This window comes from Protomyctophum parallelum (assembly GCF_964188405.1).
Source record: "Protomyctophum parallelum genome assembly, chromosome: 11".
In the NCBI taxonomy this organism is placed as follows: Eukaryota; Metazoa; Chordata; class Actinopteri; order Myctophiformes; family Myctophidae; genus Protomyctophum; species Protomyctophum parallelum.
Window position 1 is genome coordinate 50,653,921 of NC_139707.1, and position 72,089 is coordinate 50,726,009.

At 45.0% G+C, this 72,089-nt stretch overlaps 3 protein-coding genes and 1 long non-coding RNA gene across 4 annotated transcripts; 2 read left to right on the forward strand and 2 right to left on the reverse strand.

The window, feature by feature from the left end:
* The first annotated feature begins 1,471 nt into the window (after nucleotides 1–1,471).
* med27 (mediator complex subunit 27) lies at nucleotides 1,472–12,264 on the forward strand. The gene is made up of 9 exons (XM_083777199.1): nucleotides 1,472–1,509; nucleotides 3,818–4,029; nucleotides 4,364–4,508; nucleotides 5,503–5,633; nucleotides 7,696–7,789; nucleotides 10,424–10,531; nucleotides 10,641–10,682; nucleotides 10,842–10,919; nucleotides 11,903–12,264. Exons 2-9 carry the CDS (start codon nucleotides 3,827–3,829, stop codon nucleotides 12,035–12,037), a joined length of 936 nt encoding a protein of 311 aa, XP_083633325.1. The 5' UTR covers nucleotides 1,472–1,509; nucleotides 3,818–3,826; the 3' UTR covers nucleotides 12,038–12,264.
* Nucleotides 12,265–13,941: 1,677 nt separating this feature from the next.
* Nucleotides 13,942–45,955, forward strand: pex6 (peroxisomal biogenesis factor 6; the record flags this gene model as incomplete). The annotated part of the gene is made up of 23 exons (XM_083776866.1): nucleotides 13,942–14,135; nucleotides 18,636–18,853; nucleotides 19,013–19,101; nucleotides 20,498–20,626; nucleotides 22,098–22,338; nucleotides 23,496–23,770; nucleotides 27,601–27,759; nucleotides 28,110–28,315; nucleotides 30,404–30,487; nucleotides 32,011–32,161; nucleotides 34,678–34,811; nucleotides 35,587–35,689; nucleotides 36,280–36,488; nucleotides 37,884–38,070; nucleotides 38,275–38,342; nucleotides 38,713–38,845; nucleotides 39,507–39,739; nucleotides 40,164–40,225; nucleotides 40,750–40,858; nucleotides 43,383–43,499; nucleotides 43,841–43,918; nucleotides 44,325–44,464; nucleotides 45,461–45,955. The coding sequence occupies 23 exons, from the start codon at nucleotides 13,942–13,944 to the stop codon at nucleotides 45,595–45,597; spliced, it is 3,456 nt and encodes a 1,151-aa protein (XP_083632992.1). The 3' UTR covers nucleotides 45,598–45,955.
* Nucleotides 45,956–50,097: 4,142 nt separating this feature from the next.
* LOC310866778 (chymotrypsinogen B-like) lies at nucleotides 50,098–59,030 on the reverse strand. Its single transcript, XM_083776518.1, has 7 exons — nucleotides 58,910–59,030; nucleotides 58,332–58,526; nucleotides 57,296–57,479; nucleotides 55,536–55,690; nucleotides 55,165–55,302; nucleotides 54,587–54,723; nucleotides 50,098–50,338 (listed from the first exon to the last, which is right to left on the reverse strand). Exons 1-7 carry the CDS (start codon nucleotides 58,953–58,955, stop codon nucleotides 50,135–50,137), a joined length of 1,059 nt encoding a protein of 352 aa, XP_083632644.1. The 5' UTR covers nucleotides 58,956–59,030; the 3' UTR covers nucleotides 50,098–50,134.
* A 582-nt stretch (nucleotides 59,031–59,612) lies between these two features.
* Nucleotides 59,613–60,481, reverse strand: LOC310867432. The gene is made up of 3 exons (XR_014570006.1): nucleotides 60,223–60,481; nucleotides 59,937–59,969; nucleotides 59,613–59,828 (listed from the first exon to the last, which is right to left on the reverse strand). It is a non-coding gene; the product is annotated as an uncharacterized lncRNA (long non-coding RNA).
* Nucleotides 60,482–72,089: the final 11,608 nt, after the last annotated feature.

Sequence of the window (72,089 nt, forward strand, 5' to 3'; positions counted from 1 at the left end):
CTTAACCTGCCCAGGGTGTTCACAAAAGCCTGTGATGAAATCCCTGACCCCCCCCCCCCCCCACCCCCGGCTATTTTCAACTAGCCTTACAGTGCCCGGGGCCCCCGGGGGCCACATGCGGCCCTTACCTTCACCTGATGCAGGTTGATATCGGGAACAATTTTACAATTTAGGCATTTAGCAGAAGCTCTTAATCCAGAGCGACTTACATTAAGCAAGAACAAAAAGCATGGGAATAGGCTACATCAAAAGCATTTATCATGAAACATGCGTAAGCTAAGAAAGTAACAGTGGAATATCTATATAATGAAACTATACATATACAACTATGCTATACATATGTAGGCCTACTATGGCCGCGGCGTGCTATGACTATATACAATGCAATTATAATGCTGTCTACATAACATGCTATAAGTCTGTATCAAATGCTATCTAAGTCTACAGAAATGCTATCTAAGGGGGTGGGGTAAGTGCTATGGGCCATGATGGAGTCTGAAAAGGTGGGTTTTCAGACTACGGCGGAAGACTGGGAGTGATGCTGCAGTTCTGACTGCAATGGGAAGTGCATTCCACAGTTTTGGAGCCAGACCTACCTATTATTGATTTCTGCTGTTACAATTCCAAACATGCACACGTTTGATGTCATACTTCAGTCTATAGGCTATTTCGTAGTTTTATGCCTGGTACATAATTTACATTCTTACAGTCTTTTTTTAATGTCCAATGTATTTGAATTTACAAGTTCTTAAAGTTAACAAAATGCTAAATGCATTTGAACATGAATATAAATGCTACTTTTCAGGATTCCAATTTAAAAAGGACAAAAATAGCAATAATCTACAAGCTTTGGCTATTTTTTTATACTTCTGTGTTGATATCAAACGGCAATAATTATAGCTTACACAGCTTACACAACACATTTATAATTTTGTCCTATATTGTAATTTGTTAATGAGACAGTTGGATTTGTCTTTGATAGGCTATTTTGTATTCTTACATTTATTGTGACTTTATGGTGTTCAAAAATAGAAAGAAAGAAAAAAAAAATAGTGAAATATAGTGGCCCATTTGAAGAAAGAAATGTTATTCATGTATTTGTTTTGACGTTTTATTGCTTTTTCTTTATTGTGATGTAAAGCAATTTGCACTGCATGAAAGATCACGAATGGTGCTATATTATTAGTATTATTATTATTGTTATTGTTATTGTTATTGTTATTATTATTATTATTATTATTATTGTTATTATTATTATTATTATTATTAATGTTATTGTTATTATTAGTGTTATTGTTATTGTTAATGTTATTGTTATTGTTATTGTTATTGTTATTGTTATTGTTATTGTTATTATTGCTATTGTTATTATTCGCTTCTTTTGACTTGTTTTCTTAGACCTGGCAACACTGCTCCCCATGACGTCATGAATGAGCGACAACAATGGAACGTCATCATTGAACGACAACAAGGTGACGTCGTCAGTGAGCGACATCGTGTTGTGAAAAGGTAACGGCGTTTTTCAGCTTCTCTTCATTTCGTCTCTCTATTATCGTCACGTTCTGTGTACCAAACGTTTAAAATAGTGCTATTTTTAAAGCCTAATTATCGTCACGTTCTTTGTACCAAACGTTTAAACTATAGTGCTGTTTTAAATCCTAATTATCGTCACGTTCTTTGTACCAAACGTTTAAACTAGTGCTGTTTTTAAAGCCTAATTATCGTCACGTTCTGTGTACCAATCGTTTAAACTATAGTGCTGTTTTAAATCCTAATTATCGTCACGTTCTGTGTACCAAACGTTTATACTAGTGCTGTTTTTAAAGCCTAATTATCGTCACGTTCTGTGTACCAAACGTTTATACTAGTGCTGTTTTTAAAGCCTAATTATCGTCACGTTCTGTGTACCAAACGTTTATACTAGTGCTGTTTTTAAATCCTAATTATCGTCACGTTCTGTGTACCAAACGTTTATACTAGTGCTGTTTGTTTTGTATTGACCTGTACTACTTTGGTTGGTTGGATTGATTGATTGAAGTATTAACAGTTTGCAGAATTACAGTACATTTCAAGCACAACTCAATACAAACCTTGTTCAATTCATCATAGTTTAACTGTAAATCTGTTAATTTTAAAATATATTCCAGGGACCCCCATGAGAGAAGATGTTTACTACAGCTCTAGCAGTGATTCTCAACCCGTTTAATTTCATGGACCCCCAGTTTGACATGCATTAGTCTATACAGACCCCCATTTAATGGCATTTATATCTCTGGGACCCCCAATACTATTTTTATTTGTTGTTACCTCTGTAAAGCCCCCCCATGTAAAGCGTCTTTGGGTACATATGCACACATGGCATCAAAGCATGGTGTTGTGTGCAGGCACACTACACTTTGTCTTTCTTTTATCTGTATTGTATTGTGTTTTTGTATGGACGTAGTGTTGGGTGCTTGCACATATGCACACATGGCATCAACGCATGGTGTTGTGTGCAGGCACACTACACTTTGTCCTTCTTTTTATCATTCATTCATTTTTTAAGAGCCTGCCCAGGGACTACAGATGAAATTTAGCTTCGGCTAACTCTGGCCCATTTACATTGATGTGAAAACTGACATGTTGATTAATGAGCTTTGTCCCTGTCAAATAAATAAATAAATAAAATACTCAGAAAAGCGCTATATAAGTTTGAGATATTATTATTATTGTAAAATAAATACCCAACGGTTCCATTTGTACACTCAGAGTTACAGACCCCATAAGGGTCCATTTGTTTCTTAACTATGATTTAGCTGGGGACACCCTGGAACTCCCTCAAGGACCCCTGGCGGTCCCCGGACCCCACTTTGGGAACCACTGCTCTAGGGTATTCTATACGTTCATCTGAATGGGACAGCAAGGATGCTAATATCCATCCGTAGTAGCTAAACAGAATAAATCACACCTGTGTGAAGTGAGGGGCGCTCTTAATTTAGGCTATGAAATGTTGTTTACAGAACAACAAAGATGTCTGACGTGGTGAATGTGTTGTTTAACAAATAGCAAAACATATTTCAGGATTTCAATTAAATATAGCAAGAATACCCGATCTACAAGCTCAAATCATGTCGCACTGCAACGGGTTTTGAGCTTGTAGGTCGTCAATTTTTTGCTACGATAGTAAAATGCAATGTGGCCCTCTGGAGTGAGTGTGGAACTATAGTGGCCCTCTGGAGTGAGTGTGGAACTATAGTGGCGCTCTGGAGTGAGTGTGGAACTATAGTGGCCCTCTGGAGTGAGTGTGGAACTATAGTGGCCCTGTGGAGTGAGTGTGGAAATAGTAGCCCTCTGGAGTGAGTGTGGAACTATAGTGGCCCTCTGGAGTGAGTGTGGAACTATAGTGGCCCTCTGGAGTGAGTGTGGAACTATAGTGGCCCTGTGGAGTGAGTGTGGAACTATAGTGGCCCTCTGGAGTGAGCGTGTAACTATAGTGGCCCTCTGGAGTGAGTGTGGAACTATAATGGCCCTCTGGAGTGAGTGTGGAACTATAGTGGCCCTCTGGAGTGAGTGTGGAACTATAGTGGCCCTCTGGAGTGAGTTTGGAACTATAGTGGCCCTCTGGAGTGAGTGGAACTATAGTGGCCCTCTGGAGTGAGTGTGGAACTATAGTGGCCCTCGCCATCGTCAAAGTTGCCCAGCCCTGTTTTAGGCTATGCAATGTTCTTGTCTATAGATTGAACATCGTTTACAAAATGTCTGACGTGGTGAATGTGTTGTTTACAGAGCGTAAAGATGTCCGACGTGGTGAATGTGTTGTTGTTGTTGTTGTTTACAGAGCGTAAAGATGTCCGACGTGGTGAATGTTGGGGTGAACCTGGACGCCTTCTCGGCGGCCATCAGCTCCATCCAGGCTCTGAGGTGCTCCGTCAGCCGGGTGTTCCACTCGCTGAAGGACGGCATGAGGAACCAGGAGACGCTGGAGGGACGAGAGAAGCTCTTCATCACCGAGTTCCAGGAGCACCTGCAGGCTGTCAACAGAGACCTGAAGTAAGCTATAGATACTGTAGACAACCTGCAGGCTGTCAATAGAGACCTGAAGTAAGCTATAGATACTGTAGACAACCTGCAGGTACGGAAATATGTATTAGTTGTCCTGGTACAATAATATGTAAGTGATTTTCTTTGGTTAAAATAAGTGCATAAGTGTAGTTCCCTGTCTAAATTCGAACAGAAACATTGTGTGTGTGTGTGTGTGTGTGTGTGTGTGTGTGTGTGTGTGTGTGTGTGTGTGTGTGTGTGTGTGTGTGCGCTCTCTGTGTGCGTGCGCTCTGTGTGTGTGTGTGTGTGTGTGCGTGTGTGTGTGTGCGTGCGCTCCCTGCAGTGAGCTGGACCGTCTCAGCGGTCTGGTCGGACGGCCATCAGAGTCTCATCCTCTCCATAACTCTGGTCTGCTCAGCCTGGACCCGGTCCAGGACAAGACCCCTCTGTACAGCCAGCTGCTGCAGGCCTACAAGTGGTCCAACAAGGTACTGCACCCCCCCACACACCCCTCTAGTGGTCGAACAAGGTACTGCAGCCCTACACACACCCCTCTATAGTGTTGCAGTCCCGCCCCCTTTCAGAACGACGAGTGGCCCAGGAAATGAAATGCAATGCATTTCTCCCATAGGATTTTCTTTAAGTATTTATTTAAAGACGGTTACGCCGCGGACAAAGCCAACTCGGATTGTGACGAATCATGACAATGAACACAATGTTTTGGGCCGATCAAATAATTTATAAGAAGAAAACAAAACAAATAGTGTTGTCTCCTGCCTTTATTTTCTTCTTTCTAATGATTTGATCGGCCCAAAATATTGTGTTCATTGTCATGATTTGTCACAATCCGAGTTGGCTTTGTCCGCGGCGTAACCGTCTTTAAATAAATACTTAAAGAAAATCCTATGGGAGAAATGCATTGCATTTCATTTCCTGGGCCACTCGTCGTTCTGAAAGGGGAAGGACTGCGACGCTCTATAGAGCGTAGCAGTCCCGCCCCCTTTCATGACGACGCCAGGCCCAGGAAATGAATCACAATGCATTTTCCCCATAGGCATTTCAAAACATATTTATTTAAAGACCTTTTAAGCGTCGTACGAAGCCAACTCTTGTCGTGACAAATCATGACACACACAATATTTTGGACCAAACAAATGATTACAAAGAAGAAAAACAACAAAACAAGTGTTGTAACCTGCCGTTTTTTTTCCACTTTCTAATTCTTAGTTTGGCCCGAAAAATTGCGACGCTCTATAGTATTTGTATGAATACATAATGATGAGTGACAGGTCTATAATCATTATGTGACGATGATTGACGGCTCCAGTTTGTTCTAATCATTACGTCATGATGATTGACAGCTCCAGTTTGTTTCTAATCATTACGTCATGATGATTGACAGCTCCAGTTTGTTCTAATCATGACGTCATGATGATTGACAGCTCAAGTTTGTTCTAATCATTACGTTATGATGATTGACAGCTCCAGTACCACGCGGGCCTCGCCTCCAGCCTGCTGAACCAGCAGTCACTCAAGCGGTCGGCCAATCAGATGGGAGCGTCGGCCAAGAGACGTCCCAAAGTCCAGCCCAGCACTTTGGTCCTGCCGCCCCAGTAAGTCCATTCCAGTACTCAGTAAGTCCATTCCAGTACTCAGTGAGTCCATTCCAGTACTCAGTGAGTCCATTCCAGTACTCAGTAAGAGTCCATTCCAGTACTCAGTGAGTCCATTCCAGTACTCAGTGAGTCCATTCCAGTACTCAGTAAGAGTCCATTCCAGTACTCGGTAAGTCCATTCCAGTACTCGGTGAGTCCATTCCAGTACTCGGTGAGTCCATTCCAGTACTCGGTGAGTCCATTCCAGTACTCGGTGAGTCCATTCCAGTACTCGGTGAGTCCATTCCAGTACTCAGTAAGAGTCCATTCTAGTACTCGGTAAGTCCATTCCAGTACTCGGTGAGTCCATTCCAGTACTCGGTGAGTCCATTCCAGTACTCGGTGAGTCCATTCCAGTACTCGGTGAGTCCATTCCAGTACTCAGTGAGTCCATTCCAGTACTCAGTGAGTCCATTCCAGTACTCAGTGAGTCCATTCCAGTACTCAGTGAGTCCATTCCAGTACTCAGTGAGTCCATTCCAGTACTCAGTGAGTCCATTCCAGTACTCAGTAAGTCCATTCCAGTACTCAGTGAGTCCATTCCAGTACTCAGTAAGTCCATTCCAGTACTCAGTGAGTCCATTCCAGTACTCAGTGAGTCCATTCCAGTACTCAGTGAGTCCATTCCAGTACTCAGTGAGTCCATTCCAGTACTCAGTGAGTCCATTCCAGTACTCAGTGAGTCCATTCCAGTACTCAGTGAGTCCATTCCAGTACTCAGTGAGTCCAGTCCAGTACTCTGAATCCCCCCTTTCCCCTCACTGTATATGTATCTTTTTCCCTATTTGCTTCCTATATGATGAATTCCTGTTCTGTTCTTTAACTACATAGAAGTGTCTATTTGTATGTCTCTAAATGTTTTGATGAATTGAACAATGTGGACCCTGTTGTAAACAAGTGTAATGCTTAATTGGGTCGTCCACTCACAGTTAACAGTATTTGTATTGAGTTTGTGCTTGAAATGTATACTGTAATTCTACAAACTGTTAATTCATATTTCAATCAATCAATCAAAACTCAGTGAGTCCATTCCAGTACTCAGTGAGTCCATTCCAGTACTCAGTGAGTCCATTCCGGTACTCAGTGAGTCCATTCCAGTACTCAGCCGATACCGATATTGCCGATACCGATCACAGCGTCGTGAAATCCATACATTTTTCCATTGTGTAGCATTATATACTTACTGTATTTAATGAATGACTCTTCTTACACATCATTGACATTGTAAGTATAAAAATTAGGGGATGAGAAAGTATCATGAATTGACAACAGTATCGGACAACCTGGCATTCCAGGGATGTGCACACATAGATGTCAAAGGGGGATTCAGCCCCTGCCCTTTTACCCGTCTGTAAAACAACTGCCCTTTTACCCGTCTGTAAAACAACTGCCCTTTTACCCGTCTGTAAAACAACTGTCCCTTTTACCCGTCTGTAAAACAACTGCCCTTTTACCCGTCTGTAAAACAACTGCCCTTTTACCCGTCTGTAAAACAACTGCCCTTTTACCCGTCTGTAAAACAACTGCCCTTTTACCCGTCTGTAAAACAACTGCCCTTTTACCCGTCTGTAAAACAACTGCCCTTTTACCCGTCTGTAAAACAACTGCCCTTTTACCCGTCTGTAAAACAACTGCCCCCTTTTACCCGTCTGTAAAACAACTGCCCTTTTACCCGTCTGTAAAACAACTGTCCTTTTACCCGTCTGTAAAACAACTGCCCCCTTTTACCCGTCTGTAAAACAACTGCCCTTTTACCCGTCTGTAAAACAACTGCCCTTTTACCCGTCTGTAAAACAACTGCCCCCTTTTACACGTCTGTAAAACAACTGCCCCCTTTTACACGTCTGTAAAACAACTGCCCTGAATCTAGATCATAGGTGAATGAATCTAGATTGCGATATATCTTTCGATAATTGTGCAACACTATATTCAAATCATCACTTTGACAAGTTTGATGTAATTTCTAGGAATCTGCTAAGTGTGTGTGTGTGTGTGTCTGTGTGTGTGTGTGTGTGTGTAGGTATGTGGATGATGTCATCTCTCGTATAGGAAGGATGTTTCCAGACATGACCATCCAGCTGTTCAGACCCAACGGAACCTCCGCTGTACTGCTGGTACGCACACACACACATGCACACACGCATGCACACACATACTGGACACACACGCAAGCACATGCATCCACACACACACACATACTGTACACACACGCACACTAAAACATTCCAGGTGACTAAAATGTGACTAAAACTAAACGAAAACTATCAAGAGACTAAAACTAAAATCAAAATGTTGTGCCAAAAACAACCCTGTTCCATACACTGGTCAAGCCCTCCATGCAGGTCCCTTCCTCACTTTCAGCTTTGAGACGCTTCTAACCCATTCTGACCTGAGATCAGATTCATACGAGGTTTCCACTGGACACACACTGGTCTGATTAACCCATTCTGACCTGAGATCAGATTATAAAAATGTCAGTCGTTCTTCGATTTTTCAAAAATAGCAGACCTACAAGCTCTTAGCACGCCACTCGGTGGCGCGCTATGAGCTTGTAAATCTGCTATTTTTCAATAGTTAAAGCATAACATGATAACATGAACACCAAAATAGGTTCCCGTTCAGAATACGCTAATTCATGCCAGTCCACTTCCTCACAAAGAGTCCGGTTTCCGGGTGTTTATCTCTGTGTTTATTTCTGCATATGCCCAAATATGGAGGAATGACGTCGTATTACGTCGTAACACATATCAAACTAATGGATAACATTATTTTTTCAGATTGCCAATCTGATTGCCAATTTGGCCAATCGGATTGTGTCAAATCATTAGCTATCCTACAATATGATGTAATCAAGGATTGACATCACAACCATATCATTGTTATTTATAAATAACAGTGCGATGCACTAAACATCAGTTAGTGATTTGCAACAAGGAAACCTGAGCTGCCTTCATCCTAACAAGTTAGTCTGTAAGTTAGTTGTCAACACTCATTGGCGGTGGAGCTGCTGTGTGAAATGTTTCACTGGACGATACATCTGGAAGGAGAACATAGGAAGGACCACGCTGCTGCTGTGGTGGTCGGACACGAGATCTACTGCTTTGGAGGAGACGGAAACCAGAGGAGACGAGATCACATTGAAGTACACGTCTTCAACACAGCGTCTTTATGTTGGAGGAAGTTGACCCCAGGGACCCCTGGAACAGGAGAACCTCACCTTGAGGTTCCCTCCAGGCGCTACGGTCACACAGCTGTGCTGATTGGAGACACTGTCTACCTCTGGGGAGGGTGGACTAACCAAGGTCGCTGCAACGTGCTTTATGCCTTTGATGTCGACGCCCACAGATGGTTCAAACCACAGGTTTCTGGGACCGTTCCAGAGGGGAGGTGGAACCACTCAGCCTGTGTGTTGGGGAAGGTCATGTTTATCCACGGAGGATTGGCCCAGACTGGACTCACTAATGACATCTACAAGTTGGACTCCACCACAATGGTCTGGTCTTTAATCAACACCAGAGGACTTCCACCTCCTGCTTCAGACAGTCACTCTGCTACTATCATTGGGACAAGGACAAAGATGTTTGTATTTGGGGGCTGTGGGGGTCAGCACTACAACACCATCAGAGTGTTTGACACAGAGACCAACCCCTGGATGAACACACCTTCTACACAATCACCTGCTCAATCACTAGCGCCACCTGCTGGCCGAGTCGGGATAATAAATCTGCCTTCTTTTACTGTGGCTGTGTGCGTGTGTGTGTGTGTGTGTGTGTGTGTGTGTGTGTGTGTGTGTGTGTGTGTGCGCGCGCATGTGCGTGCATATACGTGCCTACTGAATCATTCCAGTTTTGGGGTGTGGCCTCTTACCTACTGATCACATTCACGGTTTTTCAAACACATTACTTTTCTTTTCTTCACAAACGCTCAACGAACGTCTCATCTCCAACGATCTGCAGTGCGACCCTAGCAGGTTAGCCAAGAGCGCCATCTAGCGTCAAACAAACAAACAAACAAACAAAAACAATCTAAAAGCCACCATGTGACTCAAGCCCCAAGTGTAGCCCATCTAGTTTAAAGACTAAAAACAGATTACTAGCAGCTTTGTGGTTAGTTCAGCCACAGTAAAATAAGTGATTACTAGAGGCTTTGTGGTTAGTTCAGCCACAGTAAAATAAGGCAGACTCAGTTTGACTTTCCATCCTGGTTCTTTATGTCCTCGAGTCGAGAAGCAACAGTTTTTTTTCCAGCTGAAGCTTGGCCTATTGTCTCTCGTGTTGGCTTTGAGGACCTAGTCCTGATTGGCCGCACCGAGTCTGAACCCGTATACTCTGAAACGCCGCCGGCCTAAGCCAATGGGAGTGCCTCCCACGCCCTGAAAGGCTGCAGCGCTAGACGCGTTAACCCGGACTTTGCGATGACCGCCGCAGCGCGGAGTGCCTCACAACCGCGGCTAATGTTCTGAGCTAATTGGAGCTGCACAACAAAACGCGGGGATTGAAACAAACAAAATAACGTGGTTTCTGAGACTCTGTGTGTGACTCGCTGATAACTACAGCGCTGCTCTCCGATGATCTGAGGAAACAATGCTGCACGACATGGAGTCTGAGGAAGAATGAGACGATGAAAACTAGTCAGAAAACTGTCAAGTTCTCCTGACATCCCACAAGGGGGCTCGGCCTGCGGCCCGCGGGCCGCCAGTTGAATACCACTGCTGTGTGAAGTGTCATACAACGCTGTCTGTGTTCCAGGTGACTTTGGGGAAGGTGCTGAAGGCCATCGTCGTGATGAGGTCGTTGTTCATCGACAGAACCATCGTCCGAGGATACAACGAGACGGTTTACTCTGATGACGGCAAGGTACCTGTCTGTCTGTCTGTCTGTTGTCCTGTCCGTCCTGTCTGTCTAACTGTCTGTCACCATAGCATTGATCTCCATGGTAACGGGTCTCTCTCTCTCTCTCTCTCAGCTTGACATCTGGTCCAAATCTCAACACCAGGTGTTCCAGAAGGTAACAGACCATGCCACCACTGTTGTTAATGTTGCTAGGTAACAGACCATGTGTTTCTGGTTGCTAGGTAACAGACCATGTGTTTATGTTGTTGCTAGGTAACAGACCATGTGTTTCTGGTTGCTAGGTAACAGATCATGTGTTTATGTTGTTTGTTAGGTAACGGACCACGCCACCACTGCTCTCCTGCACTACCAGCTGCCTCAGATGCCTGACGTGGTGGTCCGATCCTTCATGGTGGGCTATCAATACTGATGATCACTTATCAATACTGTTATCAATACTGATGATCACTTGTCAATACTGTTACCACTGTTGATCACTTATCAATACTGTTGATCAGTTACCAATAGCCAGGCTTCTATCGAGGGCGAGGACACTTTTTTCTGTTATTTTGTAAAGACGCGAGGAACAACTTCTGAACAGAAGCAGTATATATTTGTTATGTATTGTGACTTTGAGTCTGACCACCATCAGAAACTACATGAAGGTGACACAAGTTTTGACAAATTGATACCGGGTACTCAATAAGCTTAGCTTATTGATACCGGGTACTGGATAAGCCCAAAGCTTATTGATACCGGGTACTCGATAAGCCCAAAGCTTATTGATACCGGGTACTCGATAAGCCCAAAGCTTATTGATACCGGGTACTCGATATGCCCAAAGCTTATTGATACCGGGTACTCGATAAGCCCAAAGCTTATTGATACCGGGTACTGGATAAACCCAAAGCTTATTGATACTGGGTACTCGATAAGCCCAAAGCTTATTGATACCGGGTACTCGATAAGCCCAAAGCTTATTGATACCGGGTACTCGATATGCCCAAAGCTTATTGATACCGGGTACTCGATAAGCCCAAAGCTTATTGATGCCGGGTACTGGATAAGCCCAAAGCTTATCGATACCGGGTACTCGATATGCCCAAAGCTTATTGATACCGGGTACTGGATAAGCCCAAAGCTTATCGAAACCGGGTGCTGGATACATTGTTATAGAGTTTGTTGGGGTATCGGGTTTCATCTCTCGTCATCAATACTGTTATCAATGACAATGAGCTTGTAACTCCTGCAATATTATGTATCCATGATCTGTGAATTTTCTCTTTCTCTCTCTCTCTGTGTGTGCGTGTGTGTGCGTGTGTGTGTGTGTGTGTGTGTGTGTGTGTGTGTGTGTGTGTGTGTGTGCCTGTGTGTGTGTGCGCGTGCGTCTCCTAGACGTGGCTGAGGTCGTACATCAAGCTGTTCCAGAGCTCGTGTCAGCGATGTGGGCGTTTCCTTCAGGACGGACTGCCTCCCACATGGAGGGACTTTAGGACCCTGGAGGCCTTCCACGAGACCTGCCGCATGTAGACACGCCCACATCGGAGAGACAACCAATCCTGTGAGACCTGCAGCATGTAGACACGCCCACAGCGGAGAGACAACCAATCCCGCGAGACCTGCCGCGTGTAGGCCCGCCCACAGTGGACAGCCAACCAATTGCCAAATGACTGTTGCATTTAGCTCCGTTTTAGTTTTATTTTTCTTTTTTTTCCACACTTTTCTTTTTATATGAATAAAGTTTGTTTTGAATGTCAGGCTGGTAAGAATGTTATTTGATTGAATAGTTTTAGGGAGAAGTGATCATTTCCTCTCCCTTTCCTGAAATATGGTTAAGGAATAAAATATGGTTATAAGGAATAAAATATGGTTAAAAGTAATAAAATGTGGTTATAAGGAAATATATGCTGAAATATGGTTATAAGGAATAAAATATGCTTATAAGTTATAAAATATGGTTATAATATATATATATATATATATTATATGGAAATATATGCTGAAATATGGATTTTCAGGCTTGTTATAAAGGAGGCCAGTGATATCATTTTTTGAGGAATGGGGTCCACACATTCTACACTGGAAGGAGAATTTACAATTTAGTAAGTAAGTATTTATTAACAGTTTGCAGAATTACAGTACATTTCAAGCACAAACTCAATACAAAGACTGTTAACTGTGAGTGGACGGCACCATAAAGCATTACAATTGTTTACAAGAGGGTCCACCTTGTTCAATTCATCATAACATTTAGAGACGTACAAATATACACTTACATAGCCATGAACTGGAAAGTTGTGGCATTATAAATTAGGTTTTAAAGGGTTATAAACCTAAAGCAAAACATAAATTAACAGAAAACTAAATAATTAAGGCACTACAATACAAAGAACTAAAATAAAAATAACTAACTAATCCTAACAAACACAGGAAATAAAGATTGCAGAATTAAATCAGGCTCCCATATACTCTCCCCGGAACAACATCTTTTCAGATGGGGGTCCACGGCCCAATGCAGATAATGTTGGAGGTCCTTGACATGAAAAAGGTTGAGAATCACCACTGGTAGGCTACAGAAACATTTTAGGATTTAGAAGACATTTTGTAGAATCTGCCTCAGGTCTAAATGGGTTAAACATACGACTCAGTTTAACATTAGATCTGATCATATTGTCCACTAATTACCAGGGCATTTTTTTAATTTTTAAAATTGAATTATCCATTTTTTTAATTTATTAATTTTAATTTTTAATTAAAATGAGCACATCTCTGCAGATTAAATGTGAACGCTATTGCATTTTAGATTTATTTTTGTCTCAAAAATTGCGTTTATATTTATAATGACCTGAAAATGAAAAAGCATTTCTCTGATTTCAATAGATTTTTCCGTATTTTCACATTTCATTTGAATTTGGGCAGCTTTACGCTTCCATAGATAAGTTACTAAATACTCGTCTCTGATGGAGGGGAAAGGAACTGGTTGGAATAACGTGTTCCTTCCACGCGCTACGTCCAACCAGGGAAACTCCCCCCTGTCAGGTGTAAAGGAGCAACTTGGACACTCAGGCATGAAGGAAGCATGAGTTCAAGTCCGTTGCTCTCCCCTTGTCCCCCATATATGGGGACTAGGTTGGTCTCCCCTTGTCCCCCATATATGGGGACTAGGTTGGTGGAGGGTGTGTAGAGCCCAGGATCACATTAGATGATTGACACAGGGGTGAAAAATGGGTTACAAAATCGTGGGATAAAAAAAATATTTTAAAAAAAAAGTTACTAAATACTAATACTAGTCTTCGACGGAGCGCCAAACGCATCCCCATGGAAACCAGAAGACGCTCCCCTCTCATCGCATCTAGGAGGGCCCGCCCACTACATCCTGACGTCAACACGCAACGTTTGTTTTGGTTTTTCTGCTGCGTACGACGTGATCCAAGATGGCGGCGCCCATGGAGGTGTGTGGTGGTGTGTGTGTGTTGGCGTCGCTGGGGGACAAGTTTCCTCCGACCGTCAGCCCGTGGCACGCGCTGGCCGACAGGCGGCGCTTTGATGCGATGTTTAGGACCTCTTCCTCATCTTCCTCATCCTCATCGCACCTCCTGCTGTTCACCTCCTCTTTGGAGGAGGAGAGGTAAACGCGCACACACAATATATTAGCCCTCCAAGCAGAACCCAAATGCTACTGAAGTTTCTGACATTTGTTCGACCCAGTGCATTGGGTCCTGTTCCACGTCGTCCATGCCACCTGATTAAAACATTTACTGGCTCATGTTTACATGTTTACCGCCTCTCCGCGCTCTTTGACGATATTCTTCAGTATGAGGCTTTCTGAATATGTAAAGTATAAGTACCCATACATGCCGCTGCGAATATCTCCTGTGGCGCGGAAGCCGTTAAGTATTTTTAATATATGTTTGCCCGATTTGGAAGCTTGGATTCTTCTTTTCCTTCCTTGTTTATTGACACGTCATTGTACCGCCTATCTGGCTAGCTAGTGGCGCTATAGCTATGACACAGCAGATCAGAGGCAGGGACGTAGCCTCACAAGCCAACCGCACACCGGGAGGCGGTACAATAAACGGTAAACAAACAAGAAGAAATAAAGCGACCAAATCGGTCAAACAAAGATTAAAAATACTTAACGGCTTCCGCGCCACAGGAGATATTCGCAGCTGGATGTATAGCTACTTAAAGTTACCGAATTCAGAATAACTCAAGGAAAATAATGGCGTCACATGCCGCGGGTCCTATTTTAGAGAGAATCTCCACTTCCGCATATAGGAATTTCCATACGAAAATACAGTAGTGAGCAGGGACCCAACGTAAAACTCAACAAAAGATCAGAAAAGTTTTACGTAGGGTCCCGAAAGGGGCTAACAATATATATACTCTAAGGCACACACACACACACACACACACCTCCTGCTGTGAAGGTGAACACAATGTCTTCTCTGTCATGTCTAACAAGCAGAAACAGTGGTGGGGAGAGAAAAAAACTTTCTCTAATGAGATAACAACACAGGCAGACTCTTCACATACTAGACTGAGCATGTCTGAAATTAGCCATGGTTCTTGGCTCTCGTATTTCATGGCTGGCAGTCATGTTTCAGGGTAGCCCCTCTCGGAACCCTCCATAAAGCTTTTCTGAAATTTGGATGTCGCTTTATGTAGGGTCCCTGTCCATATCTATATTTTCGTATGGGGATTTTGGAACGCGGGCATAAATATGCTCGCTAACATCGTATCTGCGGCGTTTGACGGCCTTTTTTTGTTTGAGTTATTCTGAATTCGTGAACTATAAGTACCTATACATACCGCTGCGAATATCTCCTGTGGCGCGGAAGCCGTTAAGTATTTTTAATCTTTGTTTGACCGATTTGGTCGCTTTGATTCTTCTTGTTTATTTACCGTTTATTGTACCGCCTCCCGGTGTGCGGTTGGCTTGTGCCGGCTACGTGCCTGCCTCTGATCTGCTCTGTCATAGCTATAGCGCCACTAGCTAGCCAGATAGGCGGTACAATGAGGTGTCAATAAACGGAATTAAAGGAAGGAAAAGAAGAATCAAAGCGACCAAATCGGTCAAACATAGATTAAAAATACTTAACGGCTTCCGCGCCACAGGAGATATTCGCAGCGGTATGTATAGGTACTTATACTTCACAGATTCAGAAGCCCTCACACGAAAAAAAAGTCGTCAAAGAGCGCAGACAGGCGTTATCCACGGTGTTTATGTTTTATTTATGTCCGCGTACCAGGTGGCAGGGTACTGCTGGAACAGGACCCCATGGTCTGGGTCGTCAAAAATGTCAGAAACTTCAGTACCATTGGGTTCTGCTTGGAGGGCTAGTTTCAGGGCTAGTCTGAAATAAGTGCCAGAGCTGAAATTGACATGTAAATATGAAATAAATGTAGCTAGGTGTAATGTTAGAGTCCACAGAAGACATGTAAATATGAAATAAATGCTTAAACATGTAGCTAGGTGTAATGTTAGAGACCACAGAAGACATGTAAATATGAAATAAATGCTTAAGCATGTAGCTAGGGGTAATGTTGGAGTCCACAGAAGACATGTAAATAGGAAATAAATGCTTAAACATGTAGCTAGGTGTAATGTTAGAGTCCACAGAAGACATGTAAATATGAAATAAATGCTTAAACATGTAGCTAGGTGTAATGTTAGAGTCCACAGTAGACATGTAAATATGAAATAAATGCTTAAACATGTAGCTATAGGTGTAATGTTAGAGACCACATGTAAATATGAAATAAATGCTTAAACATGTAGCTAGGTGTAATGTTAGAGTCCACAGTAGACATGTAAATATGAAATAAATGCTTAAACATGTAGCTAGGTGTAATACCATACCATACCATACCATACCATCTGTATTTATATAGCACATTTTAAAACAACAACGTTGTACCAAAGTGCTTTACAGTAAAACATAAAAAAAAAAAACTTCAACATTAAAAAACAACTTCATTTAAAAACCACAAAACAACCACAAACAACATGCACAGTGTCACGTTAAACATCGAACATCTCATACTGTGCTTGGAGAAGCCAAGGAATAAAGGTAAGTCTTGAGGCGTGACTTAAACACCTGGAGGGTGGGGGCTTGTCTTGTGTGCAGAGGCAGCTCATTCCAGAGCTTGGGAGCTGCCACTGCAAAAGCTCGATAACCTCTGAGCTTCAGCCTGGTTTTAGGAACCACCAGGAGAAGCTGGTCAGAGGACCTGAGCGTCCGTGTCGGAGCATAGGGTTTCAGCAGTTCAGATAAATAAATGGGTGCCAAACCATTTAGACACTTAAAGACAAAGAGCAATACATTGAAATCAATCCTGTATCGCACAGGAAGCCAGTGGAGGGAGGCTAGTACAGGGCTGATGTGGTCTCGCTTACGTGTGCCTGTATGTAACCTAGCAGCTGCATTCTGGACTAGCTGTAATCGAGATATGGAAACATGGTTTACTCCAATATACAGGGCATTACAGTAGTCAAGGAGGGAATGAAAGCATGAATTACAGTTTCATACACAGAGCGGGATAGACAAGACTTAACCTTAGATAGCCTCCTAAGCTGGAAGAAGCTCTTTCTTACTACTTCATTTATTTGTTTGTCCATCTTTAGGTCAGAGTCGATTTTGAAACCTAGATTGGTGGCAGTAGGCTTCAAGAAGGGCTCAAGGGGGCCTAAAACACCAGGAGGGGACACATGTGCTTGTGTGGGCCCAAACACCATAACTTCAGTTTTGCTGTCATTGAAGTTTAGGAAGTTTAAAGCCAGCCATGCTTTTACATCCTCGAGGCAAGCAAGGAGTGGTTTCAAAGAGTCAGGATTGTTACGCTTTAGAGGCAAATAAATCAGCGTAACAATGGAAAGAAACACAGTGTTTTCAAAAAATAGATCCTAGGGGGAGCAGATACAACATAAACAGAATTGGTCCAAGAATAGAGCCCTGTGGCACTCCACAATGGAGGGATGCTGTGGTGGATGTGGCATCCACATTAGTAATGTTAGAGTCCACAGTAGACATGTAAATATGAAATAAATGCTTAAACATGTAGCTAGGTGTAATGTTAGAGACCACAGAAGACATGTAAATATGAAATAAATGCTTAAACATGTAGCTATAGGTGTAATGTTAGAGACCACAGAAGACATGTAAATATGAAATAAATGCTTAAACATGTAGCTATGTGTAATGTTAGAGACCACAGAAGACATGTAAATATGAAATAAATGCTTAAACATGTAGCTAGGTGTAATGTTAGAGACCACAGAAGACATGTAAATATGAAATAAATGTAGCGATCTGCTTGTATTAAACAACGTTAAACTCACCAACATTGCAGCTGTAGGGAAAGCTTTTCAATCTGCAAAGCATTTGTTTCATGAACATCCACCGTAGACATGTTGTAATGAGCTACTTTCTGTCAAGACATTGACATTGTTGTGCCTGATTATTTTTCTACGTGTTTGGTTACCAACTACATCATTTAGCTGCATGGAACCCCCTCAAGGACCACTGGTTGAGAACCAATGAATTATGGTATAATGTTCAGGTCCATAAGGTTATCAGCTTAACTCACTCACTGCCATCTGGCGCCATCTAGTGGCTGGATTCATACGTCTCAAAAGTTTAATATACTGTATAGGCTACATATTCTATTATATTTTCAATATGTTGAAACTTTTCAACACCAGCTACTGACAGACCAAATAAAAAGTCCTATCTGATTGACAGCCCATACATACATCCACACAGAAAAGTCCTACCTGATTGACAGCCCCATACATCCACAGTTCCACACAGTAAAGTCCTATCTGATTGACAGCCCTCATACATCCACACAGAAAAGTCCTATCTGATTGACAGCCCTCATACATCCACACAGAAAAGTCCTATCTGATTGACAGCCCATACATTCACACAGAAAAGTCTTATCTGATTGACAGCCCATACATCAAACAGAAAAGTCCTATCTGATTGACATCCCATGTGACCAAAGTCACTTCCCATTACATTTTATTCCTCATCCTCAAAAAGAGCCCATTTTAATCGTTTCTCATATATTGATTTCTTAATGCATTAATAGTTAATTCCATCCATCTCTCTCTGTCTTGCAGTCACAGAAGCCTCTTCATCTGCGTTCACCTGCAAAGCTCTGAGGATGATGATGATGATGATGGCGGCGGTGGTGATGAAGCCGTGCTCAGACTCCACGCCAGCCTGGCGTTCCTCGCACATCACCGGCTCTCCGACCGGAGCCGCGGCACCGTGCGCCTGCTCCGACCCGCTAGGCCGCTGCCTCCTCCTTCGCCCTGGTCTCTGACCGTGTCTGACGGTCAGTGTTGGTTTAGGACCTGGTTTTTAGTCACAGGGCTTCCCAGAGTGGGAACAATTTACAATTTAGGCATTTAGCAGACGCTATTAACTGTCTGTCTGCGTGTCTTAACTGTCTGTCTGCCTGTCTTAACTGTCTGTCTGCCTGTCTGTCTCTCAGTGGTCCCTCTCAGTAAGGTGGTCTTGGCAGCGAGCAGCAGACAGACGCTGCGCTGGGCGACAAGCGACCACTTCTCCTCACTGATACAGGTAGGGGGCAGTAGAACGCTGCTACAGGTATGGACGGGGGACGTTAATAAAAATAATAACGTAATTAATTGTGATAATCAAAATGTACATAAAACGTAAAATAGCGCAGGTCCATTTGGTTTCATCTCACGCTCTCAAGACTTAAATTATTGTTAAACATCTGCATTGATTAATTTACAAGAAGTCTCTCCTAATGGTACCGACATCAATACAGCCTGTTATCTCTCCTAATGGTACCAACATCAACACAGCCTGTTATCTCTCCTAATGGTACCAACATCAATACAGCCTGTTATCTCCTAATGGTAACAACATCAATACAACCTGTTATCTCTCCTAATGGTACCAACATCAATACAGCCTGTTATCTCTCCTAATGGTAACAACATCAATACAGCCTGTTATCTCTCCTAATGGTACCAACATCAATACAGCCTGTTATTTCTCCTAATGGTAACAACATCAATACAGCCTGTTATCTCTCCTAATGGTACCAACATCAATACAGCCTGTTATCTCTCCTAATGGTACCAACATCAATACAGCCTGTTGTCTCTCCTAATGGTACCAACATCAATACAGCCTGTTATCTCTCCTAATGGTACCAACATCAATACAGCCTGTTATCTCTCCTAATGGTACCAACATCAATACAGCCTGTTATCTCTCCTAATGGTACCAACATCAATACAACCTGTTATCTCTCCTAATGGTACCAACATCAATACAGCCTGTTATCTCTCCTAATGGTACCAACATCAATACAGCCTGTTATCTCTCCTAATGGTACCAACACCAATACAGCCTGTTATCTCTCCTAATGGTACCAACATCAATACAGCCTGTTATCTCTCCTAATGGTACCAACATCAATACAGCCTGTTATCTCTCCTAATGGTAACAACATCAATACAGCCTGTTATCTCTCCTAATGGTACCAACATCAATACAGCCTGTTATCTCTCCTAATGGTACCAACATCAATACAGCCTGTTATCTCTCCTAATGGTACCAACATCAATACAGCCTGTTATCTCTCCTAATGGTACCAACATCAATACAACCTGTTATCTCTCCTAATGGTACCAACACCAATACAGCCTGTTATCTCTCCTAATGGTACCAACATCAATACAGCCTGTTATCTCTCCTAATGGTACCAACATCAATACAGCCTGTTATCTCTCCTAATGGTACCAACATCAATACAACCTGTTATCTCTCCTAATGGTACCAACATCAATACAGCCTGTTATCTCTCCTAATGGTACCAACATCAATACAGCCTGTTATCTCTCCTAATGGTACCAACATCAATACAACCTGTTATCTCTCCTAATGGTACCAACATCAATACAGCCTGTCAAACGATATTAACGAGTATCGTAATGTGCAGGTCCTCCTCGGGGCGTCCCGCTGGGTTCTGGCCAGAGAAGGAGACCCTCTGCTCCTCCCCTGTACCTCCCCTCCTCCTCCTCCTCTTCATCCTCCTCCTCACAGCCTCCTGGGAGAAGACCCCACTCAGGTAACGACAATATCACTATCGTCATCATTTATCGTCATTCGTAGATTCTTAGCCCACGATTGTGCCATTTTTCACCCCATTCTGTGCGGGAACCCCTTTTGGTGTTCTAGAAACCTTTTCTGGGCGGGGACCCCTCTTGGGGTTCTGTACAGTATGTACAGTATTCAAAAATGTAAAAAAAATGTTGATGCTGCTATATAAATATTATATAAATAATTTTTGAATACGTTTTTCAGAAAACTGGATTTAGAAGCGTTTTTAGAATCGGCCTCAGTCCAAAATGGGTTCAGCTGTAATCCTGGGCGCTTTCACATGACATGAAAAATCATAAACAATTCAAAACAAATCCAATGGCAGTCCTCAGGTGTAAACCAGTTTAACCCTGTCAGTTCCAGGTCTAAACCAGTTTAATCCTGTCAGTTCCAGGTCTTAACCAGTTACACCTGTCAGTTCCAGGTCTAAACCAGTTTAACCCTGTCAGTTCCAGGTCTTAACCAGTTACACCTGTCAGTTCCAGGTCTAAACCAGTTTAACCCTGTCAGTTCCAGGTCTTAACCAGTTACACCTGTCAGTTACAGGTCTAAACCAGTTTAACCCTGTCAGTTCCAGGTCTAAACCAGTTTAACCCTGTCAGTTCCAGGTCTAAACCAGTTTAACCCTGTCAGTTCCAGGTCTAAACCAGTTTAACCCTGTCAGTTCCAGGTCTAAACCAGTTTAACCCTGTCAGTTCCAGGTCTAAACCAGTTTAACCCTGTCAGTTCCAGGTCTAAACCAGTTTAACCCTGTCAGTTCCAGGTCTAAACCAGTTTAACCCTGTCAGTTCCAGGTCTAAACCAGTTTAATCCTGTCAGTTCCAGGTCTAAACCAGTTTAATCCTGTCAGTTCCAGGTTTAAACCAGTTTAACCCTGTCAGTTCCAGGTCTAAACCAGTTTAACCTTGTCAGTTCCAGGTCTAAACCAGTTTAACCCTGTCAGTTCCAGGTCTAAACCAGTTTAATCCTGTCAGTTCCAGGTTTAAACCAGTTTAACCCTGTCAGTTCCAGGTCTAAACCGGTTTAACCCTGTCAGTTCCAGGTCTAAACCAGTTTAACCCTGTCAGTTCCAGGTCTAAACCAGTTTAATCCTGTCAGTTCCAGGTCTAAACCAGTTTAACCCTGTCAGTTCCAGGTTTAAACCAGTTTAACCCTGTCAGTTCCAGGTTTAAACCAGTTTAACCCTGTCAGTTCCAGGTCTAAACCAGTTTAACCCTGTCAGTTCCAGGTCTAAACCGGTTTAACCCTGTCAGTTCCAGGTCTAAACCAGTTTAACCCTGTCAGTTCCAGGTCTAAACCAGTTTAACCCTGTCAGTTCCAGGTCTAAACCAGTTTAACCCTGTCAGTTCCAGGTCTAAACCGGTTTAACCCTGTCAGTTCCAGGTCTAAACCGGTTTAACCCTGTCAGTTTCAGGTCTAAACCGGTTTAACCCTGTCAGTTCCAGCGGTACTTTGAGGAGCTCGTGGTGTTGGAGTGTCGCCCGGTCCGACGCGGAGCGTTGACCAGCGATACGGTCGTCGTGGTGACCGACGGCGCCGTCTGTGAAGCTCCTCCCCCTTTCTCCTCCTCCGGGCCACTGGTGACATCATCGGTGGGCGGGGGCGGGGCAGTGACATCATCATCATCGGTGTTTGCATCAGACTTTGCACACCTGGCCAGCGGTCTCTTCGGCGATGCAGGTAAAGGTCAAAGGTCACTCCCAGTTTAATGATAAAATAATTTAACATGAAACATCAGAAGCACTTTCAAGATTTATCAAAGATGTTCAATTAAAGGACCACTTCACCACTTTTCAACCTATCTTCATATAATAGGCGCAATTTCTTTTCTACTCGGTCTGTGTCTCATAGGAGGGCTGTGGGCAGTTCAGAAACCGTCTTCCAGTGACATCATCGATGGGGAATACAAGCTAATAAAAACTGCAGGCTTTCTAGTCCTAAAAAGTTGCAATGCGAAAATGGAAGCCATCGTTCTCACGATAATGAAAATCTAAACATCTTTGTAAAAAAACCATTGTTAAAAAAATAATCTGCCTAATGATGATGTCACTGGAAGACGGTTTCTAAGTGAGGACCTATTATATGAAGATAGGTTGAAAAGTGGTGAAGTGGTCCTTTAACTATCTCTACCGCTAGCATAAACCCCAGTTCCATTAACTCTATCTCTACCACTAGCTGTTAGCATAGACCCCAGTTCAATTAACTCTCTCTCTACCGCTAGTTGTTAGCATAAACCCCAGTTCCATTAACTCTATCTCTACCACTAGCTGTTAGCATAGACCCCGGTTCAATTAACTCTCTCTCTACCGCTAGCTGTTAGCATAGACCCCAGTTCAATTAACTCTATCTCTACCGCTAGATGTTAGCATAGACCCCAGTTCCATTATCTCTCTCTACCGCTAGCTGTTAGCATAAACCCCGGTTCCATTAACTCTCTCTCTACCGCTAGCTGTTAGCATAGACCCCAGTTCCATTAACTATCTCTACCGCTAGCTGTTAGCATAGACCCCAGTTCCATTAATTAACTATCTCTACTGCTAGCTGTTAGCATAGACCCCAGTTCCATTAATTAACTCTACTGCTAGCTGTTAGCATAGACCCCAGTTCCATTAATTAACTCTACCACTAGCTGTTAGCATAGACCCCAGTTCCCAGTGCCAGCGGTACGCGTTCCCTTTAAAAGACGGAGTTTGACCGGGATAGGATTCTAAGATGTTCCTAGAAGCTTTGTCATTGGTTGAAAAGAAAAAATAAAGTCCCATGTGCCAATGTTGGCACCCATGCCAACCTCTGTGTGTGCGTGTGTGCGTGCGTGTGCGTGCGTGCTCTCTCATCAGGGTTCCTCGGGTGCAGCGGGGCCCTCCGGGGGGGCGGCGGGGGGGCTCCAGAGTACCAGGTGGAGGTTCGGGTGCTAACAAGACGTTTGGTCCCAGAGCGTGGGCGGGTGGTCCGCGACGGAGACGGACCCCTGGGTCTGGGTCTGGGCCTGGGTCTGGACCTAGGCCTGGATGTGGACAGCTGTGTGTTTGTGAACAAGCAGCTCCTTCTCAGACTGGGTCTGTTCAACACAGAATGGGTTCTCCTGCTAGGCCCAACGCAGCGACCGGCCCAGGTAAACATTTACATACTTTACTGTTCAACACAGAATGGGTTCTCCTGCTATAGGCCCAACGCAGCGACCGGCCCAGGTAAACATTTACATACTTTACTGTTCAACACAGAATGGGTTCTCCTGCTATAGGCCCAACGCAGCGACCGGCCCAGGTAAACATTTACATACTTTACTGTTCAACACAGTTCAACTTTACATATACTAATATACTTATAATACTAATATAATATAATATACTATTTATACTTTATATTACCTATCTGCTGGGCCGACCACAGATAGGTAAACATTTACATACTTTACTTATATACTAATATACTTTATTACATTTATACTTTATATTACCTAACTGCTGGGCCGAACGCAGCAGATAGGTAAACATTTACATACTTACTTATATACTAATATACTTTATTACATTTATACTTTATATTACCTATCTGCTGGGCCGAACGCAGCAGATAGGTAAACATTTACATACTTTACTTATATCTCTGCTGTCGGGAGAAAACCGCATAACTCCAAAATATACATCGTTCAGGAAATTAACCCGGCCCTGGCTAAGGACTCCTTTTAACGTCTTTTTTAATGACATCCTGCTCCGCCAACGACGCCTTTAACGTGTTAATCAGCGCTCTGATTAATGAATGATAAAACTATAAAAGTTGTCTTACCGCTAATCAAAGCTCGCATCGATCGGCAGCTCCGTGTTCCATTGCTTCCCCCTTCAGTCTCGATGCGTTGAACAAAGATCAAGGTGGAGGATGAGGTCCTTTCTAGACCTTTTTAACCCATTCTGACCTGAGATCAGATTCATATGAGGTTTCCACTGGACACACACTGGTCTGATTAACCCATTCTGACCTGAGATCAGATTCATACGAGGTTTCCACTGGACACACACTGGTCTGATTAACCCATTCTGACCTGAGATCAGATTCATACGAGGTTTCCACTAGACACACACTGGTCTGATTAACCCATTCTGACCTGAGATCAGATTCATACTAGGGGTGCAACGGTTTTCGGTTTGAAACCGAACCGTTCGGTACAGCATACACGGTTCAATGCGCTCTAATCATTAGAGCGCATTGAACCGTGTATGCTGTACCGAACGGCTGCGAAGAATGTATTTCTCGGTCACAGACCGGCCTACTTAGAAGTCTAGCACTCTTTCGGTCACAGAAGTGTAGCACTCTGTCGGCCCACCCCCTACACACACACACACACACACAGAGAGAGACGGCATGATGAGGAGAATCCAGCCCTCGTCTTTAAACGTCGTTCTTGAAAAGACCACTCTGTGGAATAATTATTGATCGTCATACACAGAGACACACACAGCGGAGTAACCTCGCGCCAACAGGCTTCTAAGCACGGTCTTTGTAAGGTTTGTTCAGATCTGATTCTGCATCTGCACTCGCTGTTTGAGTGCTAATTAAGAGGGAGAGTGAGAGCAAAAACAACCCGCAGCAGGACATTAATTCCGTCAGAAAAGTCCCAACAAAATACTCCATGAGTCCATGTCCAATCCATGACTGTAGATAGAAGCCCTTCTTATAATAATATAAGCATAATATCCTTATGTAGACTTATTGTAAACTTTTGTATTTTTCCGTGCGACACGACGCATTCACTGTGTGAATCCCTCTCCTCTTCCCTGCATGTGTTTACTGCCCCGTGTGAGCGCATATGTGCATTTTTTCCCCCTTGAAAATGATGATGATAAAGAAAATGCTATAAAAAAACGTTTTTGAGTGGTGCAAGCCACTGCCTGCCTGGCTGGCTGGCTGGGTATGGGCATGAAAACAGCATGGTTGTTTTTCACCACCTGTGCGCAACCTAACACACACACAAACACACACACGCACATTATTAACTGTATATATGATGATTTCGTGTGTGCCAGTACAGTGACAGTACAGTACATTACAGTAGAGGGTACAGTAGAGGGACCGGCACACAGTAACTCTGTCATTTCTCAACCGTTTCGGACACGGGGCGGCTCGCCGGAACCGGCCCGGCCCCCTGGGCGCGTTCCTGGGGGTCACTTCACACGGGTGTAATTTTTTTTTTACTGTACCGAAACCGAACCGAAACCATGGCCCCCATACCAAGGTTCGAACCGAACCGTGGTCTAACTGAACCGTTGCACCCCTAATTCATACGAGGTTTCCACTGGACACACACTGGTCTGATGAAGAGTATTCCATTTCAAATGACGCTGGATGAATACAGCGACTGTGTTTAGTGTCTCAATAGCTCTCCCCCGTGACCGCACGTCTAAAATATGAACGCTTCTAAAGACTCTTAGCGAGTGATTAACGCGATCGACGAGATCACCTCTTCTTCTACAGCCAAATAGAATGGTGGTGAACAGTTGGCGGTTTTCTGAACTACTGGTGCCCCCTGCTGGCCTGGAATGAGAAAACCTTATATATATTTTTTCAACAAAGCAATACAGCCGCCTCATCAACGTTGGTGTTGTATAATTTTATATATTGTCAATTACTTCCATGAGAGAGGGGGAGACGTGGTGGAGGAGGGTCCAATGGAGTTAAGAGGTTTTGTCCAAAGCACTTTTTACTACTTTTCATTGGTTCGTAGTCTGAAAACCCACCTTTTCAGACTCCATCATGGCCCATAGCACTTACCCCACCCCCTTAGATAGCATTTCTGTAGACTTAGATAGCATTTGATACAGACTTATAGCATGTTATGTAGACAGCACTATAATTGCATTGTATGTAGTCATAGCACGTCATAGTACATAATGTATAGCATAGTAGTATATATGTATAGTTTCATTATATAGATATTCCACTGTTACTTTCTTAGCTTACGCATGTTTCATGATAAATGCTTTTTATGTGATGTATTCCCATGCTTTTTGTTCTTGCTTAATGTAAATCGCTCTGGATTAAGAGCGTCTGCTAAATGCCTAAATTGTAAATTGTAAATTGTTCAATATTTTCGAAACAACGCACAAAAAAGAAAAAGCTAAACAGAATCCAGGTCTGGTGAGTCGCGGGGGGGGGGGGGGGGCGGGGGGGGGGGGGGGGGGGGCGTGTCCACGAAACGAGCACAGCACACAACAAATTCACGGGAATGCGCTATTTGTTGAATATTGTCAATATATTATATCAATATATTCCTCCTCCGCGTCATCAGTGCCCATACCCGAAGGCGGGGTTGGCGAAAGGGCCTTTCTGTGTGGAGATTGCATGTTCTCCCCGTGTCCCCTAGGGTAGGTACCCTCACAAAAAAACATGCAGTAATCCTGGTCACTAAACTGCCTCCCCCTGGCCAGCCGGGGCGCCTGATGGAGGGGAAAGGAACTGGTTGGAATAACGTGTTCCTTCCACGCGCTACGTCCAACCAGGGAAACTCCCCCCTGTCAGGTGTAAAGGAGCAACTTGGACACTCAGGCATGAAGGAAGCATGAGTTCAAGTCCGTTGCTCTCCCCTTGTCCCCCATATATATATGGGGACTAGGTTGCTCTCCCCTTGTCCCCCATATATGGGGACTAGGTTGCTCTCCCCTTGTCCCCCATATATGGGGACTAGGTTGGTGGAGGGTGTGTAGAGCCCAGGATCACATTAGATGATTGACACAGGGGTGAAAAATGGGTTACAAAATTGTGGGATAAGAAATATATATATATAAAAAAAAAGAAAATTGTCAATATATTTAGTCTTAGTTTTAGTCATCATATCTTAGTTTTCATTTAGTTTTCATTTAGTTTTAGTCGGTGGAAAAACGTAGTCGACGAACATTTTTAGTCTTAGTTTTAGTCGACGAAAACAACCCTGATTCTGTGCTGTGCCAGGTGCTTGTGGCGGACCTGGGGTTACCACGGCAACCCGAAGACACTGCCCTAATAACATCCACACTCTGGTTCAACCTGACCAATGGGAGCCCACTTCCTGTCGACGACCTGACCAATGGGAGTCCACTTCATGTCAACAACACCCGGTTAAGGATGAAGGTCATTATTGTAGTGGTTTATTTGGGCTTTTTTCTAAAGTGTAGTTGTTTATTTGGTCTTGTTTCTAAAGTGTAGTTGTTTATTTGGTCTTGTTTCTAAAGTGTAGTGGTTTATTTGGTCTTGTTTCTAAAGTGTAGTTGTTTATTTGGGCTTGTTTCTAAAGTGTAGTTGTTTATTTAGTCTTGTTTCTAAAGTGTAGTGTTTATTTGGTCTTGTTTCTAAAGTGTAGTTGTTTGTTTGGGCTTGTTTCTAAAGTGTAGTTGTTTATTTGGTCTTGTTTCTAAACTGTAGTTTATTTGTTGTTTGTGTTTCTAAATGAACACTTCCTGTCCACTGACCAATCACGGCAGAGATGGAGGCCAGGCGTGGCTGTTGGCCCCTCCCCCCTGCAGAGTGATAGCCCCGCCTCCCGGCGGTCGGACAGCGAGTGTCGTCGCGTGCGTCCTCCAATCGGATGGCAGCTCCACATCCAGCCCGTCCTCTGCCCTCGCTGCAAACAACAACAACAAAGCGGTTGCTATGACGACCTGCTCCAGAGACACTTCACCACGCCCAGGTCAGTCATTGGCTGGGGTCAGAGGTACAGGGGTCATTGATATTGCATGGAACAGTCGTCAATAGAGCGCCGCAGCCCCGCCCCCCCCCTCGAGAGACCCGGAAAATAAATCCCTGTTCATTTTCCTCATAGACTTTTCAGAAAGTATTTATTTAAAGACGTTTATACGCCGCAGACAAAGACAACTCTTGTCGTGACAAACCATGACAACAAACACAATTTTTAGGGCCAAACTAAGAATTAGAAAGTAGAAAAAAACGGCAGGTTACAACACTTTGTTTGTTGTTAATATTGTGTGTGTTGTCATGATTTGTCACGACAAGAGTTGGCTTCGTACGACGCTTAAAAGGTCTTTAAATAAATACGTTTTGAAATGTCTATGGGAAACATGAATGGAGAATCATTTCCTGGGCCACTCGCCGTTCTGAAAGGGGGCGGGACTGCGACGCTCTATTTACCCACGTCGAATTGATTGAGCCGGACCAATCAGCTGCAGCTACGGGCGGGATCAGCCAAAGGGGGGGGGGGGGGGGGGGGGGGGGGGGGTGCCCGGGGGGGTGCCCGCCTTCTTCAGCGATTGCTCTGAGCTTCTATTAAAAGTTAAAAGTTATCTATTTACCATTTTATTTATTGAAGTGGGATTAGTGTTTTTGTTAAGTTTGTCTGTTGTCTGCCCCAAAGAGGATGACACGATCTCCCAGCATGCAACAGCACATATTCTTCATCCCATGTGGGCGTTTCCCCTTGGGCTCAACCTTCTTCCAGGAGAAGGTTTCTGGGTTGAATGTCCACAGATCATTCAAGTACTGGTTATTGTAACCACCAAATATGTACAGCTCTCCATTGTAGGTAAAGGCTGAATGATCATAGCGTCCTTCTGGAAGAGGATGTGCAGAAGGTGTTTTCATCCAGTGGTTGGTCTCTGTGTCAAACACTCTGATGGTGTCGTGGTACTGACCCCCCCTATAGCCCCCAAATACAAACATCTTTGACCCGATGATGGTAGCAGACTGACAGTATGAAACAGGAGGTGGAGTTCCTCTGGTGTTGATTAAAGACCAGACCATTGAGGTGGTGTCCAACTTGTAGATGTCATTAGTGGGTCCAGTCTGGGTAAATCCTCCATGGATAAATATGACCTTCCCCAACACACAGGCTGAGTGGTAGTACCGCCCTTCTGGAACGGTCCCAGAAACCTGTGGTTTGAACCATCTGTGGGCGTCGACATCAAATGCATAAAGGTGGTTGTAGTACTCATGTGTATAGTTTCTGCAAGCAAAATCTCCCCAGAGGTAGACAGTGTCTCCAATCAGCACAGCTGTGTGACCGTAGCACCTGGAGGGAACCTCAAGGTGAGGTTCTCCTGTTCCAGGGGTCACTGGGGTCAACTTCCTCCAGCATGAAGACGCTGTGTTGAAGACGTGTACTTCAATGTGATCTATCTGGTTTACGTCTCCTCCAAAGCAGTAGATCTCGTGTCCGACCACCACAGCAGCCTGGTCCTCCCTATGTTCTCCTTCCAGATGTATCGTCCAGTGAAACATTTCACACAGCAGCTCCACCGTCAATGAGTGTTGACAACTAACTTACAGACTAACTTGTTAGGATGAAGGCAGCTCAGGTTTCCTTGTTGCAAGTCTCTAACTGATGTTTAGTGTATCGGACTATTTATAAAGAACAATGATATGGTTGTGATGTCATTGCATGATTACGTCATATTGTGTCAGTACTATGACACCATTCCTCCATATTTGGGCATATGCCCAAATAAGCACAGAGTCAACACCCGGAAACCGGACTGTTTGTGAGGAAGTGGACTGGCATGAATTAGAAGCGTCTCAAAGCCCTGAGGCTCAACCAACGTCTGTCCCTATTGGTCGACTCAGAGCACCTACCAACCCATGTCTGTCCCCATTGGTCGACTCAGAGCACCTACCAACCCATGTCTGTCCCCATTGGTCGACTCAGAGCATTCATTATTAACATGTTTTAATGGGCGTGGCCAGAGATTCAGACCTATTATTGCGTTGTGTCTCGGCTACGTTGAAAATGAGGGCTTGTCTGTCTGTCTGTCTGTCTGTCTGTCAGGTTGGTGTGTGAGGGAGACATATTGACGGTTCCTGTCCTTCACTGTCCTGACCTGCTGCATCACAACACAGATGGAATAAACGGGTATTATTATTATTAGGGGCCTATGGTCCCTTATTGTATTTGTATGTGTTTTTGTCTTCTTCTTCTTCTTCTTCCGCCAAATATTGCAGTTCTGGCTCAACCGTGCATGAACCATTTGACCGTCGGCAATGGAACGTTCCTCTCATTTCATCTTTTCATCTACTCTCATTTCATATCCTCTCTCCTTATGTCATCTCCTCTCTCCTCATCTCCTCTCCTCTCCTCATCTCCTCTCTCCTCATGTCATCTCCTCTCTCCTCATGTCATCTCCTCTCTCCTCATGTCATCTCCTCTCTCTCCTCATCTCCTCTCTCTTCATGTCATCTCCTCTCCTCTCCTCATCTACTCTCTCCTCATGTCATCTCCTCATCTCCTCTCTCCTCATGTCATATCCTCTCCTCATCTCCTCTCTCCTCATGTCATCTCCTCTCCTCATCTCCTCTCTTCATGTCATCATCTGCCTAAGAAAACAACTGACAGATTACAACTTGTCCAAAATGCAGCAGCCAGAGTTTTAACTAGAACTAAGATGAGAGAACATATTACTCCAGTTTTGGCATCACTGCACTGGCTTCCGGTTGTTTTTAGGATTGATTTTAAAATTATTTTACTTGTCTATAAAGCCCTCAATGGTCTCGCACCTTCCTACCTACATGACTGCTTGCCTAAATATGTCCCAAACCGCCCGCTAAGGTCTTCCACTGCTGGCCTGCTCGCTTTGCCTAAAAAAATGGCAACTAAAAAATACGGGGAAGCAGCTTTTTGCTTCTACGGGCCATCGGCATGGAACAAGCTCCCTCTGTACCTTCGTCAGGCAGCCTCTGTAGACATTTTTAAAGCTCAGCTCAAGACCCACTTCTACAACATTGCCTTTAAGTGATCTTATATTTTTTGTTATTCATGTCCTCACTGTATTGCATTACTGCTTGTTTTTTAATGTCGTTGCCTTGCTTTTCTTTTATGCTTTGCTTTTATTTTATTCTCCATTGTTCTGTAAAGCACTTTGAGCTGCATTTGATGTCATGAAAGGTGCTATACAAATAAAGTTTTATTATTTTATTATTATTATCTCCTCTCTCCTCATGTCATCTCCTCTCCTCATGTCATCTCCTCTCCTCATGTCCTCTCCTCTCCTCTCCTCTCCTCTCCTCTCCTCTCCTCTCCTCTCCTCTCCTCTCCTCTCCTCTCCTCTCCTCTCCTCTCCTCTCCTCTCCTCTCCTCTCCTCTCCTCTCCTCTCCTCTCCTCTCCTCTCCTATCCTCTCCTCTCCTCTCCTCTCCTCTCTCCTCATGTCATCTCCTCTCCTCATCTCCTCTCTCTTCATGTCATCTCCTCTCCTCATCTCCTCTCCTCATGTCATCTCCTCTCCTCATGTCATCTCCTCTCTCATGTCATCTCCTCTCCTCTCCTCATCTCCTCTCCTCATCTCCTCTCTCCTCTCCTCATCTCCTCTCCTCATCTCCTCTCTCCTCATGTCATCTCCTCTCTCCTCATCTCCTCTCTCCTCATGTCATCTCCTCTCAGGTGTTCTGTGGTTCACTTCAGAGTGCAGAAGGTTGTAGGAAGACCTGAAGAAGCTGCTGGACCTGGAGAAGAACAGAAGGTTGTTGGACCTGAAGAAGATCAGATCAGAGCAGCATTCCTGGCAGACAGAGAGAACACCAGCCTCTACATGGTACCTAGAATACACCACACTAATACACCACACTAATACACCACACTAATACACCACACCACACGTCGTATCTCGAGTAGTGTTGTCACGATACTGGATTTTCAACTTCGATACGATATTTGGAAAAGTATTGATATTTCGATTCCATTTTCGATACCACGCAACCACAGCGATTTCTGAGGGTTTAACGTTTATTACAAATAAAAGCTGTGCAGTCTTATGCACTTTCATATATATTTTTTTAAATTGTAATATTATTAGGCCTAATATTATAATAATTATTATACATAGTTAATATTATTATATTAACTATGGATTATAAACCAGTGGGCCTAAACATAAAAGTAAAGTTGTGAAGCAGAACAGCGTTTCATTTCTTTCTGACCTGTCAACCACATTATCTTGGTTTCTATTCCTTATTTATAACTATACTTATACTATACTTCATCATCATTTATAATTATAAAAAATAAATCCAAATAAATAAAGTTTCATAATCTATTCAGATATTATTCAATGCATCCTGTCTAAGGCCAGCCTACTCAAACTATTATTTTGATTAGTAGTATTAGTAATATCCGGAATCACACACACACACACGCACACACACACACACACACACACACACACACACACACACACACACACGCACACACACACACACACACACACACACACACACACACACACACACAGCAACCGATTGCCTAGCTAGCCTAGCTATATTGTGTTTACTGTCGATGGCTTTAGCTAGTTAGCTTATCGCTAATACAGCAACAAGTAGGATGTAATTGTATGTGGGCTTTGGCAACTGTCCTCTTTAGTTCTCCGCGTACATCGGATTCTTTATCTTACATAAAGAAATACGAGTGACCAGCTACGTTAAAAAAGCTAACACAGCGGGGAGACAGAACTCCTCACAGAACACTCTTGGTCTGTACTCCGTAATGTGTGACTGCGCTGCTCTGCGCAGCAGTGTTGTTTTCGTCGACTAAAACTAAGACGAAAAATGTTCGTCGACTACCTTTTTTCACTGACAAAAACAAATGGAAACTAAATGAAAACTAAGCCACGATGACTAAAACTAAGACTAAATATACTGACAATTTTACACTTGGCTGCATGCTGAAAATAGCAGATCTACAAGCTCACAGTGCGACGCAAGGGACGCGTTGTGAGCTTGTAGATCGGCTATTTTCAGCAAGTGTAAAAACACTCATTACGACGGCGTCAAGACCCGACAAAATACATTTTAGTCGACTAAATCAACTGTAGATTTAGTCGACTAAAATCTTATGACATTTAGTCGACTAAAACTATAGACTAACACTAAGACATTCCAGGTGACTAAAATGTGACTAAAACTAAAATAGAAATTTGCTGCCAAAAACAACACCGCTGCGCAGGCTGTGCATGAGTCAGAGGAGGCCTGACGGCCTAGAGACGCTGTCTGTGGTGCTGAAGAGGTCACACAGCAGTAGAGCTGTATTAGAGACGCTGTCCGTGGTGCTGAAGAGGTCACACAGCAGTATAGCTGTATTAGAGACGCTGTCCGTGGTGCTGAAGAGGTCACACAGCAGTAGAGCTGTATCAGAGACGCTGTCCGTGGTGCTGAAGAGGTCACACAGCAGTAGAGCTGTATTAGAGACGCTGTCCGTGGTGCTGAAGAGGTCACACAGCAGTAGAGCTGTATCAGAGACGCTGTCCGTGGTGCTGAAGAGGTCACACAGCAGTAGAGCTGTATCAGAGACGCTGTCCGTGGTGCTGAAGAGGTCTCACAGCAGTAGAGCTGTATTAGAGACGCTGTCCGTGGTGCTGAAGAGGTCACAAAGCAGTAGAGCTGTATTAGAGACGCTGTCCGTGGTGCTGAAGAGGTCACACAGCAGTAGAGCTGTATTAGAGACGCTGTCCGTGGTGCTGAAGAGGTCACACAGCAGTAGAGCTGTATTAGAGACGCTGTCCGTGGTGCTGAAGAGGTCACACAGCAGTAGAGCTGTATTAGAGACGCTGTCCGTGGTGCTGAAGAGGTCTTTGTAGGCCAACCTGTTTCTCTCCCAGAGGGAGAGCCAGTCTCTTTGCTGGATGCCGGGGATCCAATCATATTAGAGCAGACTTTCACAACACCATTACGCTGGCCTTGTTGCTTCACAGAAGGAAAGAAGAGGAGAAGAAAAAAAAATAGAAAAAAAAGCAACAACACTAAAAGACTTTCAATAAATGGTTGATAAAAATTACCCCCAGATGTAGCATCTATTGTCCTCCCTATCTGTCCTGTGTTTAGAGGGGTTTCCAAACCACACCGATGGGCAAATAAAATCACACCTGTATTCATTATATATATATATATATATATATATATATATATATAATCTGTATCTGCTACTGTCAAGAGGATCTGCAGTCCTTGGAAGTGGCTTTATGTGTGTGTGTGTGTGTGTGTGTGTGTGCGTGTGTGTGCGTGTGCGTGTGCGTGTGTGTGTGTGTGTGCGTGTGTGCGTGTGTGTGTGTGTGTGTAGGGGGCGTGTACCAACAGTCCGTCTCCATGGTTACGTGTGGGCGATGAGTCTCTGTTCAACGACCTCTGTCCAGCTGGTCTGACCTCTACGGTGACCTCTCTGTGTGATGTCATCAGCCCACACCTCACACACAGGTACACTCACACACACGTTACGCACGCACACACACACACACTCACTCACACACATGCACATATATACACACACACACACACACACACACACACACACATTTTGATTTCTTTATTTGAGTCCACATTTATAAAATACATTATCAAGGGCACAAATATTTTCAGTTGCTTCTGATATACTACGCACTCGAAACATCACGTGTCTCAGTGCTTGAGTCCAAACAAGCCCTAAATGTACAGGATATATATAGGCAACACATGAACTTATTCACAGACAACATTGGTCACTTCAGTCTGTCATAATATTACCAACACCGAAAGTAAACCATGGGTACAAAAAGCACCTTCTCCTCCAAATAGACCGACTGCCTATAATGGAGGAGATTGAACAGTATGTTGCGAGCTGCTTTGCCTTACACTTGGACAACACGAGCCTCTGACCACTAGACCATGTGGACATCATTGCCCAGGCTGCCAACTATAAAAACAATGAGCTGACACCTATAACACAGTTGTATAATGGCCTGTACTAATGGTAGATATTTTACTTGTTTAGGAAGGAAAGCTTCCTCTAAACTTGAATCAAAAGCACAGCCCCGACTTCCAATAGAAAAACCTCTCTGCTGTTCTCGTCAATTATAATGACATCTGGTGTATTTGCAGTTATATTTGAAAACATGATCCAAACGCATGGCGTGTGTGTGTGTGTGTCTGTGTGTGTGTGTGTGTGTGTGTGTGTGTGTGTGTGCGTGTGTGTGTGCGCGCGTGTGCACCACAGGTGTGTGTGTGCGTGCACGGTGCTGCTCCAGGGTCCCAGAGGGGGGGGGAAAACCACGGCGGTCCGGGCGGTCTGCAGGAGACTCCACCTCCACCTGCTGAAGGTAAACACTTACTGTACATCTACTGTACATCTACTGTACATCCACCTCCACATGCTGAAGGTAAACACTTCATGTGCGTACGTGCGTGTGTGTGTGCGTGTGTGCGTGCGTGTGTGTGTGTGCGTGCGTGCGTGCGTGCGTGCGTGCGTGCGTGCGTATGACCAAACTAATCTAAAATAATCTCTTCACCACTAGTGTCTACTGTATGTATGTGATGTATTTTATCACCATGTCTTGTTCTGGCTTACTGTAAATCGCTCTGGATTTAACCCATTCTGACCTGAGATCAGATTCTAAAAACGTCTTCTACATCCTGACAGTTTTCTGAAAAAGCTATGTTTCTACGTCAGTCGTTCTTCGATTTTCCAAAAATAGCAGACCTACAAGCTCGTAGCGCGCCACTCGTTGGCGCGCTACGAGCTTGTAGATCTGCTATTTTTCAATAGCTAAAGCATAGCATGATGCTAACACCAAAAGGGGTTCCCGCCCCAAAATGGGTTAAGAGCGTCTGCTCTGCTACATTGTACATTGTGTGTGTGTGTGTGTGTGTGTGTGTGCGTGCGCGCGTGCGCGCGTGTGTGCACGTGCAGGCGGACTGTGTGGGTGTGTGTGGGGAGACGGCGGGGTCGTGCGAGGCGCGCCTCCGGGCGCTGTTCCAGCGGGCGTGGAACCATCAACCCTGCGTCCTCCTGCTGAGGAACCTGCGGCTCCTGGCCCCCCCGGGGCCTCAGGACGCCCCGCCGGGGGACAGCCGCGTCTGGAGCACGCTCTGCCAGCTCGCCGGCTCCGTCCCACACAGGTGAACTGAGAGCTCGTCAAGAGATCGTTAGCACAAGGCTTGAATAGTGCTTGGAAGGTCACGAGACAATAGGGCTGACCTTCGATTACGTTTTTGATGATCAACGCTTCGATATAAAAGAAATTCGATCTTCGACGCTTCGAAACCCAACGGGGGGGGGGGGGTTGCGATAAGAGGTGCGAGGTGCGCGATGCGAGGCGCGCACCTTAAACAATAGCGGAGAGAAAGGCATGCTTGGATTGGTCTCATTTATTTAAAACGATAAGCATTGAAGCAACAACTGTTGCAGCCTTCATGAAAGCAGTGTCGCACAAATAATTAGGCTTAATAAAAGATTCGACCGTAACAAGTCAACTGCCTGACGCAGGCATTACCTCTCAAAACAAAATATATATAGCCTATAATCAAAGCTTCTCTTCCGATTGAAACTCAGATGTGAAAACACCAAAAAAACCACCAGTCCTGGAGCTCCAGGCGCGCTAATTTGCGCCGCGGTCTACGTCGCTCTCAGACCCTTCCGACGAGGCTCTTTCTTGGGGTAGAAAAGTGTGGATGACCGCGGCTAAAATTAGCGCGCCTGGAGCCCAGGAGGTCTAGGGCTTTTTCCCCTGTCCCATGCGTGAAATCCCGCCGATTTTTCTCCCCATTTGCGCCATCCCGTATGTGATACGCCAATTTCTTGTCACATAGTTGACACTGTACACCACTTGTTCTTTGTTCTCCTTGCATATTCTAAAATGCAACCACACTTTAGATTTATTTTGTGGTGGCATGAGTGCAGGGCAGGCTGCTGTGTGTGTGTGTGTGTGTGTTGACTTCCTTGTTGTTACCACGAGTAGTGAGGGGGAGAGGGGAGGAGGCGTTGCGGTGCTGCGAGGCGCGATCATGGCTCGCGGACCAAATGGGGCCGTCTCGCGGACCAAAAGCGGCCGCTTTTTTTTTTAATGACTATTCGATTCAAAATTTTAAAATCGATTCCCGTGCGTATCGATTGAACATCGATTAATCGATTTCTTTGGGTCAGCCCTACAAGACAATCTGGCAAGGATTGCAGAGAGACCTAAACACTGTGGGCATGGGATAGAATGCAGGTGGTTCAGACACGCCCACACTCCCACACAGACTGTGACAATTAGCTGGTTAAGAGCTCGTTAGCACCGACCCACACAGGTGAACTATTATCTCGTTAAGAGCTCGTTAGCAACGCCCCACACAGGTGAACTATTAGCTTGTTAAGAGCTCGTTAGCAACGCCCCACACAGGTGAAGTAATGGTGATATTGAGTGTTTTTCAGTAACAGTGTCGGATTGTTAAATGTTGTCGTTCTACAAAATAACATCTATTTCTAAACGGTCTGTAATTAAACCTCTCCTCATTGGCTCCCCCCCCCCACAGTGTGGTTGTCATAGCGACGGTCTCCAGTCCCAGGGAAGTGTGTCCGGACGTCATGCAGGTGTTTGTCCACCAGGTGTCTCTGTTTGCCCCCAATGAGGAGGAGAGGCGGGGCATGTTGGAGAGCCTCAGCAAGCCCCTCCCCCTGGGCAGGGACGTGAGCCTATCACGTCTGGCCAAGCAGACAGCCGTGAGTCAATATTATTATTATTATTATTATTATTATTATTATTATTATTATTATTATTATTATTATTATTATTATTATTATTATTATTATTATTATTATGTCATGATCATGATGTCATCCATCTCAGGGTCTGGTTTTAGGAGATGTGTGTGCGTGTGCGTGTGCGTGTGCGTGTGCGTGTGTGTGTGTGTGTGTGCGTGTCAGGGTCTTGTTTTAGGAGACCTCTGTGCTCTGCTGACTGAAGCAGGGAGAGCTGCACACAGGAGGCTGTGGTGAGACGCGCACACACCACGCGCACGCACACACACACACACACACACACACACACCTACTTACTTGTGTGTGTGTCAAGTGTAGAACATTTTTGGCTATTCAATTATAGTTTAGTTTTAGTTTAGTTTAAATTAGTTTAAAACGCTTAGTTTTCATTAGTTTTAGTGTCATTTATTCATTTATTTATCTAGGTTATTCGTCAGGTGCAGAATTCTTAAAGGTCAAAAGTATCGATACAAACTACAGAAGATGCAAAGAACAAGTCTCAGTTTGAACAAGTTAGTCGTCTGATAATATACTAACCTGTGTGTGTGTGTGTGTGTGTGTGTGTGTGTGTGTGTGTGTGTGTGTGTGTGTGTGCGTGTGCAGTGCGTCACTAGGGGGCAGCATGGAGCAGGAACAGCTCCTGGCGTCCAGCGGTGTGGTCGTTCACAGCGAGGACTTCAGCAGTGCTCTGGACGTCCTGCAGAGGGCGCTGTCCTCCGCGGTTGGAGCGCCAAAGGTAAAAACATGATGATCAAACGCTCGTCACAAACATTCCATTTTTGTCGCGGACGATGACATCACCGACCGAAAGAATGACGTCGCGAATACGAGCGGTCGAAATGAGTTTTCTTCGACGGGTGGCTGGCGTCTCCCTCAGAGATAGGGTGAGAAGTTCAGTCACACGAGAGAGACTCGGAGTAGAACCGCTGCTCCTTCGCCTGGAAAGGAGCCAGCTGAGGTGGTCCGGGCATCTGGTTAGGATGCCTCTCGGGCGCGTGGCATCGTTCTCAAGTAGGCCGGTGGCCGACAGGCACGAACAGTGATTTCTAATGGTGTGTAAAACAGAAAATCTAACATTTGCCACGGACACATTTGTCCGTGTACACTGTACAGACATGTTGACGATGATGATGAAGACGGTAGGGCAGAAGCATAACCGATCTGATCATGTGATCTTCAAATGATCGGAATCGGATTGTGAGCAGAGAAAACGTGATCGGGACATCCCTAGTATAAATATTATATCCATTTCATGGTATTAGACTGGATACTGTCTGGGATTTGGGATATTGTACTAAAGTGGTGTGTGTGTGTGCGACTGTGCGTTTCTGTGTGTGCGCGTGCGTGTGTTATGTATGTGTGTGTGTGTGTGTGTGTGTGTGCGTGTGTGTGTGCAGGTTCCCAGCGTGCATTGGGAGGACATCGGGGGTCTCCAGGACGTGAAGCAGCAGATCCTGGACACGGTGGGTCTCCCCATGGAGCGCCCGGACCTGTTCTCCTCCTGCCTGGGTGGGCCCGGCGGGGGCCCGGGGCTCAGGAGGACCGGCCTGCTCCTCTACGGACCCCCCGGCACCGGGAAGACCCTGCTGGCCAAGGCCGTCGCCACGGAAACCAACATGACCTTCCTCAGGTTAGAGAGAGAGAGAGCTTTGGAGTGTACTCTGCCAATGGCAGACAATGTGTTTTAAATGTTTGTATTTGATTCCAGGGATAAAATGTTTCATTTTTTACAGTGTAAGTTTACAGTGTAAAATGTGTTATTTTTTACAGTTTAAAATGTTTTATTTTTTTACAGTGGAAAATGTGTTATCTTTTACAGTGTAAAATGTTTTTTTACAGTGTAAAACGTGTTATTTTGTACAGTTTTAAATGTGTTACTTTTTTAACAGCGTAAAATGTTTTTTTACTGTGTAATGTGTTATTTTTTACAGTGTAACATGTGTTATTTTTTACAGTGTAACATGTGTTATTTTTTACAGTGTAAAACATGTGCTTTTTTAACAGTGTAAAACATGTGTTATGTTTTACAGTGTAACATGTGTTATTTTTTACAGTGTAAAAGGACCTGAACTTCTCAACATGTACGTTGGTCAGAGTGAGGAGAACGTCCGAGAAGGTGATTACCATAAATTACCATAAACAAAGTATTACCGTACCATAAATTACCATTAACTAATTATTACATTAACATAGCTTACCATAAACAAATTATGCTATATATATTTATATTGTATACTACATTGTAGCGGCTACAGCGCATAGTACTGGGTGGGGCAAGCATTTCCAACTTGCATCGTTCCAAGTGGGCAACAGGTTATTATATTATATTGTTTCCATTAACAGGGATGTTATTGTATTTCCATTAACCCATTCTGAACGGGAGTCGGGAACCCATTTTGGTGTTAGCATCATGTTATGCTTTAGCTATTGAAAAATAGCAGATCTACAAGCTCATAGCGCGCTACGAGCTTGTAGGTCTGCTATTTTTGAAAAATCTAAGAACGACTGACATTTTTATAATCTGATCTCAGGTCAGAATGGGTTAATCAGACCAGTGTGTGTCCAGTGGAAACCTCGTATGAATCTGATCTCAGGTCAGAATGGGATAACAGGTTGTTATGTTATGTTAATGTTTAACAGTGTTCTCTAAGGCCAGAGCCGCCGCGCCCTGCATCGTGTTCTTTGATGAGCTGGACTCTCTGGCGCCCAGCAGGGGGCGCTCTGGAGACTCTGGAGGTGTGATGGACAGGTGAGCTGCTTTCCCACAGACCAACGGATAGGTTAGGTTGTCCTGTTCCAGGGGTCACAGGGGTCAACTTCCTCCAGCACAAAGACACTGTGTTGAAGACGTTCACGTCAATCTGCTTGCCTAAGACATTGAGACACTGTCTGTCTGTCAGACAGACAGACAGACAGTGTGTTCAGCTACACAACAGACAGACAGACAGACAGACAGACAGACAGTGTGTTCAGCTACACAACAGACAGACAGACAGACAGTGTGTTCAGCTACACAACAGACAGACAGACAGACAGACAGACAGACAGTGTGTTCAGCTACATCACAGACAGACAGACAGACAGTGTGTTCAGCTACACAACAGACAGACAGACAGTGTGTTCAGCTACATCACAGACAGACAGACAGTGTGTTCAGCTACATCACAGACAGACAGACAGACAGTGTGTTCAGCTACACAACAGACAGACAGACAGACAGACAGACAGACAGACAGACAGTGTGTTCAGCTACACAACAGACAGACAGACAGACAGTGTGTTCAGCTACACAACAGACAGACAGACAGACATACAGACAGACAGACAGTGTGTTCAGCTACACCACAGACAGACAGACAGTGTGTTCAGCTACACCACAGACAGACAGACAGAAGTAAAAGTATTGGGAGTTGGAAATACTCAAGCAAAGTGCAAAAACCTCAGACCGTTGTGCTTGAGTACAGTACATGAGTAAATGTACTTGGGTACTTTTCCACTACTGGTTTCTTAAATCATTGAACGCCAAGGACTTAATTAATGATAATGACCAATGAATGTATTTATAAATAGCACATTTCAAGACATGGTCACAACGTGATTTACAGAACATGGTAAAAACAACAACATAATAACAAACTGAGGTAAAAGCAACAACAAAATATCAGTAAATAAACACAAAGCAAACAAAATGGAGGCATACACACATAATGAAGAAAAATAGAATAAGATGAGCAAAGGATAATCAGCGACTCGATACTATACTAATCCCGGATACCGCTAATTTAAAATACGAAATTCTTCTAACTAGACTCTTAACACCCTGAGTGCACAGGACGGAGATTAAAGGACCACTTCACCACTTTTCAACCTATCTTCATAATTATAATAGGTCCTCAATAATAATCATGAAAAAATGGTGCAATTGTTTTCTACTCGGTCTGTGTCTCATAGGAGGGCCGTGGGCAGTTCAGAAACCGTCTTCCAGTGACATCATCGATGGGGAATCCAAGCTAATAGAAACTGCAGGCTTTCTAGTCCTGAAAAGTTGCAATGCGAAAATGGAAGCCATCGTTCTCACGATAATGAAAATCATCAACATTTTCGTAAAAGAATATTGTTTAAAAAATAATCTGCCTAATGATGATGTCACTGGAAGACGGTTTCTGAACTGCCCACAGCCCTCCTATGAGACACAGACTGAGTAGAAATAAAATCGTGCCATTTTATCATGATTATTAGTGAGGACCTATTATATGGAGATAGGTTGAAAAGTGGTGAAGTGGTCCTTTAATACAATCTTAATGTTCTGCTGTGTGCTGTGATCTGTGACGTTCCAGGGTGGTGTGCTTAATGTTCTGCTGTGTGCTGTGATGTTACCAGGGTGGTATGCTTAATGTTCTGCTGTGTGCTGTGATCTGTGACGTTCCAGGGTGGTGTGCTTAACACCCTGAGTGCACAGGACGGAGATTAAAGGACCACTTCACCACTTTTCAACCTATCTTCATAATTATAATAGGTCCTCACTAATAATCATGAAAAAATGGTGCAATTGTTTTCTACTCGGTCTGTGTCTCATAGGAGGGCCGTGGGCAGTTCAGAAACCGTCTTCCAGTGACATCATCGATGGGGAATCCAAGCTAATAGAAACTGCTGGCTTTCTAGTCCTGAAAAGTTGCAATGCGAAAATGAAAGCCATCGTTCTCACGATAATGAAAATCATCAACATTTTCGTAAAAAAATCTTGTTTAAAAAATAATCTGCCTAATGATGATGTCACTGGAAGACGGTTTCTGAACTGCCCACAGCCCTCCTATGAGACACAGACTGAGTAGAAATAAAATCATGCCATTTTATCATGATTATTAGTGAGGACCTATTATATGAAGAATTGAAGATAGGTTGAAAAGTGGTGAAGTGGTCCTTTAATACAATCTTAATGTTCTGCTGTGTGCTGTGTGATCTGTGATGTTCCAGGGTGGTATGCTTAATGTTCTGCTGTGTGCTGTGTGATCTGTGATGCTCCAGGGCGGTAGGCTTAATTTTGTGCTGTGTGCTGTGTGATCTGTGATGCTCCAGGGCGGTAGGCTTAATTTTCTGCTGTGTGCTGTGATGATCTGTGATGTTCCAGGGTGGTATGCTTAATTTTGTGCTGTGTGCTGTGGGATCTGTGATGTTCCAGGGTGGTATGCTTAATGTTCTGCTGTGTGCTGTGGGATCTGTGATGTTCCAGGTTGGTATGCTTAATGTTCTGCTGTGTGCTCCGGTGTTTCCAGGGTGGTTTCTCAGCTATTGGCCGAGTTGGACTCTCTCGGTTCTCGTGAGGGACTTTTCGTGATCGGAGCCACCAACCGACCCGACCTCCTGGACCAATCGCTGCTCAGACCTGGCAGGTCAGAGTTCACCGTCGCTGATGTTACAGATGTGATCAGGAGCGCATCGGCATCGCTCGTGTTTACGTAGCGAGTGTTCACTTCCTGTTTCTCAGTTTCCAAGAGAAACGGCCTTCAAAATAAGACGGTTCTCCAAAGAGATGAATGGCTGGTGTTCTACCATATTCAGCCACCAGATGGCGGTGTCTGCCGTAAATGAGTTAATAATGTATATATATATATGTTGTTTCTGATCAGGTTTGATAAGCTGGTTTATGTTTTATTAATAATCAATATGTTTATTGATCAGGTTTGATAAGCTGGTCTATGTTTTATTAATAATCAATATGTTTATTGATCAGGTTTGATAAGCTGGTCTATGTTGGAATCAATGAAGACAGGCAGTCCCAGCTTCAAGTGCTGAAGGCCATCGCCAGAAAGTATGGATCCAACAAACGCACGCACGCACACACGCGCGCGCACACACACACACACACACACACACACACAGCATTGTACAGTGTATACTACTAGTTCTATAGTGCATACAGTAGTTTCAATGTACTGATGATCCTAGATGAATCTTTATTTATAATAATATGTATGAGATGTATCACCATGTGTTCTGTTGTTCTGCTTACTGTGAGTCACTCTGGATTAATAGCGTCTGATACATGTCTAATGTGTGTGTGTGTGCATGCGCGTACATGTGTGTGTGTGTGCGTGCGTGCGTGCATGTGTGTGCGTGCGTGCGCATACATGCACGTGCGTGCGTGCGTGTGTGTGTGTGTGTGTGTGTGTGCGTGTGCATACATGCACTTGCGTGCGTGCGTGTGTGTGTTTCAGGTTCCAGTGTGAGTCCAGCGTGGACCTGGGGGCGGTGCTTAGCCGTTGCCCCGCCCACCTGACGGGGGCGGACCTCTACGCGCTCTGCTCCGACGCCATGGCGACCGCCGTCAACAGGAAGATCTCTGCCATCGTAGACGGTAACGCTAACCCTAACCCGTTACGCTAACGCTAACCCGTCAACAGGAAGATCTCTGCCATCGTCCACGGTAACGCTAACCCTAACCCGTTACGCTAACGCTAACCCTAACCCGTCAACAGGAAGATCTCTGCCATCGTCCGCGGTAACGCTAACCCGTTACGCTAACGCTAACCCTAACCCGTCAACAGGAAGATCTCTGCCATCGTCCGCGGTAACGTCGCCATGACAACCCAACCACACACTGTTGTTTTCCTCGACTGAAACTAATGACGAAAAATGTTAGTCGTAGACTACCTTTTTTTCACTGACAAAAACTATTTTTTAAATTTAAATTAAAACTAAATTAAATTAAAACTAAATGAAAACTATTCACTTCTTAACACAATCTGCACCGGAGTATTTCTTTCAAAATAGAAGCTCGGGGGCAGATACGGCCATCTTATTACGCTACTATTATTACGATGGAATCTCTCTAGAAGCGTTAATATTCTAAACGAGTCGAGGCTTGTTGAAGTCAGAAATGAAGACTTGTCTGTCTGTCTGTCTGTCACTCCCAATCTTCCGCCGTAGTCTGAAAACCCACCTTTTCAGACTCCATCATGGCCCGTAGCACTTACCCCACGCCCTTAGATAGCATTTCTGTAGACTTAGATAGCATTTTATACAGACTTATAGCATGTTATGTAGACAGCACTATAATTGCATTGTATGTAGTCATAGCACGTCATAGTACATATAGCATAGTAGTATAGATGTATAGTTTATATGTATAGTTTCATTATATAGATATTCCACTGTTACGTTCTTAGCTTACGCATGTTTCTTGATAAATGTTTTTATGTGATGTATTCCCATGCTTTTTGTTCGTGCTTAATGTAAGTCGCTCTGGATTAAGAGCGTCTGATAAATGCCTAAATTGTAAATTGTCTGCCTGTCTGTCTGCCTGTCTGTCTGTCTGTCTGCCTGCCTGCCTGTCTGCCTGTCTGTCTCTCAGGTGTGGACACAGAGCGGTCTCCCGTGGTCTTGACGTCGGAGGACTTTGAGGCCGCCGTGCGTCAGTGTCGACCGTCGGTCACACCGCACGAGCTGCTACGATACCACGCCCTGCAGCGCAGTCTGACCAATCGCTGACCAGATACCACGCCCTGCAGCGCAGTCTGACCAATCACTGACCAGATACCGACACCCTGCACTGCAGTCTGACCAATCACTGACAAGATACCACGCCCTGCAGCGCAGTCTGACCAATCGCTGACCAGATACCACGCCCTGCAGCGCAGTCTGACCAATCGCTGACCAGATACCACGCCCTGCAGCGCAGTCTGACCAATCACTGACCAGATACCGACACCCTGCACTGCAGTCTGACCAATCCCGCAGTGGGCCCATAATGTGGGCCCATAATGTGGGCCCAGGTCCGTGGAGTTCAGCCTTATATCACAAAAGACACTGAGACCCCCTTTTCCACCGGTTGGTTCCCAGTGGGAACCGGTTCAGTTCTTTTCCACCGGTTGGTTCCCAGTGGGAACCGGTTCAGTTATTTTCCACCAGTTGGTTCCCAGTGGGAACCGGTTCAGTTCTTTTCCACCGGTCGGTTCCCAGTGGGAACCGGTTCAGTTATTTTCCACCGGTTGGTTCCCAGTGGGAACCGGTTCAGTTATTTTCCACCGGTCGGTTCCCAGTGGGAACCGGTTCAGTTATTTTCCACCGGTTGGTTCCCAGTGGGAACCGGTTCAGTTCTTTTCCAACGGTTGGTTCCCAGTGGGAACCGGTTCAGTTCTTTTCCACCAGTTGGTTCCCAGTGGGAACCGGTTCAGTTCTTTTCCACCGGTTGGTTCCCAATGGGAACCGGTTCAGTTCTTTTTGGTTTTTAGTCCATGAGCCAGAGCTCCAAAATTGGTGGGAAAAACTATACCCTATATTAAATAGTTTATAGGATCAATACAAGTAAATGAATACATGATAACCCTTCCACAGTAGTAGCTTTTTAATATTTCCTATAATTTTGCATATTTTCCTATACATGCATATAAAAAATATATAATTTGTAATACAATAAATCATTGTCTTCGTGTAAGTGCTCAATTGGGGAAGTCTCACGGTGATAACGTTCTAATATAGGTATGGTTTTGCTACACTCAATTCATAATTAACGTTTACATTTTGGAACTCTGAACTAAAAACCAAAAAGAACTGAAATCGGTTCCCACTGGGAACCAACCGGTGGAAAAGGGGACTGAGGGCTGTATTTTGCGTGTCTTAAGTACCAGGTCTTCTTACTTACTTAACTAAAGACCTGGAGGCGTGGTCAATGCTCTTTGGCCACTCGGAATAGCCAAATGGCATCGACCACGCCTCCAGGTCTCAAGTTAAGTAATAAGACCTGGTACTTAAGACACAGCCCAGAGGCTTCTGTAAAGTCACTGAAAAGCTTAAAATTATGAAGTGTATAAATCTGTCTTGGTGTTTAGTGCACACCGTGACATCCTCAAATGTGATTTAATAAATTCACAACTAATGAGCGTGCCACTATGTATGAGCTTGTAACCTTGTTAAAACACTTACAATTAAAATGTTGTATGCTAGATGCGAAGGTGTGAGTCAGGCCTTATAGGCTTCACTAGATTGGATGGAGCCCGCACACCACAGGTAATAGCAAGACGTTCTTTATTTAAATACTGACAACGTTTCGATCTATTTGATCTTCATCAGGTCATCAAATAGATCGAAACGTTGTCAGTATTTAAATAAAGAACGTCTTGCTGTAACCTGTGGTGTGCGGGCTCCATCCAATCTACTGAAGTTTCTTTTGGCCCAGCACCCAGCCTGTCGATGTGCGTATTCTACGTCTGCTCTTATAGGCTTCACTCACACCTTTCCATCTAGCATACAACGCAAAAGGATCTCGTCCCTCCTGGAGAATACAACATTGATTGCATGCTAGATTAGGCCATAGGTATACCTATCGTATACCTGGTATACCATATTCTGAAATCCCCAAAAGAGGTTATAATTTATTATAAATTATAAATATGTATTTATCTAAAGCATTTGTGTATTATATTAACTGTATAAAAATAATCAGTCACATACAACTATATTCTGTAATAGTTCTTTAATTAACAGTCAGATCTTTAGAAAAAGTGAGGTGTAACATTCTTAAAACATAACCTCATGTCTATAATGTAAAATATAAATAATGCCTCAAAATGTGTGAATTAAACAGAACAAAAAAACAGAGGTAGCATATTTTTTCAATCCTCGTCTCCCTGGTTTTCCTCCTCATCTCCTGGTTAATATTTATTCATTATTATATTGTTTGCATATTTAGCTGAAGAGCTTATTTTCCCCGGCAGTTTCCGATTGCTCATCAAATAAGCATGAAAGTCCTTGCAGGGTGTTTCTTTGAAGTTGTATTGCACACAGTGGCGTGCACAGATATACACTAGGGGGTGCTAGAGCACCCCCTGCCCTTTTGGCAATGTGCTAAAAAATTAATAAAAAACGTTTTCTTTTTTTTCTGTGTGGACCATGGTGACATTGATCAAATCTTGATACAAAACGCTTCTATATTATTTAGGCCCCCACAATTCTAAAGCTACGTTTCTATGTCAGTGGTTCTTCAATAATAATAAAAAAATAGCAGACCTACAAGCTCGTAGCGCGCCACTCGGTGGCGCTCTATGAGCGCCACCGAAATGGGTTCCCGCCCCAAAATGCGCAGCACAAGGTGCCCTTTTTTTTTCACTTGAACACCTGCCCCTCTAAATGTCTGTGCACGCCACTGATTGCACACATAGAAGCCCCTTCAGTGACTCGACAGACAACCTGTTTTTCTCCTTTTGCTCCACTGGCTCTGCATCAGTGAGAAAAACCCTCTCCACGTTTGCATTGTGAGAAGGAGTGTTGTTTTTGGCAGCAAATTTCTATTTTAGTTTTAGTCATTAGTCTCTTGAATAGTTTTCACTTAGTTTTAGTCACATTTTAGTCACCTGGAATGTTCTAGTGTTTAGTCTAGTTTTAGTCGACTAAATGTCATATGATTTTAGTCGACAAAATCTACAGTTGATTTAGTCGACTAAAATGTGTTTTGACAGGCCTTGATGTCGTTGTAATGACATATTTTACACTTTGGTTGCAAAATAGCAGATCTATATATATTCAATTATACTATAGGCCCTATAGTATAATTGAATAGGCCCAGTCAGTCTAAGATTTGACCCAAAACAGATTGCAAGAGTGTTACAAAACCATATATGGAGGAGAAACGAAACCAAGGTCTTAATACAAGAATTTATTCAAAAGTATGATGAATAAATTATAATAATCAACAAGTTTACAAATGAATGGCTCTTAACTCAAAAGGAAATACAATAAACGGATCTCAAAACAAAACTATAAGGTTATTCCTTTTCGAAGGGAATAACGTCTCTAAACAAAAGTTCAACTTCACAAATAAGGCAAAACAGTTGGATGGGGGAAAGACATCTTTATTACGTCATCATTGAGAGCTAGTTATACAGATGTATGTAATCTGTATGTAATCTGTATGTAACCTATGTATACATGTATGTAATCTGGCACCACTGCCGTATCAGGCACCATTTGCTGGGACGGTGCATACGCATCAAAATTGGCGGGACGGCTGGGACGGTGCATACGAGTCCCGGGCGAAACTAGTACTTGCGTGCTCTGCTGGTGAAAGTAACCGGGCGAAACTAGTACTTGCGTGCTCTGCTGGTGAAAGTAACCGGGCGAAACTAGTACTTGCGTGCTCTGCTGGTGAAAGTAACCGGGCGAAAATAGTACTTGCGCGCTCTGCTTGCGCAAGTAATAATAAAATGTGGTAAACAAAATACATATTTAGCCCCATGCTCAAATGCCCCCGCCCCCCCCCCCCCCCTGTCAAAAACAGCTAAAATCCCTAAAACGAAAGAAAGCAGCAAAATGAAAAAAATAATAACACTCATCTTTTACTTTTCCTAATAACCTAAAACATGAACCTTGTCCTTTTAATGAAGTTTAAGATGGAAATCATACACGTGCAGAACAAACCAAAAACATAGCAGGCGAGCAGCACATCACTAAAACAAAGATCACACTCGTGTGAACTGAGCGGTGCAACTCCGCTCCCCCCCCCTCCTCTCTCTCTCTCTCTCTCTCTCTCTCTCTCTCTCTCTCTCTCTCTCTCTCTCTCTCTCTCTCTCTCTCTCTCTCTCAGGCAACAGTGCAGCACTAATACTATCTCTCTCTCTCTCTCTGTTTCTGGCAAACAGCGCCCCTACTGGTAGTCAGTCATACTCGTGCTCATTAATACATACATAGGTGAACACATAGGTGAACACATAGGTGAACACATAGGTGTACACGGACATTGCTGTTCCTTGGGGTGGTTGCACCACTCAAAAAATAATAATGCTGAAGACCTCAGGTGTTTTCTGGCCTTAAGTAGGCAACTCCAACCAATCAGGGGAAGGGCTGGTGAGATGGAAGTAACCACATACTCACCCTCTCCTACCACTCTGACACTCTTCCATAGACTATTCTACTGGCACATATGTGGCAGTGGAGTAGAGGTAAAACTATTAGGATAATGGAAATACCTAAAAAAAAACAGGTTCTTAGTTGCTTTTCACCACTGGTGCACAATCGCTCGCTAATAGGTTTATCAATAGTCATATTCCCACACACTCTGTGTCTTGCATTGTTTTCCATAGCTGGCAATGCAGCCGGAAATCCACTTCACTTGGCTGTGGACGTCGGCGTAGACACTAGGGTTTTCACCACCGCATGCCGCACTCCCCCAGCTGGCCAAGCCTGCCACGTAGTGAACCCCATCGTCCCTGCAGATCACGGGTCCGCCCGAATCCCCCTGTAAGACACACAGCCATATGAGTCACCCTGTAAGACACAGCCATAGTCACCCTGTAAGACGCACAGCCATATGAGTCACCCTGTAAGACACACAGCCATATGAGTCACCCTGTAAGACACAGCCATAGTCACCCTGTGAGACACACAGCCATATGAGTCACCCTGTAAGACGCACAGCCATATGAGTCACCCTGTAAGACACACAGCCATATGAGTCACCCTGTAAGACACACAGCCACATGAGTCAACCTGTAAGACACACAGCCACATGAGTCACCCTGTAAGACACACAGCCATAGTCACCCTGTAAGACACACAGCCATATGAGTCACCCTGTAAGACACACAGCCATAGTCACCCTGTAAGACACACAGCCACATGAGTCACCCTGTAAGACACACAGCCATATGAGTCACCCTGTAAGACACACAGCCATAGTCACCCTGTAAGACACACAGCCACATGAGTCACCCTGTAAGACACACAGCCATAGTCACCCTGTAAGACACACAGCCATATGAGTCACCCTGTAAGACACACAGCCATAGTCACCCTGTAAGACACACAGCCATAGTCACCCTGTAAGACACACAGCCACATGAGTCACCCTGTAAGACACACAGCCATATGAGTCACCCTGTAAGACACACAGCCATAGTCACCCTGTAAGACACACAGCCATAGTCACCCTGTAAGACACACAGCCATTAGGGATGGCCAAATGGAAAGATTGTCTTAACCGGTTACCGCCAGGACTTGCCGGCTAATTAACCGTTATCCGTTAAGAAAAAAATGCGCTATTTTACCCATTAAAAATAGACAAATATACCGTGCACTATTAACCATTAAACATAACAATATTACAACGAGGAAGAAGAAGAATTACACACATTGTTTTCCATAAGAAATATGGTGTTTATTTTAGAAGTGAAACGGGAGGATTATACAATCATCTTGCCGGTCACGCGGCCTGCTGTCAATCAGTGCACTAGTGCGTAGGCTACAGTATACGCACACATGTATCGCTGACCGGTCAGGAAGGATTAGGAATAGCCTATATAGGCTAATATACAATAGGCCTACTAAATAAGCATTGGCCTACACAAAACAATAAATGAAATCGGCAAGTTCTGTGCTTTTCAACAAAAGTAGAAACGCATGTATTGCACATTGAGCAGCGCAAGGCCACAGGCCCACAGCCAATTGAGGCCAATTACAGAACATCAACGACCCAGTCCCATGTAAACGTGACACACTAAAATAAATAAAACTAATATAAAATAATTGAACAAGTTACAACGGTTGAAGGGTATATAGTAATTAACAGCAAAACATTGTCAAACGAAAAAATATATTAATCAGTGTGACTGTGAGAGCAAATTGGAATACTTGAGTGGATAATAAAATAAACAGGGCAGGCCTGCTCTGTGCCTATAGCCGCCTTTAGGCTTTGAGTTTGACGCTCTGGGGCCACAGGCCAATAGCCACTGCCAGCCGCAGTAGCACATTAACAAAATAAAATAAAGACCAGGCCTACCTTATCAGCAGCATCACAGTGTCCCTGTCCCAATTGTTTAACAGTTTTTATTCAAAAAAATCAACATATCCACATGCTCAGGGGTTAACCTTGTGCGCAGTCTATTGACTACAAGACCCGCTTCAGAAAACACCCTCTCGGATGGCACCGAGGTTCCAGGGATGCAAAGGTAACGCTTCGCTAATATGGCCAGCCTCGGAAAGCGGGCCTGGTTTGCTTTCCACCATTGAAGTGGGTTACTTTCCAATTTGGGGGGACAGTCTCTCATGTAGTTGTCCACTTCTGTCGCTGAATCATTAGCTGCGCCTCCAAGCGGGTTGTAGTCCTCTCCTAGGAGCTGACGCATGGCACTTTCCTTATCCACAGCAGCAGCAGCAGCCATCGGCTCGTCCTCGCGATCCTCCTCCTCTTCATCAGTTGCAGGGCCAATTTCTGCGACACCTTTAATTGATTGAATACTTTATTAAATTTGAACAGTTTGCAAATAGTGCCTGTCACTGTGTACTGCAGTACGAACTACAAATTATATACAATGGTGGTGGTGCTAAAGGGATAACACAAAAAGTAATTAAAGTATACAAAAAAAATGTATATAGCCTATACAATAAATGTCAATAATATTCACCTTCATCATTGGCCTGTTGATTCGCATTCTCCAATTGTACGTTAGCGCAGATTTCTTTCAGCTTGGCTGTCGCAGCGTCTCTCTGCCTTGGTGTGAAGGAAGGCAGGTGTTTATGGCGAGGGTCTAAGGTGGTGGCGATCAGGGCTGGTTTTGAGACCAAGTCAGCCGTGTCAACTGACATGCGATCCCGCAGGGATTTTTTTACCTTGGCCTTGAACTCTGCCACTTTTGGGGTGTCATCTGTGGAGCTCGCTAGGTGTTTGTTCAGGAGGCTGAAGGTGATGGGGTAAATGTTTGAAATTGACACCTCTGATTCTGTTGACATAACAGTGGTCACAGTTTTCAACTTCTTTAAAACAGGTAGGACATCTTCAATCATTTGCCAGTGTTCATCTTTTAGCTCAAGGGTTCTGGCATCCGTCAGCTTTGTTACTGTTCGGTCGGATAGAACAGCGGTGACACACCACCGCTGCTCATGAAGTCTCTCGAACATATCATACACCGAGTTCCATCTGGTTTTGCATGACTGGATGAGCGAGTGTTTAGGCTTGTTCATCGAGTGTTGTTTTTCCTCCAGTACCTTTGTGGCACGGGTGCTGTGGTTGAAGTGCGCAACAAGTCGCCCTGCTGCACCGATAACTCGTTGCAAATACAGGGCAAAGCCATCGCTGATTGCTAGTTGCAGTGTGTGTGCGTAGCAGGGAACCGAGTCCCATGTCACCCGGGCGGGGGAATTTGCCGAGACGATGTTACTAGCATTGTCATACACGCATGCACACACCTTCCCGGCCAATCCCCATAACTCCACCGAATCATTCAACTTGGCTGCCAAGTTGTCTGCCGTGTGTCTGTTAGGCATGCTCTGTGTCAACAAGATGGCTGATTTAACGTTCCATTCCTCATCAATATAGTGCGCTGTTACTGTCACATAGCTCTCTGTGGTCAGTGCAGTCCAGCAGTCCGTTGTTATAGCCACAGATTCGGTATGATCCAGTTGTGATTTGAGCGTTTCTTTTCCCAACTTAAATCGTGCCTGAATGCGGCGGGTGATGGTCTGCCTTGATGGAATGTGGTAGTTGGGCTCGACGTAGCCCATCAATGCCCGAAACCCCCTACCATCGACAACACTGATTGGCATGGTGTCCCATTCAACCATAGCGCATACTTTCTGTGTGATCGCCTCTGTTTTGTTTGGGTCACATCTCCTCCCTGCGAACGCTAGCATGCCAGGCAGGGTTGCTTGTGCTGCTGCACCCGAGGCCGATGGGGTTGGGTGGCGGTTATCCAGGTGATACTTCATTGCTGAAGTACTGGAGGTATATTTCATCGTGAAATTACACAGATTACAAGTTACCTCATCAGCATTCTTTTGTGTAAAATGCTGCCAAACGGTACTTCTTTTGGCGCGCTGTTTCATTTTTCGTCTTTTCTTTTTCTTTTTCCCTCCTCTTTTTCCCTCCTCCACTACATGCAGTGTTTTTGTTTTGGGGGAAGTGGAAGTCACGGCTCACGGCACATGCGTGGTTGCACTGACAGTGCAGGTGGAAAGAGGGGCTTGGCGCCTTGGCCGCGGTGCCCGCTCTCGGCGCTTCAAAATAAAATATATATTTTTTTATCGGTAAAACATTAGCCGTTAGTGTTGTCGGTAACCAATTAATTAACGGTTAACGGCTAACGGTTATCGGTTGGCCATCCCTAACAGCCATATGAGTCACCCTGTAAGACACACAGCCATATGAGTCACCCTGTAAGACACACAGCCATATGAGTCACCCTGTGAGACACACAGCCATAGTCACCCTGTAAGACACACAGCCATAGTCACCCTGTAAGACACACAGCCATATGAGTCACCCTGTGAGACACACAGCCATATGAGTCACCTACTTATCATTTTGACTTGATCTACTTTATCTTTTTGGCTTATTCTCATTTTTGTATTATCTTCAATGAAACCTTTTTTGATCAGACCCAATTGTTGTATTCATCTCTACTGGGAATATTGACAAGCATCAATAACACACACACACACACACACACACACACACACACACACACACACACACACACACACACACACTTACGCTACAGGTGCTGACTAGTCCCTTCTTGTCTTCTCCACAGATCATGGTGTCGTCCAGCAGGGATCCATGAAACTCCGTGCAACGCTCCTGAGACATCAGGGAAACCTGTCCTTCTGACAGTTTGGATGGGTACTTATCTGAGGGACAAGAACACTGGTTGGTTTACCCCTGTGTTATTGTAATGTGTGTGCCCGGCCGGACACATTAGGAGGCGACACGACTGGTTATGGAGCGGACACAGGAAGTGTAAGCTGTCAGATTTACTCTGTTATTGTGGGCAGCGGTGGAGCTCCCGTTTGGCGCGCAAGCCATGATTACACTGTGAATATAAATAAATACATTCTACTTTGGAAATGCAGCACGCCTGAAGACTGTCAGACACCCACCAAGCAAACCAGGCATACTTAATTAACTGGTGGGCGTGTCCACATAAAAACAACATTAGAACAAATATTGTACACTTTTTTGAAAGGGTTACATAACAATAAGACCTGATGATCATGTTTTAGGGTGGAAAACAAACACGGCACTCCATCTTTAAGGTGTGATTAATGGTAGTGAAATGGTTGGACACGTACCATCTTTAGTTTCGCCCCATCCAGAGATCCAACACTTCGTTCCATCGCGGAACATCTTGTCTGGCAGACAGGCAGTTGTAACGTATCTGGTTTCATTGGCACAGAATGCTCCGTTGGTGGTGCCCAGCTGGAGTAATGCTGAGACACAGTAAACACAATAGTTACATAACATTAGCATCTCTGACTGACATTATGTCATCATTTAGACCTTTAAGCATGCTGTGTGAGTGACATACAGTAGATGAATGGTCCAATCAGAGACATACAGTAGATGAATGGTCCAATCAGAGACACACAGTAGATGAATGGACCAATCAGAGACAGAGTAAATTAATGGACCAATCAGAGACAGAGTAAATTAATGGTCTCACCAATGTCATTACTTGGATTGCTGGATGTTTTTCTTTCCCAATAATCCACATGAATGAAGTCTCTGTTCACGTCGACGATCTGGTCTTCCTCTTCATGTATGCCTTTGTCCACTCCCCCCAAGACCACCCGCATGTCCATGGTGTCGTTAGTCTTACTGGAGAAACTGCAGTCAGTCATTAAGACATGAGAGACGTTTCATTCATTATTCTGGCTCCCAGACTGGAATGAACTGCCCATTACAGTCAGAACTACAGACTCACTCCCAATCTAAACTATGGAATGAACTTCCCATTACAGTCAGAACTACAGACTCACTCCCAATCTAAACTATGGAATGAACTTCCCATTGCAGTCAGAACTGAAGACTCACTCCCAATCTTTGGACCATAGTCTGAAAACCTCTTCAGACTCCATCTTAGCTCCGTAGGACTTGGCCTATAGCCTTGACGACCTTACAGGCTTATGAAAAGGCTACAATGTAATTTAAATAGTTAATGTTATGTAGACAGATGCCATGTCCTATAGTGCTATAGTGTATATAGTTTCAACATAGAGATTATTGTTTCATTGTTGAGTCAAAACTTAGAAATGGACAATCTGGTCAGCATGACATCTCACACCTCAGCATGTTAGCACAAATAGCATTCAGAGCAGCATGTTAGCACACATAGCAGTCAGAGCAGCATGTTAGCACAAATAGCATTCAGAGCAGCATGTTAGCACACATAGCATTCATAGCAGCATGTTAGCACAAATAGCATTCAGAGCAGCATGTTAGCACACATAGGATTCAGAGCAGCATGTTAGCACACATAGCATTCAGAGCAGCATGTTAGCACACATAGCATTCAGAGCAGCATGTTAGCACACATAGCATTCAGAGTAGCATGTTAGCACACATAGCATTCAGAGCAGCATGTTAGCACACATAGCATTCAGAGCAGCATGCTAGCACACATAGCATTCAGAGCAGCATGTTAGCACACATAGCATTCATAGCAGCATGTTAGCACACATAGCATTTAGAGCAGCATGTTAGCACAAATAGCATTCAGAGCAGCATGTTAGCACACATAGCATTCATAGCAGCATGTTAGCACAAATAGCATTCAGAGCAGCATGTTAGCACACATAGGATTCAGAGCAGCATGTTAGCACACATAGCATTCAGAGCAGCATGTTAGCACACATAGCATTCAGAGCAGCATGTTAGCACACATAGCATTCAGAGTAGCATGTTAGCACACATAGCATTCAGAGCAGCATGTTAGCACACATAGCATTCAGAGCAGCATGCTAGCACACATAGCATTCAGAGCAGCATGTTAGCACACATAGCATTCATAGCAGCATGTTAGCACACATAGCATTTAGAGCAGCATGTTAGCACACATAGCATTTAGAGCAGCATGTTAGCACACAGCATTCAGAGCAGCATGTTAGCACACATAGCATTTAGAGCAGCATGTTAGCACACATAGCATTCAGAGCAGCATGTTAGCCCACATATAATTCAGAGCAGCATGTTAGCACACATAGCATTCAGAGCAGCATGTTAGCACAAATAGCATTCAGAGCAGCATGTTAGCACACATAGCATTTAGAGCAGCATGTTAGCACACATAGCATTCATAGCAGCATGTTAGCATACATAGCATTCAGAGCAGCATGTTAGCACACATATCATTCATAGCAGCATGTTAGCACACATAGCATTCATAGCAGCATGTTAGCACACATAGCATTCAGAGCATCTTACATGCAGTGAGCAGCGGTGAGGACCCAACAGGAATGGATGAGGACGCCTCCACAGACGTGTCCGAACGGATTAGATGAGTTTCTGCGTCTGCGCTGCAGAGACACCTGCCATGGATGGTCTCCAGGTCGGGACAGAGTGCCTCCGCTGATTGTGACCATATTGCCGATCCGCTTGCCGCACTTTCCTGAGTCAAATGGAGACAGAGCGTGAGAGCCATGGAGAGAAGTGTGTGTGTGTGTGTGTGTGTGCGCGTGCATGCGTGCGTTCCGTCCGTGGGCGTGTGCGGGTGGGCGTGTGCGTGTGTGTGTGTGTGTGTGTGTGTGTGTGTGTGTGTGTGCGGGTGGACGTGTGTGCGAGCCATGGAGAGAAATGTGCGGTTAGGAGATCAAGGCAAGAAATACAATTTAACCTTGTTCCACACATGCATCGACGCATACACGCGCACACACGAGCACACACACACACACACACACACACACACACACACACACACACACACACACACATTTCAATGTATTTATTTGAATCCACAAATTACAATACATTTGACAAGGAAACAAATATAACGGGGTTGACAGTTCATGTTCACTTAAGGATACACGTGGCACCTCCTCCTCCACACAGACAAGCTGCCTATAACAGCCCAAACAGAGCTCAGTATTTGGCAAGTTGTTTGGCTTTGCTTTTTGTCATGCCAGCTATTCTTAGGCCACTCATGGTCAGTTTATGCACACGGCTCAGGCTTCCGAATATCAGTATGGCAAATCTACAGCGATACCCCAAGTTTGTTATACAATCCAAGTAATGGTTGATACTTAGAATGTTTATCTTGGAATGCCTGGTCCATGTACAAATCAAAGACACAGCCCACCTCCAGAATCAGGACCTCCTTGTGACTGGTGACACACACACACACACACACACACACACACACACACACACACACACGCACACGCACACGCACACGCACACGCACACGCACACACACACACACACACACACTTCAATCAAACAACACTGACAAACGTACACTTACTTCCACATTGTATTGTTAAACGTGTCCATTGTCCATCCACACACGTAACACTGTGGGGTCCTCTGGTCCAAGTGTATCCCACCATGCATTCGTACAACACCTTCTCTCCGGGCGCGTACGCGTCTCGTATCGTATCTTTCATGATGCTGTTCATCTGGAGGACCTCTGGGGGTCCGCAGTGCTTTGTCAGCGTCGCTGTGGAGAGATGCAGCCGTCCACAATGAGCACAGATAGACACTAGGTGGCGCCAGAGAGAACCTGCCCTTCTGCCCTCTAGACAGCAATATGCCCTTTATGAGAGTTACTGTTTTGTACAGTTTGTTCATTTTACTTTTGTTTTGTACAGTATGTGTGGCCCATGGTGACATCATCATGTTTTGTACAGTATGTACATTATGTGGCCCATGGTGACATCATCATGTTTTGTACCGTATGTACAGTATGTGGCCCATGACCATTTCTGGATTAAAAGCTGTAGATTGTCAGGTTGGGGGTGTATACTATTGTAGATTGTCAGGTTGGGGGTGTATACTACTGTAGATTGTCAGGTTGGGGGTGTTGAAGTTATTCTTTGTTACCTGAACAGATCACCTCCAGTCTCTCCACAGAATGAGCAGCCTGCATCGTTACACACTCCTTCAGTGAAGATTCAGATCCAACACAGAAAGATGTAATCCACCACACAGGTTGACGTGTAGAACCAGACCTCCATTTGTAGTCAACAGCAGAGCCACAGCTGAGCTGTCGACAGACCACAGACGATGACTGGAGGTTCCAGTTAGATGTAAAATCAGCTGCTGGTTTCCACTCTCCCTGGTGTCTCACTTCCAGTTTACCAGTACAGAGACTGGTTCCTTCCACCAACCTGACATAAGAATCTGTACAGAGACAGTAGTATAAACAGTATAGAGGTAATATTACTTGAATTAGAAGAACATCTGTTAGATTACAATGTGTAATAATGTATATTTGTTTGTTCATGTCTGTTTATCTATTGTGTGGAGTGTTGGTTTAACTTGGAGAGCTGAAGATAAACACGATCAAATTAATTAGTTTGAGTGAAAACAGTGAAAAAACTAAATCTTGTCAGGCTTCATATGGGTTAGGTTGGACCGTTGGAGTTACATCATGTTTCATATGAGAGAGAGAGACAGACAGACAGACAGACAGACAGACAGACAGATAGATAGATACCTGAACAGATCACCTCCAGTTTCTCCACCGAATGAGCAGCCTGCATCGTTACACACTCCCTCAGTGAAGATTCAGATCCAACACAGGAAGATGTAATCCACCACACAGGTTGACGTGTAGAAACAGAGCTCCATTTTGTGCTAACAGCAGAGCTACAGCCCAGCTGTCGACAGACCACAGACGATGACTGGAGGTTCCAGCTAGACGTAAAATCAGCCGCTGGTTTCCACTCTCCCTGGTGTCTCACTTCGAGTTTACCAGTACAGCGACTGGTTCCTTCCACCAACCTGACATCATCAGACTCTGTACAGACAATATAATATCCAGTAAAAAGGTAATATTACTTTGATTATAAGGAAAACAAAAATCAGCTTACAATGTTGCGTAGTTGTCTGTTCTTGTTTTATTTACCCATTGTGTGGACTGTTGGATTAACTGGGAGAGCTAAAGAGAAACATGATCAAATGAATGAGTTTGAGTGTAACAGTAGATGGTTCCTGTCTAGCAGTACATCAGTGTGAGTTAACATGTTCAGTTGGGGGTGTATACTATTGTTGACCTATGAAATACTTTAAAATATAATTTAGGGATTTAGCAGACTAATTTAATACAAAGCATACAAACATACAAACTCTCTCTGGAGACAGAGAGAGGGAGAGAGAGAGAGAGAGAGAGAGAGAGATTTTAGTTCACTTACACTGAACATCTAGAGCGTGTGGAGGTGACCTCTGGGATCCATGTGTGTTTGTGGCCTGACAGAAGTATCGTCCAGCGTCTGCAGGAGACACATTGTCCTTCACCAGCTGAGGACCAGTGGAGATAGAGGCGACTCCTCCGTCTCTGTACCAGGTGTAGGTGTCTACGGGTGGCTTGGCTTCACTGCTGCAGGTCAGAGTCACCGTGCTGCCCTCAACAACGCCTCCTGGTGGACTCGCTGATACTGAGGGCTTTTCTGGAGGGTCTGTGGAGGAATAAACATTGATGCACTCAAATAACAGTGGGCTGTGTATACAGCATTTTACACTAGGAATGAACACTAACAATGATTAATGTATGAATAATGTCACCTTTGGTTAAAATAATAAAACACTGGACACTGTAGTCCAAAATAGAGTAAACCTATACCCTAATGATAGTTTAATGTTTTCTTATTTTTTATTCTTACTAGTCTTTGTATTGTTTGATATTTGATGTCTGGGGACTGCACATGGAATTAGCATGTTTTGCTAAATCTCGTATATTTACACTGCATTGTTTTAATGTAATGTTCATCAATACACACTGTCCCGACTAAATAAACAATATACACTGTCCCGACTAAATAAACAATATACACTGTCCCGACTAAATAAACAATATACACTGTCCCGACTAAATAAATACTATACACTGTCCCGACTAAATAAATACTATACACTGTCCAGACTAAATAAACAATATACACTGTCCCGACTAAATAAATACTATACACTGTCCAGACTAAATAAACAATATGCACTGTCCCGACTAAATAAATACTATACACTGTCCAGACTAAATAAACAATATACACTGTCCCGACTAAATAAATACTATACACTGTCCAGACTAAATAAACACTATACACTGTCCCGACTAAATAAATAAATAAAGTAAAGTAAAGGATAGATGTTGTTGTTTGGGCACAGGGCGATGCGTGGAATGAGGAGTGTGTGTCCAGCATTGATCCACTTTTATGCCCATTGTGGAGTCTCGACACAGTACCACCAGAATAAGGGGCGCGTTCCTATGGCAACCAGACAAACGCCGGCCGCGCCGACGCGCTCCGCCCACGGACGTGTCATAGACGCCGTCTACTACCCCAGAGCGATCCTAAACCAGCTACGCCTAATCCGGCCGCCGCCCGTATTAGCAATGAACGACAGCCGCAATCTGTCAGCCGCACCCTTTATAAACGACACTCACACTTAGCAGTGTCACTCGCTGGTTCACTCCAAGACGCTCGGGCAGCGTATGCTGACAACTTGGTAAGTCCACACTTCTCTCACTAAAGGATCCAGCCACACGAACTAAACGTAGTGTTTGATTGTTTGTACCGCCACTCAAATCTGTCTTGTATTCCGCTTCATCAGGCTTGTAGGAGTGGGGCTGAAAGCACGCACAGGAGTGTGTGCCCCCCATAAATAAGTGTCGCCTGGAAAGCCGCACATACCTGGAAACCCTCCTGGCTCGGTTCGGGGACGAGTAGCAGAAGACGGGACCCTCGTATCAACCGGCAGCCCACCACACGTTAAAGGTCACAGTAAGACAACTGTTCTCTCACTATCACACGTTTGGCTAAGAAGAGGCACTTACAGACGCTTGAGGAGCTAAGGATAATAAGAAGAATTGTGAATGAAGAAGAGCACCTTGTTGATGTTTACTGAAGAGAAGACGTATAACGTTAACTGTGTCACGTTAACCCTGAAGACTGAAAGAAGAAGATCTTGTTGATGTTTATCAAAGAAAGCATATTCTAGTTAAAGTGTCACATTAGCCCTGTGAACGAAGACAGGCCCGTTGTGTTCAGTTAAACCGTTAAAAGACTTTAAGTTGGCGAGAGCCCTGCCTTACCCTGGTGAAAGAAGACCAAGGCTGTGATTAGAAAGAAAGACGCTGTTTTCTGTTAACACACTGGCTGCTGTAACATACTGCTACGGCTGGCCCACTGTATAGAGAGAAATCAGAATATAAGTACTTGTGTACCTACCTGTTGGCCGAGCCTAAGGGGCCCTAGGTTACATACTCACCCGGTCCCGAACCAAGTACTTTTACTCTGATTACTCGCCCAAACGTATCCGAGTACTTCTACTCAAAAGTACTCTTCTGTACCCTGTGGATAGAGAAAGCTACCTACCATCGTACCTACCTCCGGGGGAGCCTCCTGGCACCCTCTGGACCCTGGAAAAGAAGAAGAGGAAAGTTATAGAAAAGTCTAGTTGGTAGATTGCCTAGACCGGAGTCTCAGGCCCCAACCCTGTACTTACCTTGTGCTCTGACCGTTGCTAACCACCCCTCTCATCCTCTGCAGTGTCGTATCCATCCTAGGAAAACCGGACTTCAAGAAAGAATGATGTCTGTTGAATTCTGATGTAAAACTGACTTTTGTTTGACCTGAACTGAAATAAAACAAGGGGCGACACCGTGTGTCTAACCCCTGATACTGCATTCTGAGTCCTGTGTCCCACCCGACCTCCCACACCATATATGGAGTTATTTGTCGGGCAAGCCCAAAAATGGAGTCTATGCAGATGTCAGAATGATGTCAGAAGTCGATGGGACGAACCCGTATTTAGGCATGCCCAAATATGGAGTCTGGCCCGGGCAGAGGCCTTCTGTGGCGTTTCTGGACAACCGTGGGTCCGACAGACTCGACACCGTGCACTGCACCCCCTGTGGTGCAGGGTGGAACGCGTGTGTCCAATTTGGTAGTCGGTGGGGCGAACGGTTCTGGAGTTACGTGGATTACAGACGTATTTATAGTTAGAATCCTCCATCCATAATATCCTATAGTTTCACTTTCATTATTACTTGCGCAAGCAGAGCGCGCAAGTACTAGTTTCGCCCAGGACGATTTTCGATGCGTATGCACCGTCCCAGCATATTCGATGCGTATGCACCGTCCCAGCATATTCGATGCGTATGCACCGTCCCAGCATATTCGATGCGTATGCACCGTCCCAGCATATTCGATGCGTATGCACCGTCCCAGCATATATGATGACGTAATAAAGATGTGGATTAAAGGACCCAATGCCAGAGTGTAATTGGTTTTCGATGGTCACTCGATAGAGTGAAGTTCTAGTTATTATTTTTCTTATCAATAATATCCTCCATCCATAATATGCTTTGGTTTCACTTTCAAGTCAACAAGGCTTCTTTGTATGACTCCAGTCAACACTGAGGACAAAACCACGGCCACGGCAGACTGCTGCAGAGGTGCTGGAGCGAGTCGAGGACTTCAAGTACCTCCTCGGGGCACGGACTGCCTCAACTGAACAGGAACTGAAGGTTCGGAGAGCACTTGCTTGGAAAGCCTTGCACAGGATGAGGAGAGTGTGGAAACCAGACATGGGAGAAGACCTTTATAAGAGGCGGCATTTCATAGCTATTGTGGAGTCAGTTCTGCTGTATGGGGCCGAGACATGGACCCTCACAGTGGAGTCAGTACTGCTGTATGGGGGCTGAGACATGGACCCTCACAGTGTTAGTTTAGTTTAGTTTTAGTTTAGTTTATTTATCTCAGTCATTTACAGTACAGTACATTTCAGAATGGGGGTTTCAGAATTACAGTTTGACTGAAAAGGTTTGGGCTGAAGCCGAAGCTTATTATGCCCACCTTTTTAATGATTCAAATAATAGAAGAAAGGGAAAAAAAGGAACAGAAAAACAAAACAAAAAAAGAAACAGGAACAATAGCAATGGGAAAAACTGATTCTCTGTAGTGATGTGCAGTGGAGTCAGTACTGCTGTATGGGGGCCGAGACATGGACCCTCACAGTGGAGTCAGTACTGCTGTATGGGGCCGAGACATGGACCCTCACAGTGGAGTCAGTTCTGCTGTATGGGGCCGAGACATGGACCCTCAGAGTGGAGTCAGTACTGCTGTATGGGGCCGAGACATGGACCCTCACAGTGGAGTCAGTACTGCTGTATGGGGCCGAGACATGGACCCTCACAGTGGAGTCAGTTCTGCTGTATGGGGCCGAGACATGGACCCTCAGAGTGGAGTCAGTACTGCTGTATGGGGCCGAGACATGGACCCTCACAGTGGAGTCAGTACTGCTGTATGGGGCCGAGACATGGACCCTCACAGTGGAGTCAGTACTGCTGTATGGGGCCGAGACATGGACCCTCACAGTGGAGTCAGTACTGCTGTATGGGGCCGAGACATGGACCCTCACAGTGGAGTCAGTACTGCTGTATGGGGCCGAGACATGGACCCTCACAGTGGAGTCAGTACTGCTGTATGGGGGGCCGAGACATGGACCCTCACAGTGGAGTCAGTACTGCTGTATGGGGGCCGAGACATGGACCCTCACAGTGGAGTCAGTACTGCTGTATGGGGGCCGAGACATGGACCCTCACAGTACAACAGGAAAAAGCCCTGGATGGAGTCTACACAAGAATGCTACAAATGGCACTAGGTGTCACATGGACGGACTGCATCAGAAATGTGGACCTCTATGGGGACCTGCCACGGGTCACAGACAGACCTCTATGGGGACCTGCCACGGGTCACAGACAGACCTCTATGGGGACCTGCCACGGGTCACAGACAGAAGGATGAGGCTGGCGGGGCACTGCGTCAGGCACCCAGAACTTGAGGCAAGTGAATTGACCCTATGGGAGCCAACCCAGGGCAAAGCCAGGAGGGGAAAGAAGCGTACCACCTAATGTAGACGTGCTGTGGCGCGACAGCTTGGCTGAAAACACTGCAGAGCTCTAGAACCTGATGTTGGAGAGGAGAGTGTGGAGGGCAGCGTGTTGGCTAGACCTCACTCTCGCAGCAACTAACTAAATAGAGAGAGAGAGAGAGAGAGAGAGAGAGAGAGAGAGAGAGAGAGAGGGCGGGGGAGAGAGAGAGAGAGAGAGCGGGGGAGAGAGAGAGAGAGAGAGCGGGGGAGAGAGAGAGAGAGAGCGGGGGAGAGAGAGAGAGAGAGAGAGAGAGAGAGAGGGGGGGGATGAGAGACAGACAGACAGACAGACAGACAGACAGACAGACAGACAGACAGACAGACAGACAGACAGACAGACAGACAGACAGACAGACAGACAGTATAGATGAGTATCATTGTTGAAGTCATGTTGTTACCTGAACAGATCAGCTCCAGACTGTAGTAGGAAGTAACAGACCTCATTAGTCCACATTCCCTCAGTAGAGATTCAGATCCAACACAGTTAGATGTAATCCATGTAGGTTGATCTGTAGAACCACGTCTCTGTTCTGTAGAAACAGCAGAGCCGCAGCCCAGCTGTCTACACGCTACAGATGATGACTGATGGTTCCAGCCATAAGGACTCACTGGTCTCCATTGGTCCTGGACTTTGATCTCAAGTCTACCAGCACAGTTACTGGCTCCTCCCACCAGCCTGACATCACCAGGCTCTGTGCACAGACAATACAATAAACATTAAGAACTGTAGTGTTCCTATTCTAGGGTTAACTGTCTGCTAAAACACACCATCTGTGAGCTCACAACTCCTCACAATACACGCTTGTAGATCTGATATTTTAGAGTGACAACGGGAGTGGGCCGAGTACAGAGCCCTTGGGAATACAGTCGACTAAACATAGGTTTGAAGTGGTTCAAAAGTAATATGACTTTGACTGTAAACTAAAGTGTAGTGTGTTTTACCTGAGCAGGTGAGTCCAACAGTCTTGTCAGGAGAGCAGGTGTTTCTAGTTGAGTCTGAGGTTCTACAGTCCAGGAGAACAGACTCACTGCCTTCACACTGGAACTCTTTGGTCCACATCGGAGCCTTGCCTTCTCCATAGAGCGCCCCCTGGAGGACTGAAGGAGCCCCACAGCCAAACTCCCTACAGACCACCTCTGCATCCTGCTGGTCAAAGTCACCTTCACACACTGAGACCCACGACTGACCAGACTTCACCTCCACTCTGCCTGAACACGAACCATGACCATTCACCAACCTCACTGACCCTGGAGAGAGAGAGAGAGAGAGAGAGAGAGAGAGAGAGAGGGAGAGGGGGAGAGAGGGAGAGGGGGGAGAGAGAGAGGGAGAGGGAGAGGGGGGGAGAGAGAGAGAGAGAGAGAGGGAGAGGGGGATGAGAGAGAGAGAGAGAGCAAGAGGGAGAGAGAAAGAGAGAGAGAGAGAGAGAGAGAGAGAGAGAGAGGGGATGAGAGAGGGAGAGAGAGCAAGAGAGAGAGAGAGAGAGAGAGAGAGAGAGAGAGAATCAAACATGATTCTTTTGGGGGTCCCCAGTTCAAATATGAAGCTCACTGCACGGCACTAAGTGACACGCGGTGAGCTTGTAGATCTGCTATTTCTGAATGGCTAAAGAATAAAATATGATTAAAGTTTAAAATGTAAAACGACACAGAGACGCTTTCCTGGACTTAAAGGGTTAAGAACTAGACAGACAGACAGACAGACAGACAGACAGACAGACAGACAGACAGACAGACAGACAGACAGTATGTGTGGTCCGGCTCAAGCCCCACTGAAATCCCTGGACGGGTGCTGCACCAGAATGTCACGCGTGGTACTTAACATCAACCAGGATGAGCACATCACCAACAAGCGTCCGTACGGGGCATTACCAAGTATAACAGAGAAGATAGCAGTGAGGAGAATGAGACTAGCTGGTCACTGCCACCGCCATCAAGAACTCCCGGCCAAGGCCGCACCGCGGGAATCAACGCTGGGCGTCGATCGAGAGGACGTCCCACACCTACCTACGTGGACGCACTAAAGAAAGATACCGGTGTGGAAAGCACAAAGGAGCTGGCCAGATGTACGAAGAACCGAGATGACCGGAGACGTCGTTGGAGGGCTCGTCTGAGGTCGACGTAGAGAGTTCTCCTCCCATCCCCGCTCACTGCTCGTAAGACTTGGTCTCCCTCCTGACCGCTGCTCCAGCCACTCCCCGAGAATCGGAGCTGCCACCACCACTGCTGCCAGCGGCGTTCCTGCCCTCACCTTGCAATCTATGGGCCGCGGGTCGTCCTCTGCCTACCTCCCTACGTCAGACCCTCTGCCACATCCGTGCCTGATGCCCAGAAGTCCATGGCGCCCACTAGGGCGGACACTCACTCTCTCCTACCAAACGCCGCCCGTCCCGTCCTCCGGCCTCGCTGGCCTCCTCCGTCGGGAGTTCCCCGTCTCGTCAGGTGAAACAACTTCATGGATTAAAGGACCCAATGCCAGAGTGTAATTGGTTTTCGATGGTCACTCGACAGAGTGCAGTTCTAGTTATTATTTTTCTCATCAATAATATCCTCCATCCATAATATGCTTTGGTTTCACTTTCAAGTCAACAAGGCTTCTAGTATGATTCCAGTCAACACCGAGGACAAAACCACGGCCACGGCAGACTGCTGCAGAGGTGCTGGAGCGAGTCGAGGACTTCAAGTACCTCCTCGGGGCACGGACTGCCTCAACTGAACAGGAACTGAAGGTTCGGAGAGCACTTGCTTGGAAAGCCTTGCACGGGATGAGGAGAGTGTGGAAACCAGACATGGGAGAAGACCTTTATAAGAGGCGGCATTTCATAGCTATTGTGGAGTCAGTTCTGCTGTATGGGGCCGAGACATGGACCCTCACAGTGGAGTCAGTACTGCTGTATGGGGGGCCGAGACATGGACCCTCACAGTGGAGTCAGTACTGCTGTATGGGGGCCGAGACATGGACCCTCACAGTGGAGTCAGTACTGCTGTATGGGGGCCGAGACATGGACCCTCACAGTGGAGTCAGTACTGCTGTATAGGGGCCGAGACATGGACCCTCACAGTGGAGTCAGTTCTGCTGTATGGGGCCGAGACATGGACCCTCACAGTGGAGTCAGTACTGCTGTATGGGGCCGAGACATGGACCCTCACAGTGGAGTCAGTACTGCTGTATGGGGGCCGAGACATGGACCCTCACAGTGGAGTCAGGACTGCTGTATAGGGGCCGAGACATGGACCCTCACAGTGGAGTCAGTACTGCTGTATGGGGGGCCGAGACATGGACCCTCACAGTACAACAGGAAAAAGCCCTGGATGGAGTCTACACAAGAATGCTACAAATGGCACTAGGTGTCACATGGACGGACTGCATCAGAAATGTGGACCTCTATGGGGACCTACCACGGGTCACAGACAGACCTCTATGGGGACCTACCACGGGTCACAGACAGACCTCTATGGGGACCTGCCACGGGTCACAGACAGACCTCTATGGGGACCTATACCACGGGTCACAGACAAAGTCAGAGAGAGAAGGATGAGGCTGGCGGGGCACTGCGTCAGGCACCCAGAACTTGAGGCAAGTAAATTGACCCTATGGGAGCCAACCCAGGGCAAAGCCAGGAGGGGAATGAAGCGTACCACCTATGTAGACGTGCTGCGGCGCGACATCTTGGCTGAAAACACATCTTGGCTAGACCTCACTCTCGCAGCAACTAACAAAATAAGACAGACAGACAGACCATATGAGACAGACAGACAGACAGACAGACAGACCATATGAGACAGACAGACAGACAGACAGACAGACCATATGAGACAGACAGACAGACAGACAGACCATATGAGACAGACAGACAGACAGACAGACAGACAGACAGACCATATGAGACAGACAGACAGACAGACAGACAGACAGACAGACCATATGAGACAGACAGACAGACAGACAGACAGACAGACAGACAGACAGACAGACAGAATAGATGAGTATCATTGTTGAAGTCATGTTGTTACCTGAACAGATCAGCTCCAGACTGTAGTAGGAAGTATCAGACCTCATTGTTCCACATTCCCTCAGTAGAGATTCAGATCCAACACAGTTAGATGTAATCAACCATGTAGGTTGATCTGTAGAACCACGTCTCTGTTCTGTAGAAACAGCAGAGCCGCAGCCCAGCTGTCTACACGCTACAGATGATGACTGATGGTTCCAGCTATAAGGATCCACTGGTCTCCATTGGTCCTGGACTTTGATCTCAAGTCTACCAGCACAGTTACTGGCTCCTCCCACCATCCTGACATCACCAGGCTCTGTACACAGACAATACAATAAACATTAAGAACTGTAGTGTTCCTATTCTAGGGTTAACTGTCTGCTAAAACACACCATCTGTGAGCTCACAACTCCTCACAATACACGCTTGTAGATCTGATATTTTAGAGTGACAACGGGAGTGGGCCGAGTACAGAGCCCTTGGGAATACAGTCGACTAAACATAGGTTTGAAGTGGTTCAAAAGTAATATGACTTTGACTGTAAACTACCTGAGCAGGTGAGTCCAACAGTCTTGTCAGGAGAGCAGGTGTTTCTAGTTGAGTCTGAGGTTCTACAGTCCAGGAGAACAGACTCACTGCCTTCACACTGGAACTCTTTGGTCCACATCGGAGCCTTGCCTTCTCCATAGAGCGCCCCCTGGAGGACTGAAGGAGCCCCACAGCCATGCTGCCTACAGACCACCTCTGCATCCTGCTGGTCAAAGTCACCTTCACACACTGAGACCCACGACTGACCAGACTTCACCTCCACTCTGCCTGAACACGAACCATGACCATTCACCAACCTCACTGACCCTGGAGAGAGAGAGAGGGAGAGAGACAGAGAGAGAGAGAGAGAGAGAGAGAGAGAGAGAGAGAGAGAGAGGGGAGAGGGGGATGAGAGAGAGAGAGAGAGAGAGGGAGAGGGGGGGGAGAGAGAGAGAGGGAGAGAGAGAGAGAGAGAGAGAGAGAGAGAGAGAGAGAGAGAGAGGGGAGAGGGGGATGAGAGAGAGAGAGAGAGAGGGAGAGGGGGGGAGAGAGAGAGAGGGAGAGAGAGAGAGAGAGAGAGAGAGGGAGAGGGGGGAGAGGGGGATGAGAGAGAGAGAGAGAGAGAGAGAGAGAGAGAGAGAGAGAGAGAGGGGATGAGAGAGGGAGAGAGAGAGCAAGAGGGAGAGAGAAAGAGAGAGAGAGAGAGAGAATCAAACATGATTATTTTGGGGGTCCCCAGTTCAAATATGAAGCTCACTGCACGGCACTAAGTGACACGCGGTGAGCTTGTAGATCTGCTATTTCTGAATGGCTAAAGAATAAAATATGATTAAAGTTTAAAATGAAAAACGACACAGAAACGCTTTCCTGGACTTAAAGGGTTAAGAACTAGACAGACAGACAGACAGACAGACAGACAGACAGACAGACAGACAGACAGACAGACAGACAGACAGAATAGATGAGTATCATTGTTGAAGTCATGTTGTTACCTGAACAGATCAGCTCCAGACTGGAGGAGTCAGTAGCAGACCTCATTGTTCCACATTCCCTCAGTAGAGATTCAGATCCAACACACTTAGATGTAATCCATGTAGGTTGATCTGTAGAACCATCTCTCTGTTCTGTAGAAACAGCAGAGCCGCAGCCCAGCTGTCTACACGCTACAGATGATGACTGATGGTTCCAGACAGAAGGATGCACTGGTCTCCATTGGTCCTTGAGTTTGATCTCAAGTCTACCAGCACAGTTACTGGCTCCTCCCACCATCCTGACATCACCGGACTCTGCACATACAATAAACAGTTAACATAAAGTCATATTTACTCTGATTATAAATACAATAAACAGCTCACATGAAGTAATAGTTACTCTGATTATAAATACTTCTAGGTTACAATCTGTAATGTGTGTTTGTTTACCTGCTGTTGTTGTTGTTGTTGTGAGAGCTGCAGAGAAACAGGATCCCATTAAAGAGTTAGGCTCCACTCACACAATCACAACAGATTGTTGTATAGCTGCGTGAGACTTGTTTACTGATGCAAGCTCGCAATTCATTTCCAATGGGAGTCACATGGTTTGACCCAACATTTTTGTTGTAAGTCATGACTGAACCATACCTTAACCCATTCTGACCTGAGATCAGATTCATACGAGGTTTCCACTGGACACACACTGGTCTGATTAACCCATTCTGACCTGAGATCAGATTCTAAAAAATGTCAGTCGTTCTTAAAATAGCAGACCTACAAGCTCGTAGCGCGCCACTCGGTGGCGCGCTATGAGCTTGTAGATCTGCTATTTTTCAATAGCTAAAGTATGACATGACGCTAACACCAAAATGGGTTCCCGTTCAGAATGGGTTAAAATACAACATTGACACTATATTGACTTACCCTGCAGTGCAAGAACATTGTTGTCCCTTTATATTTTTGTCATGAACATCAATGGACAAGACATAGGGCGGCTGACTTTTACATTGCGATCGGTGAGCTTTCGCCTCGATTTGAATGTCATGTTCATTGGCATTACTGCGGCGACACACTATTTCATGAATGTACTTTTCAAAGGCATTATTGTCGTCCCTTTTGCCTTGTTCTCTCCGATATCTCCTTACCACTACTACTCCATATTGTAGTCCCTTTTGCCTTGTTCTCTCCGATATCTCCTTACCACTACTACTCCATATTGTAGTCCCTTTTGCCTTGTTCTCTCCGATATCTCCTTACCACTACTACTCCATATTGTAGTCCCTTTTGCCTTGTTCTCTCCGATATCTCCTTACCACTACTACTCCAGAAGTTGGAAATTATTTCCTTCGGGATGTCTTTCACTGACATGAACTGACATTCAGTGAAATGAATACAACTCCATTGGAATACAACTCTATTGGAACTCCAGGAATACAACTCCAGGTAAGACAGCTTGACCAGGATCCTACCTTAGTAACCGTCGCTAACGTGGTATTGGCCAACAGCGGGCTTGGGTGGGACTTTAGCGAAGAGCTAATTGGATCCATTGGAATGTGGTCAGAGACCTCCAGCTCTCCACAGTTGCTTCAGCAGAGAACCACACTTTGATCAATCAATTTGACCCAATATATATTTTAC

Bases quoted from the DNA above. Each gene is read 5' to 3' on its own strand.
- med27 (XM_083777199.1), top strand. From the start codon at position 3,827: ATGTCCGACGTGGTGAATGTTGGGGTGAACCTGGACGCCTTCTCGGCG. The intron at 10,532-10,640 runs GTACCTGTCTGT...TCTCTCTCTCAG, and splicing joins TTTACTCTGATGACGGCAAG to CTTGACATCTGGTCCAAATC. The intron at 10,920-11,902 runs GTGGGCTATCAA...TGCGTCTCCTAG, and splicing joins TGGTGGTCCGATCCTTCATG to ACGTGGCTGAGGTCGTACAT.
- LOC310866778 (XM_083776518.1), bottom strand. From the start codon at position 58,955: ATGCAGGCTGCTCATTCTGTGGAGAGACTGGAGGTGATCTGTTCAG. The intron at 57,480-58,331 runs GTAAGTGTACGT...CATTTGACTCAG, and splicing joins TTTAACAATACAATGTGGAA to GAAAGTGCGGCAAGCGGATC. The intron at 55,303-55,535 runs GTGAGACCATTA...ACTGTGTCTCAG, and splicing joins CAATCCAAGTAATGACATTG to CATTACTCCAGCTGGGCACC.